General features: G+C 45.1%; 1 protein-coding gene across 1 annotated transcript; it reads left to right on the plus strand.

Annotated features, from left to right (window-relative positions):
* The first annotated feature begins 26,676 nt into the window (after positions 1–26,676).
* Positions 26,677–28,146, plus strand: LOC132882506 (paraneoplastic antigen Ma1 homolog). Its single transcript, XM_060915620.1, has one exon. The coding sequence runs from the start codon at positions 26,677–26,679 to the stop codon at positions 28,144–28,146; it is 1,470 nt and encodes a 489-aa protein (XP_060771603.1).
* The last annotated feature ends 43,943 nt before the right edge of the window (positions 28,147–72,089 follow it).

Genomic DNA, 72,089 nt, shown 5'->3' on the forward strand with positions numbered 1-72,089 from the left:
TCACCTAATTTTTCTCTTTAAATGATACATTTTCTCAGTTTAAACATTTGATATGTCATCTATGTTCTATTCTGAATAAAATATGGAATTTTGAAACTTCCACATCACTGCATTCCGTTTTTATTTACAATTTGTACTTTGTCCCAACTTTTTTGGAATCAGGGTTGTACATCATTTAATTGTTTTACTTCATTAATTGCCAAAAATGGTCCCATCCCAACTTTTTTTTGGAATGTGTTGCAGGCCTGAAATGCAGGAATGTATGTACAGTTGTGGTCAGAAGTTTATATACAATGACATGAATGTCATCTTGGATATGATGTCATGGCTGTCAGTAATGCTGTCGAGTGCGCCAGTCCGAACCCAACTACAAACATGGACGATCAGAACTACAACACCCACGAAGCACAGCGCCCTCTATCACCTGTCTATTAAATACACCTGTCACTTGTTTCCTGGTTCATCAGCCCCTGCTACATAAACACCTCTCCCACTCTCACTCGATGCAAAGTATCATTCAGTGTTCATTCTTGTCATACTGAGCCTTTATTCTACTGCCTGCTTTATTGTGTTCTCGACCATCACTTGCGTATCTATCTTTCTCATTATTCTCTAGCCCTGTCCACATTGCCCCATCTACCGGTCGATCGACCCTCACCTGTCCCATGACCTTGATTCTAGTCCCACATTTTGGCTTTGTTCCTGTTTGCTTTCCCCGCTCTCCCCTGCACATACAACCGTAAGTGCCTGTATCCTGACAGGATACTTCGCTGCGATGGATGCAGCAGAGGTGGTGAGGTAAACTGCACTGAGCGCTCAGGGGTGTCTCTTGGGGGAACATCAACAGATGCTCGCTGATCTCATCACCAAGATGGCTCAGCTTGCTGCCGTGATGTTGCAGGCCCTTCCAATGTGCCCAGAAATCCCCCCAAGTTCCGTGTTTTCGCTTTCATGCCTGGAGAAATATGCTGGGGGATGCGAGCAGCTGTAAGCGATTTTTGCTTCCATGCTCCATGTACTTCTCTACGATCCAACACATCTCTGACGAATGCAAGATCGCAAGCTTTCTTTTGTTATTGACCGACAAGGCAATGCAGTAGGTCAGTGCTGTGTGGAGGAGTGGAGGGGAGCACACAACCTTGTATGATCATTTCCTTGCACGATTCAAGCATGTGTTTGATCATGAACCTGAGGGAATTGAGGTTGGCAAAAGCCTATTTACCATCACACAGGGCTCTAGGAGAGTTGCTGTCTATGCCCTAGTTTTCTGAATTCTTGCAGTAGCCAGCAGATAGAATGAGTTGGCTCTAAAAGCTGTTTTCTGCCAGGGGCTCTCCCCTGCTGTATAGAGTGAGCTGGCATGCCATGATGAACATCTCACCTTAGACCTTAGATTGATCTCACGATTCAGCTGGATCATCTATTATCCAGTTGCCTGTCACTCAAGGAGCAGGCCGTGCCCACTTCAACCACAGACACTTCCACACCCATGGAGGTCTCACAAACTCGTCTGAAATGCTCCAAATGAGATTGGACGAGGAAAGAGGGACTGTGTTTCTACTGCGGGAGTGCCAACCAGCAGATTATTCAGTGTCCAGTCTGCCCACCATGCACCAGCTCTGTGGAGACAAAGGCTGACAGGGTGAGACCAGTGAGATCATTTAGAGCTCAGCCTTTCAAGGTTCCTGTATTGCTGAAATTGCCTTCTGCAACCCACGTGCTTTCTGCATTTATTGACTTGGGGTGGAGGGGAACTTCATCGACAGCTCAGTCATCCAGAAGTTCAGTTTGCCCACTTCAGTCAAGGTACTCCAACGCTTCCTAAGTTTCACAAATTTCTATCGCCATTTCATTAGAAATTTCAGTACTCACACAGTGCCCCGACCTCCCTGTTAAAGAAGGGACCAAAGCACCTTCACTGGACCCCTGCAGCTGAAGAGGCCTTCAACAAGCTCAAAACCTCCTTCACCACAGCCCCAATCCTCCAACAGCCTGACCCTACCTGACCTTTCATGGTTGAGGTGGACACCTCCGAGATGGGTGTAGGAGGGGTCCTCTCACAGTGCTTCGGTGATAAGACCAAGCTCCATCCAATCGCATTCTTCTTGAAGAAACTCACCTCAACAGAGAGGAACTATGACATCGGGAACAGAGAACTACTCACTTTCAAGCTTGCTCTCCTACCAGGCACTTCTCCACCAAGCAGTTGCATCTACCCTCTGTCCCAGATGGAACAAGTGGTGATGGAGGAGTATATACAAGAGGCCCTCAAGCTGGGGTACATATGGCTATGTACATCACCTGCATCAGTGGGATTCTATTTCGTGGAGAAGAGAGGGGGTAGCCTCTGCCCATGTAAAGACTTTCAAGGACTCAATCAGATCTCAGTGAAGTACCCATATCCTCTTCCTTTGGTGCCCTTGGCTTTAGAACAGCTCCATAGTGCCAAGGTGTTTTCTAAGCTAGACCTACACAGTGCCTATAACCTGGTCTGTATCCAAGAAGGAGATGAGTGGAAGACAGCCTTCAGCACCAACGCCGGTCATTTTGAGTACCGGGTGATGTCATATGGCCTCTCTTTGGTGCCAAACATGTTCCAGTGTCTCATCAATGATGTACTTAGGGACATGTTAGGGAGCTATGGGAAGGCATATATTGATGATGTCCTGATCTACTGCCCAGATGAAGAGAGCCATCTCCAACATGTCTGATCAGTGCTCAACCACCTATTAGAAAACCACCTTTATGTCAAAGCTAAGAAGTGCGAGTTCCACATGCATCAGATCTCCTTTCTGGGGTACATCAGTGCAGAGAGGGTCAGTATGGACCCCTCCAAGGTCTCTGCAGTGACTTCCTGGCTGGTACCCACTTCAGTCAAGGAGCTCCAACACTTCCTAGGTTTTGCAAGTTTCTATCACCATTTCATTCAAAATTTCATGACTCACGTGGTGCCCTTAACCTCCCTGTTAAAGAAGGGACCAAAGTGCCTCCACTCGACCCCTACAGCAGAAGAGACCTTCAACAAACTCAAAACTGCCTTCACCACAGCCCTTAGCCTCCAACACCATGACCCTACCCAACCTTTCACAGTCGAGGTGGATACCTCTGAGACAGGTGTAGGAGGGGTCCTCTCACAGCGCTTCGGCGAGAAGCCCAAGCTCCACCCAGTCACATTCTTCTTGAAGAAACTCACTTCAGCAGAGAGGAACTATGACATTGGGAACAGAGAACTAGTCGCTATCAAGCTTGCTCTGGAGGAATGGAGACACTGGCTGGAGGGAGCCACTTACCCCTTCATCATACTTGCAGATCATAAGAACTTGGACTATCTCAAGAAGGCCAAGAGACTTAACCCACACCAAGCCCGATGGGCTCTGTTTTTCACATGCTTCCACTTCACAATATCCTATCATCCAGGCACCAAGAACACGAAGGTGGATGCCCTGTCATGTGTCTTCAGCTCATCTCCTCATGGCCCTGAACCTCTCACCCCATCGTCACACCTGAATATTTCATCCAAGCGATTTCATGGGACCTAGACAAGGAGATAAGGGAGTTGCAACCACAGACTCCTCCAGCTAACTGCCCACCTGGCCACCTGTATGTCCCCAACCATCTCGGAGGTAAACTCATCACTTGGGCACATGCATCTCCTGCCACTGATCACCCAAGCAGTCACTGTACTTACCAACTGCTATGGAACAAGTACTGGTGGGAGAATATGTTGACTGAGTTCATCTATTTCGTCTCCTCATGCATAGAGTGTGGGCAAGCAAAGGTACCTCAAACACCTCCTGCTGATAAACTATGCCCTCTACCTGTACCTCAGAGACCCTGGTCTCACCTGGCTGTTGACTTTATCACCAACCTACCACCATCCTAGGGCAACACTACCATCCTGGTCATCAAAAGGTTTTCCAAAGCACTGAGGCTCATCCCGTTACCCGGCATCCCCACAGCTTTCCAGACCACCAAACTTATTCCAGTATGTATTCAGATACTTTCGCATCCCAGAAGACATAGTCAGTGACTGTGGCCTTCAGTTCATCTCTTATCTATGGGCCAGTTTCATGGAGCAGTTAGGTGTCTCAGTGAACCTCACATCTGGATATCACCCCCAGTCCAATGGCTAGTTAGAGAGGGCTAACCAGGAGATAGGATGTTTCCTCAGAATCTAATGCATGTGGAACCAGGGGGACTGGGCCCGTTTCATCCCATGGGCCGAGTATGCACAGAACTCTATGAAGCATTCTGCTACACTACTAATACTCTTTCAGTGCATGCTCAGCTACCAACCCCCCCCCCCCCCCCCCCATTCCCATGGGATGACTCACCAGCAAGGGTACAGGAGTGGTTCTTGCACAACCAGTCAGTTTGGGAGGAGGTTCATCAACGCATCAAGTCTGTCAATGCCAAGTATAAGGAATACGCCGACAAGCACAGGAGCGGCAACCCAGAGTTTTCTCTTGGTGACCAGGTATGGATGTCTACTAAGGACCTCAAGGAAACCAATACTTGTAGGAAGCTACTGGCATGCTACATCAGACCTTACAAGGTGCGCCGATGCATCAACAAAGTCTCCTACAGGCTTGAGCTCCCACCGCACAGTCGCTTGTCACCCACGTATCATGTCTCCTGCCTAAAACCTGCAATCCAAGGTCCTCTGTCCACAAACACGGTCACCCCAGTTTCATGGAGTGATTAGGTGTCTCAGTGAACCTCACGTCTGACATCTAGCCTCATATCAAGATTCTGTTTATCTGGTAGATGGGATCCCCCTTCTGGACAAGGTGATGGGTGCATTTACCAGATAAACAGAATCCTAGACTCTAGTCACAGAAGAGGTCAGCTTGAGTACCTGGTAGATTAGGAGAGCTATTGACCTGAAGAGCGAAGCTAGGTAGGAGCAAGGGAGATTCTGAACCCTCTCCTGACTCAGGAATTCCACAGCCAATACCCCGACAAGCCTGCACCCAGAGGGAGAGGGCATCCTAGGAAGAATGTAGCTCCTGAAAGGAGCTCCTCGTTGGGGGGTGGTTCTGTCAGTAATGCTGTTGAGAGCGCCAGTGCGAACCCAACTACAAACACGGCCACTCAGAACTACACCACCCACGAACCACAGTGCCCTCTATCACCTGTTTATTAAATACACCTGTCACTCATTTCCTGGTTCATCAGCCCCTGCTATATAAACACCTTTCCCGCTCTCACTTGATGCAAAGTATCATCCAGTGTTCATTCCTGTTATATTCTACTGCCTGCTTTATTGTGTTCTTGACCCTCACTCACATATCTTACTTGTTATTCTCTACCCCTGTCTGCATTGCCCCGTCTACCGATCGATCGACCCTTGCCTGTCCCACGACCTTGATTCTAGTCTTGCATTTTGGCTTTGTTTCCAGTTTGCTTTCCCTGCTCTCCCTTGCACATACATCCATAAGTGCCTGCACCCTGACAGCCATAAGTCATTTCTTTAGCATCTGTGGCCCAACTCACTCTGACTGATGCTGGTATAATTTCCAACATGTTTGTGTAATGCACCAAACAGAGCCATTCCTGTTACAGCTTTCATCTTCATGCTGTTCAAGTTCAGTTATGCTATTCTTACTCTTTTTTCTTCTTCCTCTCACAAAAGGAGATTTTTTTTCTTGAGGTACTGATTAAACCACACTCCTATCTCTGATTTCTTGTTTTTATGTATTACTGCATGGTGTGTTAGATGCCAGATATGACCTCATGTTTGGAAACTAGCCTAAAGCTGGGCATACACTGTGCGGTTTTTGGCCCGATTTTTACACGATTTTCACTCGTGCGACTATTTTGGAGATCGGGCCGAGTTTTGGCTCAATCGTGCGTCTCGGATCATGTAGTATACATGGGGTAATGACAAGCGATTAACACCTCACGACCTCCTCCTGATCGATCGGATGAAAATCAAACCTGTTTGAAATCCTGAGCATCGGATCCGAGCATCGCATCCAAGCATCGGATCGTATAGTGTGAGAACAGGAATCGTAAGCTGCGTGCTGTTTACCCCTGCGATTCACTCGTACAGTGTGAGCAGCAGCTGAATACCGTGATTGAAAAAAATCGCACAGTGTATGCCCAGCTTAAGCTGCATGGTTTGTGCCATAGAGGGCACAACTGGCAGTTTTTCCCCCTCTTTTTTTGAAGGGGTAGGGGAGTGGGTGGGGTGTGGGGGGATGTAATATGTGTTTTATGGATTTATGGGTACAGTGGCTGTGTGTGGGTTCATGTTGAAACATGACTATAACTGGCTATGATTTAAAAACTTATTTCACAGAGCTATTAATTAAGTGGGTAATCCAAAAGCATGATGTGTTGTTCAGTAATAAATTAACAATTGTAATCATTAGTAAATTTCTGTGGTGTATGAGGAATAACCACATACATTAAAATGATGTGGTTATTGGAAAATAATCAAATTCAAGTTGGTGACAGTAACACCGCTTCATGTCAGGTAGCAGCAAACCACCCTGAAGTTGATGCTTTTCCTTTAATAGTATGTCACTTTTCATCTCTGTCAGTAATGATGTCGAGAGCGCCAGTCTGAACCCAACTACAAACATGGTTGCTCAGCACTACAGCACCCATGAACCACAGTGCCTTCTATCACCTGTTTATTAAATACACCTGTCACTTGTTCCCTGGTTCATAAGCCCCTGCTATATAAAAAACACCTCCCCCACTCTCATTTGATGCAAAGTATCATTCAGTGTTCATTCCTGTCATACCGAACCTTTATTCTATTGCCTACTTTGTGTTCTTGACCCTCGCTTTCATATCTTTCTCATTATTCTCTAACTCTGTCTGCATTGCCCCATTTACCAATCGATTGACACCCACCTATCCCACAACCTTGATTGTAGTCTCGTGTTTTGGCTTTCTTTCCCCACTTTCCCCTGCACATACATCCATCAGTGCCTGCATCCTGACAATGGCAATATTCGGGCTTTCAGTAATTTCTTTAAATTGTTCTTTTTTCTGTGGCAGAATGTACAGCATACATCTTTAATTAAAAAAACAAACAAACAAAAAACTATTTGTTGCACAAGTTTTAATTTTCTTTGGGTTTTCTGAAATCAACACAGGGTCAAAATTATACGTACAAAGTCAAAAATATACATACAGCACACCTAATATTTGGGTAAAATGTCTCTTCACAAGATTCACATTGACCAACCATTTTTGTTTACCATGAACAAACTTCTGGCAGAATTCTGGTTGGATATTTCATGAATCTTCATGGTAGAATTGGTAGAGTTCAATTAATTTTTTTTTCTTGTCATGGACTTGACTTACAAGTACGGTCCATATATTTTCAATAGGATTGAAGTCAGGACTTGTTTTAAGCTTAATGTTATCCTGCTTTTTCCTCCACAACCAGCTCTGATGTGTGTTTGGGTTCATTGTCCTGTTGTAACTCCCAAGTCCCAAGTCATGTTCAAGTTTCTGATGGTTTATGCTGAAGAATTCTGAGGTAGTCCTCCTTCTTCATTATTCCATCCACTCTGTGCAATGAACCAGTTCTACTGGCAGCAAAACAGCCCCAGTGCATGATGCTGCTACGACCACCTCCAGCTAGTACAGCACTGGTGGTCATTGTGGCCAAAAAGATGGAAAAACACAATTTGAATGTCTTTGTACATGGTGGTCATTGTGTCCAAACAACTCAATCTTTGTCTCATGTGACCATACAGCTATCCTCCAGAAGGCTTTTTCTTTGTCCGTGTGGTCAGCTTCAAACTTTAGTTAAGCTTGAAGGTGTCAATTTTGGAGCAGGGGGTTATTTCTTGGATAGCAGCCTCTTAGTTCATGGTGATCTGAACTGTCAACAGTGATTCATCAACTTCCAGTTCATGGCAGGGCTGTGCCATGGTGGTTTCCATGTTGTTCCTGACCATCCAAACCAATTTCCTTTCAATGGAGAGTGACAGTTTGTGTTTTCTTGAAGCAAAGTGGCTTGACAAAGTGACTACACCTCACAATAACTTGGATACAATTGTTTGAACTGATCTTGGAATTTTCAGTTGTTTAGAAATGGCTCCAAGAGACATTCCGGAGTTGTATATATCTGTGATCCTCTTTCTCAGATCTGCACTGAGCTCCTTGGACTTGCCCATTTTACTGTGTGTTGGTAAACAAAACCCTTTTTATGAAGGCACAGAGAAGCTACCAGCTGTAGTCAATCATGATCACTAACAGGAAGTTAAGAGACCTCAGCCTTGGCAAGATGAGGGACATTTTGGTAGTTTCAGCACCTTTGAATTAATAATCTAAGTGAGCGTATGTAAATTTTTGAACATGTATGTATAATTTTGACCTTGTGTTGATTTCAGAAAACCCAAAGAAAATTAAAACTTGTGCACTAAATTCTACTGTTTTTTAAATTATTATTAAAGATGAATGCTGTTCATTCTCTCATCTCATCTCATTTTCATCCGCTTATCCGGGGCCGGTTTGCGGAGGCAGCAGTCTGAGCATGGGAGCCCTCGGCCAGCTCCTCGGGAAGAACACCGAGGTGTTCCCAGGCCAGCCGAGAGACATAGTCCCTCCAGCATGTCCTGGGTCTTTGGACATGCCTGGAACACCTCCCCAGGGAGGCGTCCAGGAGGCATCCTTAAGAGATGCCCAAGCCACCTCAGCTGATTCCTCTCAATGTGGAGGAGCAGCGGCTCTACTCCGAGCTCCTCCCGAGTGACTGTGCTTCTCACCCTAAGGGAGCGCCCAGCCACCCTGTGAAGGAAACTCGTTTCGGCCGCTTGTATCCGAGATCTTGTTCTTTCAGTCATTACCCAAAGCTCATGAGCATAGGTGAGGGTCTGAACGTAGATCAACCGGTAAATCGAGAGCTTTGCCTTTTGGCTCAGCTCCTTCTTCACCACAATGGACCGGTAAAGCAACCGCATCACTTCGGAGGCTGCACCGATCCGCCTGTCGATAATCATGCTCCATCCTTCCCTCACTCATGAACAAGATCCCGAGATACTTAAACTCCTCCACTTGAGGCAGGACTTCTCCACCAACCTGGAGAGGGCAAGCCACCCTTTTCTGGTCGAGAACCATGGCCTCTGACTTGGAGGTGCTGATTCTCATCCCAGCCACTTCACACTCGACTACAAACCGCCCCAGTGCATGCTGAAGGTCCTGGTTTGAAGAAGCCAACAGGACATCATCATCCGCAAAAAGCAGAGATGAAATCCTGTGGTTCCCAAACAGGATTCCTTCCGGCCCCTGGCTGCACCTAGAAATTCTGTACATAAAAATTATGAACAGAACCAAAGGGTGATAAAGGGCAGCCCTGCCAGAGTCCAACATGCACTGGGAACAATTCTGACTTACTGCCGGAAATGCGAACCAGACTCCTGCTCCATTCATACAGGGACTGGACAGCCCTTAGCAAATAACCCTGTGGCAGCGGGGGCATGGTCAAGCGCCGGTCTGTGACAGGAGGGCAGAGTTGGGGAAGGTAAGTGGCAGAATCGCTTCACCTGAGTATAATTAACCTGTGTTTTGTGTGTGTTCTCCCCAGTAAACTGCCCTACTTAAGGAGGGAAAGGGAGAGCGGAAGGGAGCTTCTTCCCCGGCAGAGCCGACAGTGTGTGTGTGTGTGTGTGCGCGTGTCTCTGCCTGTTGGTTTAAATATTGTTCGACTGAAAAGTTCGGCAATAAAGCCTTCTGAGAACCTTGATCTCTGTCCTGCCGTCCTCTGTGCTCCACCCACACGCTATTCTCGCTACAGTGGTGCCGAAACCCAGGAGAGGTGGAGCATCAGTCCTGCAGCCCCATGGAATCCTCCCCGTTCGTGGACTTGGTCCATGCCCTCGCCACGGCTCAGCAGAGCCAGCACCAGGCACTCGTCACGCTCCGGAAGGAGCAGGAGCACCGCTTCGAAGCCCTGGTGCTGGCTCAGCAGGAAGATCGAGAGGCGTTCCGGCGTCTCCTCGCGTCGGCAGGGTCCACCAGCGCCCCGGCCGCGGGCCCGTCTCCCCTCACCTTAACTAAGATGGGCCCGCAGGACGACCCCGAGGCTTTCATCACGTTGTTCGAGCAGGTCGCCGAAGCCTCGGGGTGGCCGATGGAGCAGGGCGCGGCACGCCTCCTCCCCCTCCTGACGGGAGAGGCGCAGCTGGCCACACTACAGCTCCCCGCCGATCGCCGGCTGGCCTACGCGGACCTTCACCGGGCTGTCCTCCAGCGCATGGGGCGCACGCTGGAGCAGCAGCGCCAGCGCTTCCACGCGCTGCGGATGGAGGAAGTCGGCAGCCCGTTCGCGTTCGGCCAGCAGCTCCGGGACGCCTGCTGGTGGTGGCTGAGGGCCGAAGATCGCGATGCCGAGGGAATCATCAACCAGGTGGCGCTGGAACAGTTCATCGCCCGCTTACCAGCCGGAACCGCGGAGTGGGTCCAGTGCCACCGCCCGGTGTCACTGGATCAGGCCGTGGGACTGGCGGAGGATCATCTGGCAGCTGTTCCGGCGGCAGGACAACCACCGACATCGTCTTCTCTCTCCTCTCCTCTCTCTCTCTCCCCCCTCCTCCCATGTCCCGTCCTCGCCCCATTCCCCCACCAGGGAGGCGGGGGCCGGCTCCACCCCAGCCGGCCCGCCACACCCGTGGTGCCCTCCCGTTTCTCCCTTCTGTGTCTGTCTCTCCCCCCCCTCAGGTGAGTGAGCCTCAGAACACAGCTGCAGAGGGAAGGCCTGGGCCGGTTTGCTGGCGCTGCGGGGAACCGGGCCACCTGCAGCAACAGTGTGCAGCGATGGAGGTGGGGGCGGTGGTGCGGATCCCCGACGCGCCAGAGGCTGCCCTCGATCGTGCCGGAGCGTATCGCATACCAGTAAGTGTACAAGGGGCTACATATCAGGCGTTGGTGGATTCAGGCTGCAATCAGACCTCGATCCGTCAAAGCCTGGTGCAAGACGAGGCATTGGGGGGAGCACAAGGGGTGAAGGTGTTGTGTGTGCACGGGGATATTCACAGCTACCCGTTGGTGTCGGTCCACATATATTTCAGAGGGGAAAAATCAATAGTGAAGGCGGCGGTTAATCCTCGCCTTACCCACTCTTTGATCTTGGGGACTGATTGGCCGGGATTTCGGGGTTTGATGGCATGCCTAGTAAAGAGTGGGTCCTGCCGGTTGATGGGGGAGGGTCCCGGTGTCGCTTTGGCTGGAGCGGCGGTCGCAGAGCCGTCTACGTCATCTCCGCGACAGAGTGAGGAGCCCCCGGCCCCTCCTCTTTCTATTGGGGAATCCCTCGCGGATTTCCCACTGGAACAATCGCGAGACGAGACTCTGCGACACGCGTTTGACCAAGTGAGAGTAATCGATGGTCAAACGCTCCAGCTGAACGCCACCCCGCCCTTCCCCTATTTTTCTATTTTGAAGGATAGGTTATACCGAGTGACGCAGGACACTCCGACAAAAGAGCGGGTCACCCAGTTGTTAATTCCAAAGAGCTGCCGGGAATTGGTATTCCAGGCGGCTCACTTTAATCCCATGGTTGGACACCTCGGGCAGGATAAGACACTCGCCTGGATAATGGCCCGATTCTATTGGCCGGGGATTCGCGGCGATGTCCGTAAGTGGTGTACGGCGTGCCGCGAATGCCAGTTAGTAAATCCATTGGCCATTCCAAAAGCGCCCTTGCGCCCCCTACCATTAATCGAGACCCCGTTCGAAAGAATTGGGATGGATCTCGTCGGGCCATTAGACCGTTCAACATGTGTGTATCGCTTTATATTGGTTCTGGTGGACTATGCAATGCGATACCTGGAAGCGGTGCCTCTTCGCAATATCTCAGCACGCAGTATTGCAGAGGCCCTCTTCCACATCATCTCCTGGGTTGGAATCCCGAAAGAGATTCTGACTGACCAGGGCACCTCGTTTATGTCACGAACACTGAGCGAACTGTATGGGCTACTGGGTATTAAGCCGATCCACACCAGCGTTTATCACCCACAGACGGACGGTTTAGTTGAACGGTTCAATCGCACCCTCAAGAATATGATCAAAAAATTCGTAAGTGAGGACGCACGTAACTGGGATAAGTGGCTCGAACCCTTGCTGTTTGCAGTGCGAGAGGTCCCCCAAGCCTCCACGGGGTTCTCCCCATTTGAATTATTATATGGGCGTAAGCCACGTGGCATCTTAGATGTACTGCGGGAAAATTGGGAGGAGGGACCTTCACAGAGCAAAAACGAAATTCAGTACGTTATGGATCTGCGCGCAAAACTCCACACGCTCACCCACCTAACTCAGGAGAATTTGCGGCAGGCCCAGGAACGGCAAACCCGCCTGTACAACAAGGGCACGCGCCTTAGAGAGTTCACTCCGGGAGATAAGGTACTCGTCCTGTTGCCCACGTCGAGCTCCAAATTAATCGCCAAGTGGCAAGGACCCTTTGAGGTCACACGGTGAGTCGGGGACGTCGACAATGAGGTTAGGCGAATGGACAGGGAGGGGGCGCTACAGATCTACCACCTCAATCTGTTAAAACTCTGGAAAGAGGAGGTCCCCGTGGCATTGGTGTCGGTAGTTCCGGAGAAGGCGGAGCTGGGGCCGGAGGTCCAAAAAGGGACATTGGCATCTCGTACCTCTCCGGTCCCCTGTGGAGACCACCTCTCCCCGACCCAACTCACGGAGGTCGCCCAGTTGCAGGCCGAGTTTTCGGATGTATTCTCGCCCCTGCCCGGTCGCACTAACCTCATAGAACACCACATAGAGACCATGTGCCCCCGGGGGTGGTAGTGCGCAGCCGTCCTTATAGATTACCCGAACACAAAAAAAAGGTAGTTCGGGAAGAACTTCAGGCCATGCTCGAAATGGGCATCGTCGAGGAGTCCCACAGTGACTGGAGCAGCCCGGTGGTCTTAGTTCCTAAGGCCGACGGCTCGGTCCGGTTCTGTGTGGACTATAGAAAAGTCAATGCGGTGTCTAAATTCGACGCGTACCCAATGCCTCGTATTGATGAGCTGCTCGATCGACTAGGCACGGCTCGCTTTTACTCGACACTGGATTTGACGAAGGGATATTGGCAGATCCCCTTGACTCCATTATCCCGGGAGAAAACGGCCTTTTCCACACCGTTTGGCTTACACCAGTTCGTCACACTTCTGTTTGGGCTGTTTGGGGTGCCCGCTACGTTTCAGCGGCTGATGGACCGGGTCCTCCGGCCCCACGCCACCTATGCGGCCGCTTACCTAGACGACATCATTATTTATAGTAATGACTGGCAGCGGCACCTGCAACACCTGAGGGCCGTCCTTAGGTCGCTGAAGCGGGCGGGGCTCACTGCCAACCCGAAGAAGTGTGCGATTGGGCAGGTGGAAGTACGGTATCTGGCCTTCCACTTGGGTAACGGGCAGGTGCGTCCCCAAATTAATAAGACAGCAGTGATTGCGGCCTGCCCGAGGCCCAAGACCAAAAAGGGGGTGAGACAGTTCCTGGGGCTGGCTGGCTATTATCGTAGGTTTATACCTAATTATTCGGACGTCACCAGCCCGCTGACTGACCTCACTAAAAAGGGGGCGTCAGATCTGGTCCAGTGGACGGAGCAGTGCCAGCGGGCTTTCTCTGAGGTAAAGGCTGCACTGTGTGGGGGGCCACTTTTGCACTCCCCTGACTTCTCTCTCCCTTTTTTGTTACAGACGAATGCGTCGGACAGAGGGCTGGGGGCCATTTTGTCCCAGCAGGTGGACCGCCCAGTGTTATACATCAGCCAGAAGCTGTCAGTGCATGAGGGGCACTACAGCACTATCGAGAAAGAGTGCCTGGCCATCAAGTGGGCGGTACTCGCCCTCCGTTACTACCTGCTGGGGCACCCTTTCACCCTCTGTTCGGACCATGCGCCCCTCCAGTGGCTCCACCACATGAAGGATGCCAACGCGCGGATCACCCGTTGGTATCTGGTGCTCCAACCTTTCAACTTCAAGGTGGTCCACAGGCCGGGGGCGCAGATGGTCGTGGCGGACTTCCTCTCCCGCTAAGGGGGGGGGAGTCAGCTGCGGGCCAGACGGGCGCCTGGCCTGAGTCGGGCGGTGGGGGTATGTGGCAGCGGGGGCGTGGTCAAGCGCTGGTCTGTGACAGGAGGGCAGAGTTGGGGAAGGTAAGTGGCAGAATCGCTTCACCTGAGTGTAATTAACCTGTGTTTTGTGTGTGTTCTCCCCAGTAAACCGCCCTACTTAAGGAGGGAAAGGGAGAGCGGAAGGGAGCTTCTTCCCCGGCAGAGCCGACAGTGTGTGTGTGTGTCTCTGCCTGTTGGTTTAAATATTGTTCGACTGAAAAGTTCGGCAATAAAGCCTTCTGAGAACCTTGATCTCTGTCCTGCCGTCCTCTGTGCTCCACCCACATTTTATTCTCGCTACAAACCCCAAACCCCATACTCCCGAAGCACCCCCCACAGAATGCCATGAGGAATACGGTCGAATGCCTTCTCCAGATCCACAAAGCACATGTGGACTGGTTGGGCAAACTCCCATGAACCCTCGAGCACCCTATGAAGGGTATAGAGCTGGTCCAGTGTTCCACGACCAGGATGAAAACCACATTGTTCCTCCTGGATCCGAGGTTTGACTATTGGCTGAATTCTCCTTTCCAGTACCCTGGAGTAAACCTTCCCACGGAGGCTGAGAAGTGTGATTCTCCTACAATTGGAGCACACTCTCCAGTCCCCTTTCTTAAAAAGAGGGACCACCACCCCGGTCTGCCACTCCAGAGACACTGTCCCCAACTGCCACGCGATGTTGCACAGGCGTGTCAGCCAAGACAGCCCCACAACATCCAGAGACTTGAGATAATCAGGGTGGATCTCATCCACCCTGATCTCATCCTCCTGGTGCCTTGCCACCGAGGAGCTTGCAAACCACCTCAGTGACTTTGGCTTGTGTAATGGATGAGTCCACCTCCGAGTCATCAGCCTCCTCTTCCTCAGTGGAAGACATGATGGTGGGATTGAGGAGATCCTCGAAGTATTCCTTCCACCGCCCAACAATATCCCCAGTCGAGGTCAACAGTTCCCCACCCGCACTGTAAACAGGGTTGGCAGAGTACTGCTTCCCCCTCCTGAGGCACCGGACAGTTTGCCAGAATTTCTTCGAGGCTGACCAATAGTCCTCCTCCATGGCCTCACCGAACTCCTCCCAGTTCCGAGTTTTTGCCTCCGCAACTGCCCGAGCTGCGGCACGCCTGGCCTGCCGATATCCATCAGCTGCCTCAGGAGTTCTGGAGGCCAACATGGCCCGATAGGACTCCTTCTTCAGCTTGACGGCATCCCTTACTTCCAGTGTCCACCACCGGGTTCAGGGATTGCCGCCATGACAGGCACCGGAGACCTTGCGGCCACTGCTCCGAACTGCTGCATCGAAAATGGAGGCAGAGAACATGGTCCACTCAGACTCAATGTCCCCCGCCTCCCTCAGAAGCTGGGAGAAGCTCTCCCGGAGGTGGGAGTTAAAGACCTCCCTGACAGAGTGCTCGGCCAGATGTTCCCAGCAGACCCTCACCATATGTTTGGGCCTGCCAGGTCTGTCCAGCTTCCTCCTCCACCAGCGGATCCAACTCACCACCAGGTGGTGATCAGTTGACAGCTCAGCCCCTCTCTTCACCCGAGTGTCCAAGACATAGGGCCGGAGATCAGATGAAATGACAACAAAGTCGATCATTGACCTCCGACCTAAGGTGTCCTGGTGCCACATGCACTTATGAACATGGTGTTTGTTATGGACAAACTGTGACTAGCACAGAAGTCCAATAATAAAGCACCACTTGGGTTCAGATCAGTTCCTCCCAATCACGCCCCTCCAGGTGTTACTGACGTTGCCCATGTGAGCATTGAAGTCCCCCAGTAGCACAATGGAGTCCCCAGTCTGAGCACCTCTCAGTACCTCTCCCAGGGACTCCAAGAAGGCCGGATACTCTATACTGCTATTCAGCCCGTAGGCACAAACAACAGCAAGAGCCCTCTCCCCAACCCGAAGGCACAGAGAAGCGACCCTCTCATTCACCGAGATAAACTCCAACACATGGCTGCTGATCTGGGGAGCTATAAGCAAGCACACACCAGCCCGCCACTGCTCACCGTGGGCAACTCCAGAGAAGTGGAGAGTCCAGCCCGTCTCGAGGAGTTGGGTTCCGGAGCCCAAGCTGTGCATGGAGGTGAGCCCGACTATCTCTAGCCGGTACCTCTCAACCTCCCGCACAAGCTCAGGCTCTTTCCCCCCCAGCGAAGTGACATTCCAAGATGTCCCAACAGCTAGCCGCTGTGTTTGGGGATCAGGTTGTCGAGGCCCCCACCTTCGACTGCCGCCCAATCCACACTGCACTGGCCCCCTACGGCTACCTCTGTGGGTGGTGAACCCACAGGAGGTTGGGCCCATGTCACCACTTCAGGCTGAGCCCAACCGGGCCCCGTGGGCCCTGCTTGCATACAAACCCCAACCCTGGGCCTGGCTCCAGGGTGGGGGCCCCAGCTGCGCCATACCGGGCGACGTCATGGTCCTTGATTTTTTAATTTCCATAAGGGGGTTTGGTGAACTGCTCTTAGTCTGGCCTGTCACCTAGGACCTGTCTGCCTTGGGAAACCCTAACAGGGGTGTAATACCCCCAAAAACATAGCTCCTAGGATCATTCAAGCACATAAACCCCTCCACCACAATAAGGTGGCAGTTCTAGGGCTGTTCATTCTGCCACAGAAAAAGAACAGTTCAAATAAATTACTGAAAGTCCAAATATTGTCATGACTTTCATATCCAAAATGACATTCATGTCAATGTATGTAAACTTATCAAATCAAATCAAGTTTATTTGTACAGCGCTTTTAACAATAAACATTGTCGCAAAGCAGCTTTACAGAATTTGAGCGACTTAAAACATGAGCTAATTTTATCCCTAATCTATCCCCAATGAGCAAGCCTGTTGCGACGGTGGCAAGGAAAAACTCCCTCAGCGACATGAGGAAGAAACCTCGAGAGGAACCAGACTCAAAAGGGAACCCATCCTCATTTGGGCAACAACAGACAGCCTGACTATAATATTAACAGTTTTAACAGGTATAACCCTCAACTGTCCTCATGGGGCCATCCTTCACAGGAGTGGGGCGATAAAACTCCGACCAGACACAGGGCACCAGGATGGATCAAGCAGGTCCGAGGGGCAGAAGAGGCCAGCATCTCAATCCCAGGATCAACATGTAACTCAGAGGGACAGATGGGGGGGGGGAAGAGAGAGAGAGAAAGAAAACACATTGTTAGGTATGCCCTAAAAATGACAAGTATTAAATCTGTGTGGTAGGCTCGCAGAGATGAGAGTCTTTACATCAGGCATAACACACAATGGCATGTTAATATGGTAAAATATATCATGAGCTGCTCTGGCTGGATGCTTGATTGGGTGATGGGAGCACACTCCTCAGCAATGATGAGATGCAGATGGGACCCTTAGGGCTGGCCAAGACAATTCAGTTACATTTCACCGGGTCTGGGACATGCGACAGAATGTCTGACGGCTGATTCCCTGTAGGCTATGATAGCCAGTCGAGGTCTCCACCGTCTCCACCAAAAGATTTCCTGTTGACTCCATGTAACTCAGAGGGACAGATTTGGGGTGGGGGGGAGGGAAAGAAAACACAGGTGGTTAGGTATGCCCAATGTCACCTGAATAAGTAGGAACAGTATACATATTGCACCGAGTACAAGCAGGGACTCCGGCAACTAACTATGACAGCATAACTAAAAGGAGAGAGCCAGAAGGTAACACAGGCATGAGGGAGCCCCGGGACATAAAGCAGCCAGCCACTACACCGTCAACAAACTTGAGTGAGCAAGCGAGTGGGGACTGACAGCATCCATACATCCCAGTTTACCAAAACACTCTATGTCTGAGGACCCTCCAGATCTACTCCTTTACCTCATAAACACCATTAACAAAAGGCTTGACTAAACAGATATGTTTTCAGCCTAGACTTAAAAGCTGAGACTGTGTCTGATTCCTGAACATTACTTGGAAGGCTGTTCCATAACTGTGGGGCTTTGTAAGAAAAGGCTCTGCCCCCTGATGTAGCCTTCACTATACGAGGTACCAGCAGATAGCCTGCACCTTTTGATCTAAGTAGGCGTGGCGGGTCATAGAGGAGCAGAAGTTCACTCAGGTACTGTGGTGCGAGACCATTTAGTGCTTTAAAGGTCAATAGTAGTATTTTATAATCAATACGAAATTTGAAACTTATGACCACAACTGTATATTAACAAATGAAATGAAGTTGACCAGACAAAACATAGGTTCATACTGTCTGCAATGTAACTCCATGTCTGCAATGTAACTCCAACAAGTCAAAGCAAATTTGGAAATCACTGTTTTCTTTTTTAGTTGTATATTCCATACCATCACAACTTTCTAATTTGGGGCTGTACACTATAAGGGCAAAGATATATAGGCACCTGACCTTCACATCTTTGTGAGCCTTCCCCAATATGTTACCAAAAAGATGGAAACACACAATCTGAATCTCTTTGTACAGCATTGTAGCATTAAAGATTTCACTTCACTGGAATAAGAGTCCAGCCCAAACCTGTTCTGGCATGACAATGCCCCTGTCCCCTTGTACACTATGGAACAATTCAAGTGGTTTGCACAGAGCCCTGAGATCAGACTAAACACCACTGTGGTGAATTGGGGAGCCAACTGCATGCCAGGTTACCTCACAATACATTATTGCCTGACCTCACTAAAAGTCTGTGGCTGAATGAACAAATTCCCACAGCCATGTTCCAAAGTGTAGGGGAAAACCTTTCCAAATGAGTGGAGGTTATTATAACTGCAAAGTGGGGACTAAATCTGGAATGGGGTCTTCAATATGCACATATTGGTGTGATTGATCAGGTGTCCACATAATTTCAACCATATAGTGTAAATTCTGAATAATTTGGCTGTGTAAAGAACATCTCATACAATTTAAAAGGTTAAATAAAGTGAAATCTATAAGCAATTTCCCCAATATGTTGTTATTATTAATCAGTCTCTCATATTGTTTTGGAGAAATGTTGTCCCACTTTTCTTTATAGCATTTCTTTATTACGTTGATGTTTGAGGGCATTTGTTTATGCACAGCTCTCTTAAGATCCCACCACAGCATCTCAGTGGGATTGAGGTCTGGGACTTTGACTTGGCCATTCTAACACCTTGCTTTTTTTATCTTCTTTAGCCATTCAGATTTCAATTTGCCAGGGTGCTTGGGATCATTCTCGTTACATGACAAGTTCAGCAAGTTTCTGCAAGTATCCTATGCCTTGTGGGAATTTGCTGTGATGCCCACTCCTGAGAAGATTGGCAACTGTGTTGAAGGCTGTCCATTTGTTAAAAAAAAATCCTTCTCCCTGTAGAATGGTGGATTTCAACTGTTTGGAGATGGCCTTATAACCCTTCCTAGATTGAGCAGCAATAATTACTTCTCTGAGGTCATGGCTGATGTCCTTTATTCTTGGCTTGATGCAGACACACACCTGAGTGCTCCAGAACAAACTGCCAAAAGTTCCGTTTTTATAGAGGCAGTCATACTTATGGACAATTACCTAATCTTGTGCACTTCATTAGTAACACCTGACTGCTAATAACTCTTTTAATGATTTTTGAAGTAGGAAGGGTCTACTTATTTTCCCCCACATGGTTTCTGAATATTGGTTTACTTTTTGGGGAAAAATATTACATATTGAAATCTGTTGTCACCTGAGGTTATTTATTTGTTTGCAGAAGCTGGTGAGGACCACCCAATTGTTATTTAGACCCTATTAAATACAACACATTGAACTGAAGGAGGGTGTACTTATTTTTCCCATGAGTGTAATGAATTATTGTTTTAAATTGAATTTAGTCTTTAATGTAATGCATACCGGAGGTCCTGGTGGTCCTGGGTGTCCTCCATTCTGTACAAACACAATAAATTTAATATAAATATGTTATCTTGCATATTGTTATTTTGAGGTGTATGACTTTCTTTGGATCACACTTCATTGCTTCATCTTCAGTAACTGCTTTGTTCAGGAGAGGGTTACAATCGATCCAGAGCCATTGGGTGTGACAGCGGAATGCACCCTGGATGATCAAACTTTACCATACCATGCTTACAAACTGCACACTCATTTACACCTTGGGACAATTTAGAGTAGCCAATCTACCTACTATCATGTTTTAGGTAGTAGAAGGAAACTATAGACCCCAGAAGTAAGGGTGACAGGGGGTTGGGCTCGCCATCCAAAGAAAGCCTTGTACATTGCAACCCTGCTATACTGAAATCCTCAGGGGACATCTATACAGTTCCATACACACACACACACACACACACACACACACACACACACACACACACACATCTATACAGTTCCTTATACTGAAATGGACCCACTTGTCACACCAAACACTCACTCTTACTGTATGTCAACTGAGATCAACAGTGTTTAATTTATATTTACACTTAATTAACATTTATGAAGTAAAGGAAATAAGTCACTTTTTTCAATGTGATAAAAATAATGTGAATATTGTAAACTTTCAGTTAGTAAAAGTACATGTGGCAGTAAGGGCATGGTCAAGCATCACCTGTGAACAGCAAGGAGTCAGGTTGAACCAGCAGGTAAAATGTGATTAGTTAAGCTAGTATCTCACTGGGCTGCGGCAGTTTGCGATAAATTGCGAATGTCATTCGCGAGAGAGTTTCAAAAGTGTCTTGAACCATTCGCGGGGCTTCTCAATTTCCTCACATGAGTCGCAAAGTGTCACTCCTTCGTCGCTAAAATTTTGAACATGTTCAAAAAAATTTGTGCGACAAAATGTCTCTCAAAATAGCCGCAAATGTGTCACTGGTGTCGTAAAGCCAACCCTTCTCAAGTCAGTTTCCATGAGGCTTCCTCTACTTCCCTGCCTACCAAGGGAAAACCAGGCTGCGACAGCCTGCGACTAGTTGGAGACACAACAATTGCGGTAAAATATGCAAATATCATATCGTATCAGTGTGATTCCAAGTGAAAATTGTCACTAATTCGCATTTTTTTTGCAATTGTTGTGCTCCCACTAGTCGCGGGCTGTCGCAGCCCAGTGAGATACTACCCTTACACCTGTGTCTAATTACTGGCTTTCTATTAATGTGTCTCTGTGTGAGAGCTGTGTTCCCCAACACATGGTGTGTGTGTGTGTGTGTGTGTGTGTGTGTGTGTGTGTGAGAGAGAGAGAATGAGTGAGTGGGAGAGAGACAGACTCATTGTCGCTAAAGGCAGGGGACATGAAGTTAGTTTGTTATGTGCAAAAGTTTGTAATAAAAAAAGTTATAGCATTATAGTGGGGTTTCAGTGTATCTTCAAAACAACTGTCAGGAAGGATATTGAAGCAAGCTTATATTTGGCATTACAATTATGTGCTATATAGTAATGTTTACCTAATATGTAGAGATATTTAGAAAGGTTTTTTTTTTTTTATTCTATGCAAACAGGACATAAGTTCACATAAACATAGAAGACAATAAAGAAAATGCCTTATATCTCCATGTAAAGAGACCTGAATTGTTTTTTGCAAAATCAAGGCAAATAATTTAAAAAGATGCTTTTTTTTCACAAAAACAATCCTTGCCACTATTTTCAAACCAAAGAATTAAAAAACAGACCTGAAGCTTGTACAGACTGCTCATTCCATTCCCATCCACAGGGACACCCTGCAAATACAACAATTACAGTTAGGTGACTGACACTGTGCTTCAACCCCTGCTATCATGCCACTCCTTTGCAAAAAAAAAAAAAAAAGTTAAAAGATTCTTTACACACTGCTGACAGACTTGCTTTACTGGGTCTTAGGATAGATAAATGTCATTAAAATTTATTTTTTTAAATAAGAAAAAAGTTTACTTCTTTTAGGACACACGTTTATTTGATATGTTTATCAGTGACAAAAATATAAATTGATAAACAAGAAGATAGTAATTTTAAGTTTCATATACCATCTAGCAGTGGATGTTGTGAGATGGTCTGTGATATGAAACAAACAAATAAAAAAAGAAAACATTCACATAAAGCTTTTTATATCCTTCTTTGGGGGGGAACCAACCACCCAATGACCTGTAATGGTGTTCACTTGGTTCTCAGAGTGGAATAAGGTGGTAATTTGTGCACAATGTACTTCCTCTTCAACTACTACAGAACAGCAGCACACTCTTTCTCCCTCTCCCTTCCACCCCACCCCTCTTCTGTTGAGCTTCATGTTACTCCTACTACCTGATGAGATGTCAGTGACCCTGATATATTCTGCCCTCCAGACATGCCTAGTCCATTCTAATGCTCTACTTCTACTTGGTGCCTCAAGTAGAAGTCTTACTTTGATAGGTTAAAGGTCACACTTATTGAAGATAGCTTATATCCAGGTCTCATTCATTATTCAGTGGATAACTTCCCTTAGACAGCAGAGATTTAAAGCTAAAAACTTTAAAGAAATCAGTAATTACTGTGATGGTCATACTGAAGATTCTTTTCAACAGTATTGTTTGATTTTATAGTATACAGTTATGGAAGAGTGTTGAGTCATCACACTGTCACCCAGAAGAGGATAGGCTCCCTTTTGAGTTTAGTTGCTCTCAAGGTTTCTTCCTCATGTCATCTGAGCATTTTTTCTGGTCACTCTTGCTTCTGGCTTGGTCATTAGGGATGTACATTTAAATTTATATCTGGATTTCTGTAAAGCTGCTTTATGATAATGGGTTGCCTTATCATCCTTTTAGTAAAATTGTGTGTAAATGTTGCGCAAGCCAAACTGAACTAAAATTATCTGCTGGATTATCAAAAGTTGTGGAAAAGTTTGTTTTTCTTCATACTCGTGCCTATGTTGATCAGTGCCAATCATGTGTAAATTGCAAAGTGCATGCACAGAACAGCTTATTTGCATTTAGTGATGCCCACAACAGTTTGAAAATGAAATGATGAATAAACAACAACAACAACAACAAAAAGGCTTTTTCATACAAAAAAGTGGACATTATTTTAGATCACAACTATGCCAATTAAAGTACTGAAGCTCCTTGAAAAAGTCCAATGTCTGGAGCCAAATTACAGAAAGGTTTATTTCAAACTAATTGAGGTGAAAAGAAAATGGCTTGATATGACAATGGAGAAAATGTATCTACTGTACCCAGGTGATTGTGGAAACTAAGCCCATCACACAGGGAAACTCATCTCATCTCATTATCTCTAGCCGCTTTATCCTTCTACAGGGTCGCAGGCAAGCTGGAGCCTATCCCAGCTGACTACGGGCGAAAGGCGGGGTACACCCTGGACAAGTCGCCAGGTCATCACAGGGCTGACACATAGACACAGACAACCATTCACACTCACATTCACACCTACGCTCAATTTAGAGTCACCAGTTAACCTAACCTGCATGTCTTTGGACTGTGGGGGAAACCGGAGCACCCAGAGGAAACCCACGCGGACACGGGGAGAACATGCAAACTCCACACAGAAGGGCCCTTGCCAGCCACGGGGCTCGAACCCAGGACCTTCTTGCTGTGAGGCGACAGCGCTAACCACTACACCACCGTGCCGCTCTGCACAAGGAAACTGTTTTTTATTTTTATTTTTTTTTAATTCAAAGCAGCTCATCGACTGTTGGCATGCAGTACATTAGGGAGTATGACACATTGCAGCCTGAGAAATACCAGATTAGCCACCTACTCTTCACTTCGTGCTGGCTCTAATAAAGTTTTGCACAGCATTAAAAGAAGATGCTGTGGTGAACAGAAACAACTTGTACACTGATCCATTAAAGCTAGGGTCAACAATTTATTGAGAAGTATTTTTTTGTTACCTACAGCAATGAATAAATCAAATGCTCTGAAAATAAAAAGATCTGTCATTTGTGGCAGTAGCAGGTCTATACAATCATTTCATTCAGTCTACAGGAAATGACTGAATGGCCTACCTGCCTGCCTGCATGCACTCATTGTGGATGACCATAGTCTTCCACAAGGCTAGGCATGGTGCATTCATGTGTTTTTGAGGAGTGGATCTGGAGGGAGGCATGAACAGAGGGGGTGAATTAATTTTTTTTTTTGAGACTTTCAAAATCGACCTTACTCTTGCTGGTTTCTCTTGCTGGTTTCTCCAGCAAGAGTAATATATATATATATATATATATATATATATATATATATATATATATATATAGGGGGCGGCACGGTGGTGTAGTGGTTAGCGCTGTCACCTCACAGCAAGAAGGTCCTGGGTTCGAGCCCCGGGGCCGGCGAGGGCCTTTCTGTGCGGAGTTTGCATGTTCTCCCCGTGTCCGCATGGGTTTCCTCTGGGTGCTCCGGTTTCCCCCACAGTCCAAAGACATGCAGGTTAGGTTAACTGGTGACTCTAAATTGACCGTAGGTGTGAGTGTGAATGGTTGTCTGTGTCTATGTGTCAGCCCTGTGATGACCTGGCGACTTGTCCAGGGTGTACCCCGCCTTTCGCCCGTAGTCAGCTGGGATAGGCTCCAGCTTGCCTGCGACCCTGTAGAAGGATAAAGCGGCTTGAGATAATGAGATGAGATGATATATATATATATATATATATATATAATTATCTCTAGCGGCTTTATCCTGTTCTACAGAGTCGCAGGCAAGCTGGAGCCTACCCCAGCTGAGGACGGGCGAAAGGAGGGGTACACCCTGGACAAGTCGCCAGGTTATCACAGGGCTGACACATAGACACAGACAACCATTCACACTCACTCCTACAGTCAATTTAGAGTCACCAGTTAACCTAACCTGCATGTTTTTGGACTGTGGGGGAAAACGGAGCACCCAGAGGAAACCCACGCGGACATGGGGAGGACATGCAAACTCCACAGAGAAAGGCTCGAACCTGGACCTTCTTGCTGTGAGGCGACAGCGCTAACCACTACACCACCATGCCGCCATATTTTATATATATATATATATATATATATATATATATATATATATATATATGTAAGGTCCTCTAAAATAACACTGTATTTTATACTCTATATTGGATTGCCCTATTTTCTGTGTAATTAACTCCATTTACCATAATGCCTTGTGGTTTGGAATATTTTCACTGTTCTGATGTGTTGTGACGTTCTGTGCATTCGGACCAATCAGACTTATTTGCTCGTTGTAGTTTTATTTGAATTTTGATGTCAGCCAATGGTAATTGGTATATGTTTAATGCCCGCGAGTTCGCGGGCTTTTTGAGATGTTTCATCACTTCGCGAGGGAGAAGCTCAGGGAGTTCCCGCCTGCTGCCGAGCAGAGAGAGATCGCGTTGTTTGTGAGCTCTATTTCAGCACTTATTTTGCAGACAGTCTTTTTATAGTTTGGTCTGCTTGTGGCCATAAACTCCGGTGTCACTCCAGTGAGTGATCTTGCTGTTTTTTTTTTTTTCTGCGGACACATCTGCCCTCCGTGCTGTGCCCACCGGAGCGCTTTCGTCAGTCCCGGGAACTCACTGTGTCGGGTCGGGGACCCAGCCAGCTACCGAGGGGTTTGGGGTGAGCAGCATCTTATTCGAGCGAGCTAACCCACAGCAATAGCTAGCCCTCTGCTCAGGAGCATCTGCTGCGTGACTGTACCGACATCTGTAACCTGATCCGTCTGGTTTGACCGGTGGATTGTGAGTAACGCGAACCCACACTTACACTGACACACACACACGCGTTCCTCTGGTCTCGCCTGGATAGCCAGCGTTTTAGAAGGGCATTGCAGCGGTTGCTGTTCTGCCTGCAGTTCAGAGAGCTGCCACCTGTGCACCAACGGGCCCCAACTGCGCGCGCGTTTTTTTCTTGTCCACTTCTTTTCTTTTGATACTTTACCCAATTTTGTTTTCTTACTATGTACTGCTGGTATACACACTGTTGATGTGCTATCTGTAACACCTCTATTATGTAGGCTAATTGTTTCCGCTCTTCTTGTGCCGGTGTTACTATTTTCTTGGTGATTACATTGCATGCTTCTTTGGGAGCATTTATTGTCAAATACTATTATTATTATTATTATTATTATTATTATTATTATTATTGCTATTATTATTGCTATTATTATTATTATTATTATTATTATTATTGCTTATTAATAAATATAATCATTATTATTTAATTATATCTTGGGTGTATTGGCTGCTCATTTGGTTCTTTATATTTGAACATTCTGACATGCGCACTGCAGACTAGCTATTAGTTCTTTCACTCATGCTACTGTTATTTTAAAGTCTGAGGAAATACACCATACACTAGCTTCAAAGGTAAGTGTAGTATTTTCGCAGTGGAGGCACCGCGCTGTTAAATTTATCATTTATTAGATTCATGCTTATTATTCTCTCTCTCTACTCATACTTGTACCCTTATGGTATCAGGAATCTCAGCCATCTCACCACTCCACCGCTGAGAACTTAGGACCCTGTTGCGCCATTATTTATTGGGATTTAGGGTAACTCTTTAGTAGCCTATAGCCTACTGTGCTGGGTGATCAGCACCTGTCCAAAAAAAAAAAAAAAAAAAGGGGGTTACATTTTGGAGGCACCGCTGGGATTTTCCTGTTTACCAGAACAAGTAGATCGCTGTGTTTTGCTTAGTGTTTGTGTTGTGTTAGTTATTGCTGTTTGCTGGGCAGTTTTTTTTTTAAACATGGACCTTAGTCAGGCTGTTGAGTGGAGCCGTGAGGAGAATGTGGAGTTGTGTCATGCCATTTTACTTAGCAGAGTGCCATTGGAGGCCACTGATGATGTGGTTAGCCGTGTGCTCAGCACAGTTAAGGTTCTGGGTAGGACCCGGATACGCGGTCGGCGTGGTGACAAGACTGGTAGGCACCTGTACATTTTAGTCGAGACTTCTGCTGAGTTGGATCAGAGCTCTGTCCCTCCTGAAGTGGGAATTGTAGGTGAGGCAGGTCCATGGGCTGTTCATGTAGTGAGTAGTTTGCTGCCTGCTAGTCCTGTTCTTGAAAGTGATGGATTCGAAGCCAAGCTATTTTCATTATTACAGCAGGAAGGCAAGTCTATGGGTGATGTGAAGGCTGTTTTGGGCACGCAGCCTCCTAAACCTGATGTCAGCATGGATCTTGTGAATGCCATAGGCCAGCTCGTTGATCGCTGTAACCAGGCATCTGTTGATGTGCCTGGCTATAGAAAACTGAGGCTGTTTTCCGGTTTACGGCCCGTTCCCCCAGGCGAGGAAGAATATGAGGCCTGGATGGAGCAGGCTACTCAGATGATTACTGAGTGGCAGTGCAGTGATGCTGCTAAGCGACAGCGCATTGTTGAGAGTTTGCGTGGGCCTGCTGCGGATATAGTAAGGTTTTTGAAAGTCAGTAGCCCATCTGCTACTGCTACTGATTACTTAACCGCTCTTGACACTACTTATGGATCGACTGAGAGTGGGGCAGACCTTATGGCATCGTTTCGCCATACTTTTCAAGAAGATGGTGAGAAACTTTCTGCTTTCTTGTATCGCTTGGACAAGCTTCTCCACCGTGCTCTTTTGAGAGGAGGGATTGAAGCTGCAGGCCTGAATCGTGCACGTCTGGAGCAGTTGTTCAAGGGTGCTCTCACCACTGACATTGTGGCTTTACGTGTGCGACTTCTGCACACTTTGCAAGCTCCGCCTTCTTTTTCCCAGTTAATGCGAAATGTGAGAGAGGAAGAGCACTGGGTAAGTGCAAGGGAGAGTGCAAAGGTTTCTGTGGCCTCATCTACATTTTGCCAGGTTCCTGTGACTGCTGCTGTCGCTCTTCCTCATGTGCCTGTTACTCCCCTGGCGTCTGAGGTTGACAGTCTGAGGAAAGAGGTCAAGGAGCTGACGTCTTTAGTAACTAAACTTTTGACTGCTACTACCGTGGCTCCTGAAAATCCTCAAGTCTCACAGTTTGGTGTAAGCCACAGCACAGAAACCACAGCCCCAGCTGTTCCCACAAGGGCTGTTTCTTCGAACCTGCCGAAGTCTACGACATCCTCTTCTGTTCCTGCCATTTTTTGCTACAAGTGTGGAGAAGACGGCCACACCAAGCGAGAGTGCACACGTCCTGAGAACTTGAGGGTAGTGAATCAGAAGCTGCTTAAGAGGGTCATGCAGCAGGGAAACTTCCCCGGAGCTCAGTGAAGGAACGGCACAGAGCTCCATCACACAAAACACGTTCCGCTCATTGTTCACCTCCAATCAAAGTCAGCCAATCACAACTGCCGTCTGGGTTAGTGGGGCCCTCGGCTGAGGTGCCCGTGCAGATAGAAGGTATTTATGCTAAAGCTCTGCTTGATAGTGGTTCTCAGGTCACCATCTTGTATCATAGCTTTTATAATGCATATTTGAAGCATTTGCCACTGCAGCCAGTGGAAAATCTGGAAATATGGGGTTTGAGCTCTCACAAATACCCATATGATGGATATTTACCTCTTAGGCTTGAGTTCACTGAAGCGGTCACTGGTGTGCCTCAGGTGGTGGACACTTTAGCTCTTGTGTGTCCTGACCCTCAGACAAAAGAGGGTATAGCCATTTTGGTAGGCACAAACACTCACTTAGTGAAGAAGTTGTTCCACTCTTGTCGTGAACAGGCAGGTGACGGGTTTCTTAACACGCTGACCATACACCCGGTGATAAAAGAGGTTTTTGAGTCCATTAAGCACACAGGTGTATCACCGGAGGATGTGAATAAACACGGTACTGTGTGGTTCATGAAACCTAAGCCTGTTGTTTTAAAGCCTGGGCAGGAGCTGCAGCTTTCAGGACTGCCCAAGTTTCCTGGTGAACTCAATGACTCTTTAGTCCTGGTAGACCAGCCTTTTAGTGCTGATGATACATCTGTCCCTGAGCTTGAGGTTCGGCCTGAAATCCATCCAGTCTCTGCGGTGTCCTGCCGTCGTATTACGGTAAATGTGAGGAATGTTTCTTCCAGGGATGTTCTTGTGAAGAGAGGTAGTCCCCTCGCTCACATATACCCTGTAGAGATGGTGCCACAGTTTCCGTCCACTTGCAGTCCCATAGCTGCTGGTGAGCTTACTTCTGCTTCTTTTGATTTTGGCACTTCTTCTATGCCAGAGGAGGCAAAACATCGCCTCTGCGAGAAGATGTTGCAGAGGAAGGAAGTGTTTTCTTGTAGCGAGTGGGATGTAGGCTGCTCAAAAAGCACTCAGCATGAAATCAGGTTAAATGACTCGCGGCCTTTTCGGGAGCGATCTCGACGTTTAGCTCCTGCTGATCTAGAGGATGTGCGTCAGCATTTGCTGGAACTCCAGAATCATGGCATCATTTCGGAGTCTCGGAGTCCGTATGCTTCGCCCATTGTTGTAGTGCGCAAGAAGTCAGGTAAAGTCAGGATGTGTATTGATTATAGAACGCTTAACCAGCGGACCATCCCTGACCAGTACACAGTTCCCAGGATCGAAGACGCCCTCCATTGTCTCTCTGGTAGTAAGTGGTTCTCGGTGTTGGACTTGAGAAGTGGCTACTACCAGATTCCCATGAGCGAGGCTGATAAAGAAAAGACAGCGTTCATCTGTCCTTTAGGTTTCTATCAGTTTGAGCGTATGCCTCAGGGAATCTGTGGTGCCCCTGCCACATTCCAGAGAGTCATGGAGCGGACAGTCGGAGACATGAATTTTCTGGAGGTTCTGGTGTATTTAGATGACCTGATTGTCTTTGGTAGCACCTTGGAGGAGCATGAGGAGAGACTCTTAAAGGTTCTGGACAGGTTGAGAGATGAAGGTCTCAAACTTTCGTTGGATAAGTGTCAGTTTGGCAGGATGTCTGTGAACTATGTGGGGCACATAGTTTCACAGGATGGCATAGCCACTGACCCCTCCAAAATAGAGGCTGTTGTTTCATGGCCTCGACCACAGACTGTCACTGAGCTACGGTCATTTTTGGGTTTTTGTGGATATTACCGTCGTTTTGTGAAGGGTTTTTCCACATTATGCCGACCGCTGAACGAGTTGCTGCAGGGCTGTCTGCCTCGGAAGAAGAGCTCGAGTTCACAGGCTGCTGACTCGAAACCTTCTTTCCGGCCCTCTGAACCTTTTGGCCCTAGATGGAGCGATCAGTGTGAATCCGCTTTTCAGGAGTTGAAGTCAAGGTTAACTCAGGCCCCGGTGCTAGCTTTTGCAGACCCCCAAAAGCCATATGTTTTGCATGTGGATGCAAGCCTGGATGGTCTAGGTGGTATCCTTTATCAAGAGTACGTTGAAGGATTGCGTCCTGTGGCGTTCATCAGTCGTAGTCTTTCCCCTTCAGAGAGGAATTATCCAGCTCACAAACTGGAGTTTTTAGCTTTGAAGTGGGCTATTGTGGATCGGCTGCATGACTACCTTTATGGAGCCAGTTTTGAAGTCAGGACGGACAACAACCCCCTGACTTATATAACCAAGTCTGCCACATTGGATGCCACTGGTCATCGCTGGTTGTCGGCATTGTCCACTTACGACTTCAGCCTGAAGTACAGGCCTGGGCGGAAGAACATGGATGCTGACGCACTGTCGCGACGCCCTCACGTCAGTCTGTCCCTTGACGATGAGTGGCAAGAGATTCCCGCCCCTGGAGTGCGAGCTATTTGTCAGGTGGTGGCCACACAGAGAGCTGGTTGTTCTCCATTCCCCCGGGTTGCTGATCAGATTTGCAGCCATGAGTCAGCTGTTCCAACAGCATTCTGTCATGTTGCTGCTGTAGCACCTGATCAGTTGCCTACTTTTAGTTCTAGTGAGCTTCAAGAAGCTCAGAAAAGCGACCCTGTTATAGGAGATGTACGGCAAGCTATAAGTCTGAAGAAGCCTGCTAGTAGTATCCTGACGCGGCATCCTGACTTTAAGATCCTGAAAAAGGAGTGGGCAAAGCTGTCTATTGACAAGGGACTGCTATACAGGACTGTTAAGCAGGGTGGTCAGTGTGTGAGACAACTGGTGCTCCCTAAGCAATTCCATGGTCTGGTTTTTAAGCTGCTGTACGACGATAGTGGCCACTTGGGGTTTGACAAGTCATATAGTCTGGTTCGGGACAGGTTTTACTGGCCTCGTATGAAGCTTGATGCAGAGAAATACTGTAAGACGTGAGCGCTGCATCAAGCGGAAAACGTTGCCTCAGAGGGCTGCTCCTCTTTCCCACATACAGAGTTCTGGACCCATGGATTTGGTGTGCATAGATTTTCTTTCGATTGAGCCTGACTCTCGAAATGTTTGCAATGTGTTGGTCGTCACTGACCATTTCACGCGTTATGCACAAGCCTTTCCTACTAAGGACCAGACAGCTGTCACAGTGGCAAGGACTCTCTGGGAGAGATATTTTATTCATTATGGCTTGCCCACCCGTATCCACTCCGACCAGGGTAGGGACTTCGAGAGTAGACTGGTGACTGAGATGTTGACAATGTTGGGTGTGAAAAAGTCGAGGACGTCTCCTTACCACCCCCAGGGTGACCCACAACCTGAGAGGTTCAATAGGACTTTGTTAGACATGTTGGGCACCCTAGAGTCACATCAAAAGTCAAAGTGGAGTCAGCATATAGCACATTTGGTGCATGCGTATAATTGCACTCCTAATGAGGCTACCGGGTACTCACCCTATTTCTTGATGTTTGGTCGGGAGGCTCGCCTCCCTGTTGATGTTTGCTTTGGTGTTTCATCTGATGACACGTCATTTGCATCACATTTAAAGTATGTGGCAAAGATGAAAGAGGAGTTGCAAGCTGCTTACCAGCTGGCATGTGCCTCTGCGGATAGGATGAATCAGAGCAACAAGGAGAGGTATGACCAGAAAGTTCGCTATCATAGCCTGAGTCCTGGGGATCGGGTTTTGATTAGAAACTTGGGTCTGAAAGGGAAGCAAAAGCTAGCGGATAGATGGAGCTCATGTCTTTACAGTGTTGATGGTCAGCTTTCTGACCTCCCTGTGTACAGGTTGATGCCTGTTGATGGTAATGGACCAGTCAAGGTGATGCACCGTAACCATATCTTGCCTTTAGGACAGGAGGTAAGACTAGGTCCAGGGGTCGCCACCACTCCAGCCGTGGGCCCAAGAGCTGTGAAACACAGAAGGGCTAGGGAAAATCGTAGGACTGGTGTCTCTGAGGTGTTGCCTCCTGTGGTACATGCACAGTCTAGCACTTCTGATTCTGATTCGGAATATGGTTGTTATGCTGAGGATGCAGTGCAACATGCTCCTCTGACTGCTGGCACGCATAATGCCCAGCCTGTACCAGATTCTACTGCGCCGTGTGTCTCCACCACAGTTAGAAGCCCTAGGTTAGTGCCCACACCTAGAGATGTGATAACTCCACTCAACCCTGCACTCCTTACCTCTCCACATAGGTCTCCTGAGGTAGTGAAGGATTTAGTAGCCACAGACCAGGATGTTAGTTGTCCTGATGTTCACTCTGTAGTTTATTCTGCAGCTCCCACAGACTCCGTTCTTCCCTTAGTACGTAGGTCACATAGGGATAGGAAGCCTACTGACTGCTTGACTTATGGCAAGCTAGGAGTGCAGAGCAGGAATGTTGTAGCATCACACTTTGCACTTGCCGAGCCATTCCCTGCACGGTATAAAGTTTCTCATGCCTGGTGGTGTAATCCGCAGGCTCTTTGCAGTACATGCACAGACCGGCCATTCCTTATGCCATGCACTTCACCTGCCTTTACACCCATAGCTAGTTTTTAAGCAATAGGCCATGTTTGTTTTGGGTCTTTGTTTTGTTTTGCTTATTTGTTTTCTTACCTATTTTTCCTGTTCACCTTATAATATATGTAACCCAGCATGGGGGCATGCTGTTTGTTGGTGGGGGGAGAGTGTAAGGTCCTCTAAAATAACACTGTATTTTATACTCTATATTGGATTGCCCTATTTTCTGTGTAATTAACTCCATTTACCATAATGCCTTGTGGTTTGGAATATTTTCACTGTTCTGATGTGTTGTGACGTTCTGTGCATTCGGACCAATCAGACTTATTTGCTCGTTGTAGTTTTATTTGAATTTTGATGTCAGCCAATGGTAATTGGTATATGTTTAATGCCCGCGAGTTCGCGGGCTTTTTGAGATGTTTCATCACTTCGCGAGGGAGAAGCTCAGGGAGTTCCCGCCTGCTGCCGAGCAGAGAGAGATCGCGTTGTTTGTGAGCTCTATTTCAGCACTTATTTTGCAGACAGTCTTTTTATAGTTTGGTCTGCTTGTGGCCATAAACTCCGGTGTCACTCCAGTGAGTGATCTTGCTGTTTTTTTTTTTTCTGCGGACACATCTGCCCTCCGTGCTGTGCCCACCGGAGCGCTTTCGTCAGTCCCGGGAACTCACTGTGTCGGGTCGGGGACCCAGCCAGCTACCGAGGGGTTTGGGGTGAGCAGCATCTTATTCGAGCGAGTTAACCCACAGCAATAGCTAGCCCTCTGCTCAGGAGCATCTGCTGCGTGACTGTACCGACATCTGTAACCTGATCCGTCTGGTTTGACCGGTGGATTGTGAGTAACGCGAACCCACACTTACACTGACACACACACACGCGTTCCTCTGGTCTCGCCTGGATAGCCAGCGTTTTAGAAGGGCATTGCAGCGGTTGCTGTTCTGCCTGCAGTTCAGAGAGCTGCCACCTGTGCACCAACGGGCCCCAACTGCGCGCGCGTTTTTTTCTTGTCCACTTCTTTTCTTTTGATACTTTACCCAATTTTATTTTCTTACTATGTACTGCTGGTATACACACTGTTGATGTGCTATCTGTAACACCTCTATTATGTAGGCTAATTGTTTCCGCTCTTCTTGTGCCGGTGTTACTATTTTCTTGGTGATTACATTGCATGCTTCTTTGGGAGCATTTATTGTCAAATACTATTATTATTATTATTATTATTATTATTATTATTATTATTATTGCTATTATTATTATTATTATTATTATTATTATTGCTTATTAATAAATATAATCATTATTATTTAATTATATCTTGGGTGTATTGGCTGCTCATTTGGTTCTTTATATTTGAACATTCTGACATGCGCACTGCAGACTAGCTATTAGTTCTTTCACTCATGCTACTGTTATTTTAAAGTCTGAGGAAATACACCATACACTAGCTTCAAAGGTAAGTGTAGTATTTTCGCAGTGGAGGCACCGCGCTGTTAAATTTATCATTTATTAGATTCATGCTTATTATTCTCTCTCTCTACTCATACTTGTACCCTTATGGTATCAGGAATCTCAGCCATCTCACCACTCCACCGCTGAGAACTTAGGACCCTGTTGCGCCATTATTTATTGGGATTTAGGGTAACTCTTTAGTAGCCTATAGCCTACTGTGCTGGGTGATCAGCACCTGTCCAAAAAAAAAAGGGGGTTACATATATATATATAAAATCTCCTTCTCACCCCGGCAGGGGGGTGGTATCCATGTCATCCTCAAGCTCGGGTCCTCTACCAGAGGCCTGGGAGTTTGAAGGTTCTGCGCAGTATCTTCGATGTTCCTAGGACTGCACTCTTCTGGACTGAGGCTTCATATGTTGTTCCTGGGATTTGCTGGAGCCACTTTCCCAGTTTGGGGGTTACTGCCCCAAGTGCCCCCACTACCACGGGGACCACCCTTGACCTTCCACATCCGTTCCAGCTGCTCTTTCAACCCTTGATACTTCTCAAGTTTCTCATGTTCCTTCTTCCTGATGTTGGCGTCAGCTGGGATTGCCACATCTATCACCACCACCCTCTTCTGCTCTTTGTCCACCACCACTATGTCCGGTTGGTTAGCCAGGATCTGTTTGTCAGTCTGGAAGCTGAAGTCCCACAGAACCTTGGCCCTGTTGTTCTCAGCCACCTTCTGTGGTATGGCCCATTGGGACTTGGGTACTTCTATTCCATACTGGTTGCAGATGTTCCTGTATACTATCCCAGCCACTTGGTTGTGCCTCTCCATGTACGCTGATCCAGCTAGCATCTTACACCCTGCTACTATGTGCTGGACTGTTTCAGGGGCTTCTTTGCACAGTCTGCATCTTGGGTCTGATCTACAGTGGTGCTTGAAAGTTTGTGAACCTTTTAGAATTTCCTATATTTCTGCATAAATATGACCTAAAACATCATCATATTTACACACAAGTCCTAAAAGTAGATAAAGAGAACCCAGTTAAACAAATGAGACAAAAATATTATACTTGGTCATTTATTTAGTGAGGAAAATGATCCAATATTACATATCTGTGAGTGGCAAAAGTATGTGAATCTCTAGGATTAGCAGTTAATTTGAAGGTGAAATTAGAGTCAGGTGTTTTCAATCAATGGGATGACAATCAGGTGTGAGTGGGCACCCTGTTTTATTTAAAGAACAGGGATCTATCAAAGTCTGATCTTCACAACACATGTTTGTGGAAGTGCATCATGACACGAACAAAGGAGATTTCTGAGGACCTCAGAAAAAGCGTTGTTGATGCTCATCAGGCTGGAAAAGGTTACAAAACCATCTCTAAAGAGTTTGGACTCCACCAATCCACAGTCAGACAGATTGTGTACAAATGGAGGAAATTCAAGACCATTGTTACCCTCCCCAGGAGTGGTCGACCAACAAAGATCACTCCATGAGCAAGGTGTGTAATAGTTGGCGAGGTCACAAAGGACCCCAAGGTAACTTCTAAGCAACTGAAGACCTCTCTCACATTAACATTAGCCAATGTTCATGAGTCCACTATCAGGAGAACACTGAACAACAATGGTGTGCATGGCAGAGTTGCAAGGAGAAAGCCACTGCTCTCCAAAAATAACATTGCTGCTCATCTGCAATTTGCTAAAAGATCATCACGTGGACAAGCCAGAAGGCTATTGGAAAAATGTTTTGTGGATGGATGAGACCAAAATAGAACTTTTTGGTTTAAATGAGAAGTATTATGTTTGGAGAAAGGAAAACACTGCATTCCAGCATAAGAACCTTATCCCATCTGTGAAACATGTTGGTGGTAGTATCATGGTTTGGGCCTGTTTTGCTGCATCTGGGCCAGGACAGCTTGCCATCATTGATGGAACAATGAATTCTGAATTATACCAGCAAACTCTAAAGGAAAATGTCAGGACATCTGTCCATGAACTGAATCTCAAGAGAAGGTGGGTCATGCAGCAAGACAATGACCCTAAGCACACAAGTCATTCGACCAAAGAATGGTTAAAGAAGAATAAAGTTAATGTTTTGGAAGGGCCAAGTCAAAGTCCTGAACTGAATCCAATTGAAATGTGGAAGGACCTGAAGCGAGCAGTTCATGTGAGGAAACCCAACATCCCAGAGTTGAAGCTGTACTGTACAGAGGAAGGGGCTAAAATTCCTCCAAGCTGATCAATGGTTACCAGAAACGTTTAGTTGCAGTTATTGCTGCACTAGGGCTCACCTCAGATACTGAAAGCAAAGGTTCACATACTTTTGCCACTCACAGATATGTAATATTGGATCATTTCCCTCAGTAAATAAATGACCAAAGTATAATATTTTTGTCTCATTTGTTTAACTGGGTTCTCTTTATCTACTTTTCAGACTTGTGTGAAAATCTGATGTTTTAGATCATATTTATGCAGAAATATATGAAATTCTAAAGGGTTCACAAACTTTCAAGCACCACTGTACTTCCAACAACAAATTATTCAAACTGCTTCTAACCCAAAAACATTATGGCAGACGCTTAAACTCATCACTGGTGAAAACGAGAAGAAAAAGAATGCCTGTCTATATTCAGATTTGCCTACAAGGTACTCTTATTTCTGAATCTGAAAAGATTGCAAATGTTTTCAATAATTACTTTGTGTCATGTGTTTACTAACTAGCACCAAATTTTGTTATTCCTTCTTATCTCACATCTGTTTTCCTTTCAACACCTCACCAGTTCTCATTTTCTGAGATCTCACAAAATAAGCTGTCTAAAATATTGAATTATTTGAAAAATTCCCATGCTTGTGATATATGGTTTAAATATTAACATTTCAAAATCTCATGCAGACAGGCTCCTACCTTTTTTTCAACATCTTATCAATCTTTGTATCAGACTTTCTATTTTTCCCTCTGGTTGGAAAACTGCTCAAATCAGTCTAATCTTTAAATCTGATGATCCTACTCTTGCTTTAAATTACAGGCCTATGGAGCACTTGCATGTGACGTCACAGCCGATCCAGATTGTGACAGACGCCATCTTGTCGCTCAAACGCCATATTCCGCCTTCTACTTCTGGTTCTATTTCTGCTTTTACGTCTACCTTTTCTTCTGGAAAACCCTACTATATACAATTCTACTTCAACGGCTGCGGCTACAAGCTCTCCCTACCTGTGCACGTTTTTTATGTTTTTTGCGTGTTGTTCGTCTGTACCAGAGTTCAATATCCACTACAACCGTATGGACTTACTGGACATTGGTTTCCAGCAGAAAATGACGGTTTGTAGTGATTTCCATCGCATGCACAACATTCCGGACGAGATAGCGAGACCAGTGGGGTCTCCATGGATTGTTATCGGAAGCAAAGCGAAGGAGGCGGCGCTGGGAGAGGAAGCAAGAGCGAGGCTGCAGAGCCGGCCTGTTGACTAAGCTCAGAAAACAGCCACTCAAACCTCCACTGCCAAGCCTCTACCTCTCCAACGCCAGATCCATGTAAACAAAACGGACGATTTGGAATTACAGCTGGAATTACCTTATTCTATTCTATAATCGGCTGGTCAGTGCTATACTCAATACTTAAGTGACTTACCCATCCAATGAGGATTCTTGTTTACAAGATGCCACATCTGAGTCGCTGACAAATCCTGAATTTCTGTAAAGATAACTGTCCAGAGATTTATAAGCACGCAGTGCTTCACCACTGAACAGCGAGGGAAAGTTAATGAGGTAATTATACACATCTGGGTATTCCGCTGGCAGTTCAAAATCCGGTCATGAAAACTCCGTCCGGTAAGCCATAAGGGTCACTAATCTGTAGATCGTTTATTTTAGACATATATCTAGTTATCTGTTCATTAGAAAAATGAGCCGTGTAGTCCATCGGTTGAAATTGATCCATTCTGTACACGAGTGCAGCAGTATTCAGTGGTGTTTTTGACCGACAAGATGGCGGTTGTGTACTTTCCGGTCACGTGACTGCAAGATCTCTATAGCAATTCTCCCAGCCCTGTGATGACCTGGCGACTTGTCCAGGGTGTACCCCGCCTTTCGCCCGTAGTCAGCTGGGATAGGCTCCAGCTTGCCTGCGACCCTGTAGAAGGATAAAGCGGCTAGAGATAATGAGATGAGATGAGCAATTCTCCCAGTAATATCCTAACTACTTGAAAAAAAAAAAAAAACCTTTTATACAATCAATTGAGTCTTTACCTTGAAAACAACAACTGGCTTAGTGATTCTCAAATGGTTTCCACGCTAACCAATCAACCATGTTGACATTACTACTATTTACTGAACAGATACACAACTCTCTTAACAAAGGTCACATCACTGGAGCTGTTTTTATTGATATTCATAAAGACTTTGACACAGTGAGTCATCAGATTTTGTTAAACAAACTCCTTTCATTTCAATTCTCTTCCTCTGTGATAATACTTTCTTCATATCTAACAAACAGGACGCAAGTTATTAACATTGGTCATGCAACATCTCACTCCTTAGACCGTAACATGGGTGTTCCACAAGGTCCCTTACTTGTTCTTTTGTATATTAATAACCTTCCCCATCTGTTTAAATATTCAAATTGCTTACTGTATGTTGATGATACTGTCATTTTTCTCTCTGACTCTGATCCTGATGTCGTAAATTCTAAATTATCTTCTGACCTTCACTGGCATGACTGGTTGAAAACTAATAATTTAACTATCAATGTTTAGAAAACTGAATGTATTTCCACTCACCTCAGAAATACTTATCCTTTTCTAATCCAATCATTTTTTCAAATCAAACTCTTGTCACCACAAAAACCTATCTTGGCATGCTCCTTGATTCACACCTCACTTATCGAGAGCAGATTCACAAGCTAACAAAAAAGCTTAATCAGAAATTGTATGTTTATAAAAAGATCAGACCATATCTGTCACTCTCTGTTTCTGAAACTTATCTACATGCAATTGTTCTTTCAACAGTATCTTACTGGCTTACAATTTGGTCTCTTACCACAAAGGGAATCATTGAACCTATTGCAAGACTATACAATAGAGCATACAAGAGCCACCATAAACTTCCTATTTGGACTCATCACTGCACTGCATTTTCACATTCAAATGCCATGACTTTTCAGAACTACATAAACAATCATGCTATTCCATTTAATTTTCAGATTCAAACCAACTGTCCCTCAGCAACACTTACTGCTTTTCTTCCAACACACAACATACAACAGGGGTGCATTACTCAATCAGTAATGCATGCACTTCTTTCAGTACCTGCTTATAAAAACACCTATGGTCAGAGATCATTTTTTCATACATACTCCAATAAGATCCCTTATTGCATTAGAACACTATCATCCATCATACATTTTAAAAAGGCATACAAACTTTTCCTGTTTGACAGTTACAGCTGCAATCATTGATCTATTTCTCATACTGGTCAGGTTTTTTATTTTAATTTTTAAAATTTTTTTAATAAATATATTTGCTTCAATCCTCTCCCCTTTCACGGTCTATGTATGTAGCTGCCTGCATTGCTTTAATTTTTGTTGTCATCCTTAATTATGTTTTGTTTGCAAAGGTGGACATTAATGAAATACATTTACTTGAGTACTGTACTTAAGTACACTTTGAGTATCTGTACTTTACTTGAGTATTAATTTATTTGCCAACTTATGACTAACTTCATTACATTTGAAAGACAAATATCATACTTTTTACTCCATTAAATTTCTATCAAGGTCCTCGTTACTCTGAAGTGGCTTTGAAAGTGGATGTTTTTTTCTTTTCTTTTCTAAAACGTGATTGCTTTTATCACAGGTGACACTGAGACAGCCTATCAGTAATCACTAGGGTCATGTCATGTCCATAGATTGTATAAAATCAAGTTCAATGATTTTTCAGCAGCATTATTTAACACGATCGGTTGATGGCAGAATAGAAGGAGGCAGTTCTTCTGGGGAATGCACGCACCCATGTTTCAGTTTTCTGAAAGGAATAAAGAGTTGTTTCATTTTAAATGTTTGCTTTGTTTGCCTAAAACGGAGCACATCACAGCCTACAAAAACTTGCTCTCCGACCTACAGAAGCATATTGAGGTATGTAAACGTTTTATTTCAAGAGAAAGCTTGCAATGAAGTTTTATGTGCTTTTAGAGCTATGTTCCAATACCTATGCAGTCTGGTTAGTCAAATGACTTTCTATGGATTTTCCTGCCAAGTTGCCATAGCCTTGTACATGGCTAACGTTAACACATAGCTAGTTAAATTGGACACTGTTAGTTAGCGTGTAAAAATGGAGTTATGCTAACATTCCAGCAAATTCTGGAAGCAAACATAACCCCATCTGTAAAAAAGCTGAAGTTGAAAAGAGGATGGCTTCTACAAATGGATAATGATCCTAAACACACCACAAAATCCACAATAAGACTACCTCAAGAGGCACAAGCTGAAGGTTTTACCATGGCCCTCACAGTCCCCTGATCTGATTTTCAACATTATTGAAAATCTGTGGATAGACCTCAAAAGAGCAGTGCATGTAAGACAGCCCAGGAATCTCTCAGAACTGGAAGACTTTTGCAAGGAAGAATGGATGAAAATTCCTCAAACAGATTTGAAAGATTCTTGGCTGGCTACAAAAAACATTTACAAGCTGTTATACTTGCCAAAGGGGGTGCTACTAAGTACTAACCATGCAGGGTGCCCAAACTTTTGCTTTCGACCCTTTTCCTTTTTTGTCATTTTGAAAATGTAAAAGATGAAAAAAAAAATTTTTGTTTAAAATATAAAAGGGAATGGGGGGGCGCTAGAGAGCCCGAACAAGATGGCAGCATAGTGTGACAGCTCCGTACAGCTTCGCACATAAAACAGCCCTAAACTTTGGCGAACCTGGTCAACTATTCTAGTACAAATAATGCCTAAACCCCCAGCAGCAAAGTGTTATCTTCTCAAACGCTCGCAAAACAAGCTCACGTAGCACGAAGACAGTGTCTTCGGATGAGAGCATCGAAGCTAGCAACATGGCTAATGTAGCCGAAGTGCTGACTGAGCTGAAGTCACTCCGCTCTGAGTTCAGCACGAAGCTGGACGGAATCAACAACCAGTTGGGGGAGCTGACGAACTCTATCTCGGTGATGGAGAACAATCTAGGTGAAATCAAACGAGATGTGAAAGCCAATGAACGACGTGTTGAGGAGGCTGAAGCCCACATAGCCACTACAGAGGACACATTGGATAAGACAGAGAGGGCTCTGTCCTCTGCCTGCTGTCTGTTGTTGCCCAAATGAGGATGGGTTCCCTTTTGAGTCTGGTTCCTCTCGAGGTTTCTTCCTCATGTCGTCTGAGGGAGTTTTTCCTTGCCACCGTCACCACAGGCTTGCTCATTGGGGATAGATTAGGGACAAAATTAGCTCATGTTTTAAGTCGTTCAAATTCTGTAAAGCTGCTTTGCGACAATGTTTATTGTTAAAAGCGCTATACAAATAAACTTGACTTGACTCTGGCTAAAGCGACAAAGTGGCTCACATACCTGGAGGAAAAAGTCCATATTATAGGTGGAGGTCAGTAATTCAAAGTACAGCGCTAACAGGGATGATTTGAAACAGAGGACCTGGAAAACCGCGGGAGGAGGAAAAACATCCGACTGTTTGGTCTTAAGGAGGGAGCTGAGGGTGAGCATCCTCTCTTGGACTTCACAAACATGCTGCCCAAATGGCTGGGCACTGAACCCGAGAGAACATTCACACTGGAAAGAGTCCATCGCACCCTGGCCCCAGCAATTCCAAACCAGAACCGAGCTGCCCTCCTCCGCTTCCTCAACTACCAAGATAAAGAATTCGTCCTGCGCTCCACAAGACAGCGGGACATTACGCATGACGGATCCAAACTCGCGTTCGTCCAGGACTTCTCAGCGGAAATGATCCGACGAAGACGGGAGTTCAACGCTGTAAAAAGCTGTTTGTTGACATGGGAAGCTTCCGTGGATTTCATCTCCAACCATGCAAGCTAAGAGTGCTACACAACGGGAAGATCCTGATGTTTTCCTCCTCACAATAGGCCGAGGAATTCTACCGCAACATCTCCGCTAAATAACCTATACATGACCAGGTTTGAACCGTTTCTCATACATGGAGAGGGATGAGTGTATTAACTTATGTGCAGGGAAATAAGCTCAACACCGGGCTTAGTGCTGGCTACTTAAACCAATTTGCTCTACAACAGTAAGAAACATGAACAATCATACTATCTATCATACAATCAAACAATCATACAGACTAATACTGGCTACTGTAAAACATGTAAAAACTGCAGTTTTATTTTATTCTATTGTATTTATCTATTTTCTTTGAATACTTTGTAAGTGACTGTCACTTTATTTTGGATATGTGATTAGTGCCTTCTTAACATGGCAAAAAGAAAAGAGTATCGGTATTGAGATGGGGTGCAGGCAACAAGTGTGTGGACTCTACAAACCCTGTCATTAATCAAAATTGGTTTCAAATTGTTTTACATAATACTTATGGCTGGACACTTTGATTTTTAATATACTTGGAAATAGTATGTTTAAGTTCAAGTCAACTTCATTGTCAATAATGCCATATATGCAGGACATACAGAGAATTGAAATTGCGTTTCCCTCTTATCTGCAGTGCAAACAGTAATAAACATGAAATATAAAATATAGGTACAAGATATAAACTATAAAAAGGAAAAAAGGGGGGAGGGGGCTACACAGACAAGCTAAAGCTATCTAAGAAAAGACAAGACAGTGGGAATCCAGAAAGTACAAATGTGGCAGTGTGAACAGAATTAACGGTATAAATTTAAATGTGACGAATGACAATATAAACAGAATGAACAATGTAAACAGGAACAGCAGTCTGACATTATAGTTATTATCAGTATAAATATAAATAAATAAATGGCAGTATGAGCAGAATTTTCAGTGTAAGTATAAATATGGCAGATATGACAGTATAGAGTGCTTCGAGATCAGTGCGAACCCGGCGGCGACCATATTGGAAGTCAAACGTCGCTGTGTCAGTGCATTGTTGTTGCTCAGTGAAGCAAAATGCCGAACACATGTGTCATTGTTGGCTGTAGTTGCCGGGGGGAAAAGGGTGGCAAAAGCTTCCACAGACTCCCTAAAGTCGTGACTAACCAGGGAATTGCAGCACAGGAGAAAAGCGAGCGGAGGAGACGACAGTGGCTGGCTGCCATTAACCAATCAAATTTAGGACAACTAGACTGTATCTGGATTTGTTCTGATCACTTTGTGACAGGTAGGTTAAATTGCCTTGAATTTCATAGTTACTAAAATAAATGTGATACAAACTATTGTCTTTTCTATGTACTTTCAGCAATGATTAATGGATATATTTGTCACATTAGGTAGCTTATGTCTACTGCAGTGCATTATTGCATCAAATGGCATTTAAGATCTAGGCCTAGTAATGTTTATGTACACATGCTGTTAGTACAAGTTACATACTAGGCCTACATTTTATTCACTGACTAAAATAATTGATAATTATGCGGCAACAAGCTTGGGTCAGCTTTCCATTCCTTCTCACTAACAGTGTATGGATCTACATTCCCAATTAAATGTACCTTCTCAGCATAACGCTCCCGTGCCTGCTTATCCAAACTTTCACAGTAGTGCTCCATCACTTCAGATGTCTAAATTCTTTAAAAAAATCAAAGCTTCTAAGCCCTCTAACGCAGAAACGAATTGGTGAATGTTTACTCTATGATGTGTACTCTATGAGCGCTCTGGAGTGACTTCCAAGATGGCCGCGCCGACCGCATGGTTACTATTTTTAGCATCATCTCAGAGCCCTCTATACCGGTAAACACTCACCTGGACACTAAGGACTCTTACATGCGGATGCTGTTCTTAGACTTTAGTTCAGCATTTAACACAATCATAACAGAGGACAAATTATTATAATTCCTTTTCTTTAAGTATCTCGGGATCTTGTTCACGAGTGAGGGAAGGATGGAGCGTGAGATCGACAGGCGGATCGGTGCAGCCTCCGCAGTGATGCAGTCGCTTTACCGGTCCGTCATGGTGAAGAAGGAGCTGAGCCAAAAGGCGAAGCTCTCAATTTACTGGTCGATCTACGTTCTGACTCTCACCTATGGTCATGAGCTTTGGGTAATGACCGAAAGAACAAGATCGCGGATACAAGCGGCCGAAATGAGTTTCCTTCGCAGGGTGGCTGGGCGCTCCCTTAGAGATAGGGTGAGAAGCACAGTCACTCGGGAGGAGCTCGGAGTAGAGCCGCTGCTCCTCCACATCGAGAGGAATCAGCTGAGGTGGCTCGGGCATCTTTTTCGGATGCCTCCTGGACGCCTCCCTGGGGAGGTGTTCCAGGCATGTCCCCCAGGAGGAGGCCCCGGGGAAGACCCAGGACATGCTGGAGGGACTATGTCTTTCGGCTGGCCTGGGAATGCCTCGGTGTTCTGCCCGAGGAGCTGGCCGAGGTGTCTGGGGAAAGGGAAGTTTGGGCTTCCATGCTAAGACTGCTGCCTCCGCGACCCGGTCCCGGATAAGCAGAAGAAGACAAGATGAGATCTTTCCCTCTTTTTCCCCTCAGTCATTGGTATCTGAATTAAACCAGCCCTTATGATCATGATGATTGAAGAGTCAACCAACAGATATAAATATTTCATTTTTTACCTGCATGCATGTTTTGTATAACGAGTTACCACCCAAGAAAGCTAAGCTTGAATTCTTTTTTTTTTACCTGCTTTCCTAGTAAGTAAGTAAGTAAGTAATTTATTTGTATAGCACATTTAAAACCAAAGTGCTTCACAGTAAAATAGTAAGAAAAATAAAATAGAATAAAATAAATTAAAATAAATAAATACAAAATATACAGAAATATACAGGTACCAGTACTAACAGATGAGACAGAGCAAACAAGACAGGAAAGAAACAACAGCACAGCAATACAACAATACATACATGTGGCAGCAGGGGCGTGGTCAAGCGCTGGTCTGTGACAGGAGGGCGGAGTCAGGGAAGGTAAGTGGCAGAATCACTTCACCTGAGAGCAATTAACCTGTGTTTGTGTGTCTTCCCAGTGACCGCGCCCTATATGAGGAGGGAGAGTGAGAGCGGAGGGAGCTCAACCCTGAACCAGACGCCAGTTGTGTGTGTCTGTGTGAGTGATATTGTTAAACTGAAAAGTGTGGCAATAAAGCCAATTTATAAAACCTGATCTCTGTCCTGCCGTCCTCTGTGCTCCACCCACACGTAGGGAGTTTTACAGTGGTGCCGAAACCCGGGACAGTGGAGCACCAAACCAGCAGCCCCATGGAATCCTCCCCGTTCGCCGATCTGGTCCACACCCTCGCCACGGCTCAGCAAAGCCAGCACCAGGCACTCATCACGCTCCGAAAGGAGCAGGAGCAGCGCTTCGAAGCCCTGGTGCTGGCCCAGCAGGAAGATCGCGAGGCGTTCTGGCATCTCCTCGCGTCAGCGGGGTCCACCAGCGCTCCGGCCGCGGGCCCGTCTCCCCTCATTGTCACCAAGATGGGCCCGCAGGACGACCCTGAGGCGTTCATCATGTTGTTTGAACAGGTCGCCGAAGCCTCGGGGTGGCCGATGGAGCAGCGCGCGGCGCGCCTCCTCCCCCTGCTCACGGGAGAGGCACAGCTGGCCGCGCTACAGCTCCCCGCCGACCGCCAGCTGGCCGACACGGACCTCCGCCGGGCCGTCCTCCAGCGCGTGGGGCGCACACCGGAGCAACAGCGCCAGCACTTCCGCGCGCTGCGACTGGAGGAAGTCGGCCGGCCGTTCGCGTTCGGCCAGCAGCTCCGGGACGCCTGCTGGCGGTGGCTGAGGGCCAACAATCGCGACGCCGAGGGAATCGTCGACCAGGTGGTACTGGAACAGTTCATCGCCCACTTACCAGCCGGAACCGCGGAGTGCGTCCAGTGCCACCGCCCGGCGTCGCTGGATCAGGCAGTCGAGCTGGCAGAGGATCATTTGGCGGCTGTCCCGGCGGCAGGACAGCAGATGGCATCTTCTCTTCTCTCTTCTTCTCTCTCTCTCTCTCTCTCTCTCTCCTCCTGTGTCTCGTCCTCGCCCCATTCCCCCTCCGCGGAGGCGGGGGCCGGCACCCCCCCAGCCGGCCCGCCGCACCCGCGGTGCCCTCCCGTTTCTCCCTTCTGTGTCTGTCTCTCCCCCACCTCAGGTGAGTGAGCCCCAGATCACCGGTGCAGAGGGAAAGCCCGGACCGGTTTGCTGGCGCTGCGGGGAGCCGGGCCACCTTCAACAGCAGTGCACGGCAATGGAAGTGGGCGCGGTGGTTCGGATCCCCGACGCGCCAGAGGCCGCCCTCGATCGGGCCGGAGCGTATCGCATACCGGTGAGTATCCAAGGGGCTACATATCAGGCGTTGGTGGATTCTGGTTGTAATCAGACCTCAATTCACCAAAGCCTGGTCCAAAATGAGGCATTGGGGGGAGCACAAGGGGTGAAGGTGTTATGTGTGCACGGGGATGTTCACAGCTACCCTTTGGTGTCGGTCCACATTATTTTCAGAGGGAAAAAATTTATAGTGAAGGCGGCGGTTAATCCTCGCCTTACCCACTCTCTAATTTTGGGGACTGATTGGCCGGGATTTCGGGGTTTAATGACATGCCTAGTCGAGAGTGGGTCCTGCCATTTGACAGGGGGAGGTCCCGGTGTCGCTTTGGCGGGAGCAGCTGTCACAGAGCCGTCTACGTCATCTCCGCGTCAGAGTGAGGAGCCGCCGGCTCCTCCTCTCTCTATTGGGGAATCCCTTGCGGATTTCCCATTAGAGCAGTCGCGAGACGAGACTCTGTGGCATGCGTTTGACCAAGTGAGAGTAATCGATGGTCAAACGCTCCAGCCGAACGCCACCCCGTCCTTCCCCTACTTCGCAATTATGAAGGATAGATTATACCGAGGGACACAGGACACTCAAACTAAAGAGCGCGTCATGCAGCTTTTAATTCCGAAGAGCCGCCGGGAATTGGTATTCCAGGCGGCTCACTTTAATCCCATGGCTGGACACTTGGGGCAGGATAAAACACTAGCCCGAATAATGGCCCGTTTCTATTGGCCGGGGATTCGCGGCGATGTCTGTAGGTGGTGTACGGCATGCCGCAAATGCCAGTTAGTAAACCCAGCGGCCATTCCAAAAGCGCCTTTGCGCCCTCTACCGTTAATCGAGACCCCGTTTGAGAGTATTGGGATGGATCTCGTCGGGCCATTAGATCGGTCAGCACGAGGGTACCGCTTTATATTAGTTCTGGTGGACTATGCAATGCGATACCCAGAAGCAGTGCCTCTTCGCAATATCTCAGCACGCAGTATTGCCGAGGCACTCTTCCGTGTCATCTCCCGAGTTGGAATCCCGAAAGAGATTCTGACTGATCAAGGCACTACGTTTATGTCACGAACACTGCACGAACTGTATGGGTTATTGGGGATTAAGCCGATCCGCACCAGCGTGTATCACCCACAAACGGACGGTTTAGTGGAACGATTCAACCGCACCCTCATAAATATTATTAAAAATTTCGTAAGTGAGGACGCACGTAACTGGGATAAGTGGCTCGAACCCTTGCTGTTCTCAGTGCGAGAGGTCCCCCAAGCCTCCACGGGGTTCTCCCTGTTTGAATTATTATATGGGCGTAAGCCGCGCGGCATCCTGGATGTGCTGCGGGAAAATTGGGAGGAGGGACCTTCACAAAGTAAGAACGAAATTCAGTACGTTATGGACCTGCGCGCAAAACTCCACACGCTCACCCACCTAACTCAGGAGAATTTGCGGCAGGCCCAGGAACGGCAAGCCCGCCTGTACAACAAGGGTACGCGCCTTAGAGAGTTCACACCGGGAGATAAGGTACTCGTACTGTTGCCCACGTTGAGCTCCAAATTGATTGCCAAGTGGCAAGGACCCTTTGAGGTCACACGGCGAGTCGGGGACGTCGACTATGAGGTGAGGCGAACGGACAGGGGTGGGGCGCTACAGATTTACCACCTCAATCTGCTTAAACTCTGGAACGAGGAGGTCCCCGTGGTGTTGGTGTTGGTGGTTCCGGAGAAGGCGGAGCTGGGGCCGGAGGTTCAAAAGGGAACATTGGCATCATGTACCTCTCCGGTCCCCTGTGGAGACCACCTCTCCCCGACCCAACTCACGGAGGTCGCCCAGTTGCAGGCCGAGTTTTCGGATGTGTTCTCGCCCCTGCCCGTTCGCACTAACCTCATAGAGCACCACATCAAGATGCCCCCGGGGGTGGTAGTGCGTAGCCGCCCTTACAGGCTACCCGAACACAAAAAAAAGGTGGTTCGGGAAGAACTTCAGACCATGCTCGAAATGGGCATCGTCGAGGAGTCCCACAGTGACTGGAGCAGCCCGGTGGTCTTGGTACCCAAGGCCGACGGGTCGGTCCGGTTCTGTGTGGACTATAGGAAAGTCAACGCGGTGTCTAAATTTGACGCGTACCCAATGCCTCGTATTGACGAGCTGCTCGATCGACTAGGCACGGCTCGCTTTTATTCGACACTGGATTTGACGAAGGGATACTGGCAGATCCCCTTGACTCTACTATCCCGAGAAAAAACAGCCTTTTCCACACTGTTTGGGTTACACCAATTCGTCACACTTCCGTTTGGGCTGTTTGGGGCGCCCGCTACGTTTCAGCGGCTGATGGATCGGGTCCTCCGCCCCCACGCCACCTATGCGGCCGCCTATCTGGATGACATCATCATATATAGTAATGACTGGCCGAGGCACTTGGAACACCTAAGGGCCGTCCTTAGGTCGCTGAGGCGGGCGGGTCTCACAGCCAACCCAAAGAAGTGTGCGATTGGGCTGGTGGAAGTACGGTATCTGGGCTTCCACTTGGGCAACAGGCAGGTGCGTCCCCAAATTAATAAGACCGCAGCGATTGCGGCCTGCCCGAGGCCCAAGACCAAAAAGGGGGTCAGACAGTTCCTGGGGCTGGCTGGCTATTATCATAGGTTTATACCTAATTATTCGGACGTCACCAGCCCTCTGACTGACCTCACTAAAAAGGGAGCGCCAGATCCGGTCCAGTGGATGGAGCAGTGTCAGCGGGCTTTCTCTGAGGTAAAGGCTGCACTGTGTGGGGGGCCACTTTTACACTCCCCTGACTTCTCTCTCCCTTTTATGTTGCAGACAGATGCGTCGGACAGAGGGCTGGGGGCCGTTTTGTCCCAGCAGGTGGAGGGGGAGGACCGCCCGGTCCTTTACATCAGTTGGAAGCTGTCAGTGCGTGAGGGGCGCTACAGCACGATTGAGAAGGAGTGCCTGGCGATCAAGTGGGCAGTCCTCGCCCTCCGTTACTACCTGCTGGGGCACCCTTTCACCCTCTGTTCGGACCACGCGCCCCTCCAGTGGCTCCACCACATGAAGGATGCCAACGCGCGGATCACCCGTTGGTATCTGGCACTCCAACCCTTCAACTTCAAGGTGGTCCACAGGCCGGGGGCGCAGATGGTCGTGGCGGACTTCCTCTCCCATCAAGGGGGGGGGGGAGTCGGCTGCAGGCCGGACGGGCGCCCGGCCTGAGTCGGGCGGTGGGGGTATGTGGCAGCGGGGGCGTGGTCAAGCGCCGGTCTGTGACAGGAGGGCGGAGTTGGGGAAGGTAAGTGGCAGAATCACTTCACCTGAGAGCAATTAACCTGTGTTTGTGTGTCTTCCCAGTGACCGCGCCCTATATGAGGAGGGAGAGTGAGAGCGGAGGGAGCTCAACCCTGAACCAGACGCCGGTTGTGTGTGTCTGTGCGAGTGATATTGTTAAACTGAAAAGTGTGGCAATAAAGCCAATTTATAAAACCTGATCTCTGTCCTGCCGTCCTCTGTGCTCCACCCACACGTAGGGAGTTTTACAATACAGTAATAGGGTCTCCATCCCAGAATCCCACAATTTCAAAGGTCATTGAAGGCAAGTCTAAACAGGTGTGTTTTGAGAGAGGTTTTAAACACTGACACCTCAGATGCAGATCTCAGTTCCTGTGGTAGACTATTCCAGAGACGTGGGGCATAGACACTAAAGGCCCTGTCCCCTTTCATGGAAAGCCGTGCACGTGGGACCATCAGCTGTCCCTGGGATGCAGATCTCAGTGACTGTAAAGGGACATATGGACTTAACATGTCCACTATATATGTTGGAGCACGTCCATGTAATGCTTTAAAAACTGTCAGTGCTACTTTGTACTGGATTCTAAACTTCACAGGGAGCCAATGTAGGTCCGCCAATATGGGTGTGATGTGATCTCTTTTCCTGGCTCCAGTAAGTAGCCTGGCTGCTGCGTTTTGGACTAGCTGTAAACGTGCAAGAGATGATTCACAAATGCCAGTGTAAAGCGCATTACAATAGTCCAGTCTTGAGGTAATAAAAGCATGTATGAGTTTCTCAAGATCTGGTATCGTTAAAAAAGATTTTAACTTGGCTATTTTAACTAAGCTGAAAAAAGCTGCCCTTTACAACAGCATTTATCTGCTTATCAAATTTTAGCTCTGAGTCAAATAGTACACCAAGATTTCTGACTAGGGGTTTGCTAAAAGCAGTTAGAGGGCCAAGATCTTTCTTCAGGGCCTCAGTTTTGTTAGGAGGTCCAAATAGTATTACCTGTTTTGTTGGCATTTAACTGCAAAAAACTGTGAGCCATCCATGTTTTGACCTCTGTGATGCAGTCACTGAGCAATTTCATGGAGCCCTGGCTTCCAATGGGCAGAGGAAGGTACAGTTGCAGATCATCTGCATAAAAATGAAATGAAATGTTGTGCTTGTGCAGGATTTGACCTAGAGGAAGCATATAAAGAGAGAAAAGAAGAGGGCCCAAAATGGACCCTTGTGGGACTCCAGAGGTCAAGGTAGCTGGTGTGGATGAAAAGGTCCCAATGTTAACAGTGTAAGATCTGTGCTTAATGTAGGAAATAAACCACTGTAGAGCCATGCCTCTAATACCCACACAATGTTCTAGATGCTCAATGAGAATGTCATGGTCCACTGTATCAAAAGCAGCACTCAGATCTAATAAAACCAGTATAGAACAATTTCCAGAATCTACATTCATTAACAGGTCATTTGTAACTTTAACAAGAGCAGACTCTGTGCTGTGAAATGCCCTGAAACCTGACTGAAAAGTTTCAAAGATGTTATTGCTCTGCAGAAAAGATGTCAGTTGGACAGAGATAACTTTTTCTAGAACTTTACTTAGAAATGGTAGTTTAGATATAGGCCTATAGTTACTTAAGTTGTTTACATCCAAATTATGCTTCTTTAAAAGAGGCTGGACTATGGCCTGTTTGAAGCAGTTAGGAACTGTACCATGCACAAGGCTAGAATTTATAATAGCCAGAACATCATAACCAATAGTATCAAAGTTTGCTTTAAAAAACCAGGAGGGCATTACATCATTTGCAGAGGTAGAGGATTTCATGTGTCTGATAATGTCTGATAGATTAGAATATGAAATCAATTCAAAACATTCAAAAGTCATAGTGGCTGGTGTGTAAATAGGTCTTATTCCAGTGATTAATATGTTGGACCTAATGCTTTCCACCTTACCAACAAAGAACTTCAAAAAGTCCTCGCAGTTTTTGTGTGATGCATTTGGACCCCTACATGGTGTCGGATTTAAAACTGAATTTATTTTCTTAAATAAAAATGCAGGTTTGTGCTGATTTATGGTGATCAACCCAGAAAAATACTTTGCTTTTTCGGATGCAGCCAGCTCTTGGAAAATACACAAACTTGACTTAAACATCTCAAGTGACACCTGAAGCCTATCATTTTTCCATCTACGCTCTGCTCTTCTACAAGCTTGTCTTGCAGAACGAACAGTCTCATTCAGCCAAGGTTGAGATTTAAATCTGGGGTTGTAAATTCTAAGAGGAGCAGCCACATCTAATGCTAAGCCACAGTTACTCATAAAAACAGACACAAGCTCCTCAGTGCTCACATGAGGGCAGGGATGAGAGTGAGATAGATTAGAATATTCCTCAGAGAATTGAGATGGAGATGAAGGAGAAAACTTCCTAGAATAGTGTTGTGCAGTTTTGATAACTGTCTGATTTGTGGGCAATAACGCCTTAAACAGAACTGTTTTATGATCAGAAAAAACAGTATCCATTACAGTGACTGCATCAACACTAAAACCATGGGTCAAGACCAAATCTAGTGTATGACCATGTTCATGAGTAGGACCTTTTACATTTTGAGTGAAATCAAAAGAGTCCAGCATATTATTGAATTATTTGCACAGCATATGTGAATATTAAAGTCTCCCAAAACCAAAATCTGATCATACTGCACCCTTACTGAGGACAGAAGGTCAGAAAAGTCTTTGAGAAAGTCTTTGTTTATTTTCGGAGGTCTGTATATGAGAATACACAGCAAAGTATTTGTAGTGTCAATGCTAAATGTTAGAGATTCAAAGCTCTTGTATGTATCAGTTGTGAGAACGGAGCATTTAAACTGATTTTTGTAAAGCACAGCGATCCCACCACCTTGTCCAACGGTGAGTTTAGGAAACTGCAGTTTGCAGGGCACAGGTCAGAGAATGGACTTACATCATCCACACGCAGCCACGTCTCTACTAGGAATAAGAAATCCAGATCGCTTGAAGTAAAAAAATCGTTTAAAATAAATGTCTTATTGAAGACTGACCTCACGTTGGCCAAAGCCATCTTCCTTGTTGAAACGGAACTTCCAGACGTCTGAGATTGATGTTGCAGAAGCCTCAGGTTGTGGTGTTCAACACCTCTGTTCCTGGATGTAAACAGCTTACGCTGGTGGTTGAGTCGTACAGGAAAACAAAGAGATGTCACCGTTGAGACCGGACAGAGAAGAACAAGGTGAGAGTGGTTTTGATTCCGATGGAGACGGCGTAGTTTCACCCGTAAGCCAGCATGCCTCCCTCGCTTTCTGTGGCTCTTTCTCCGTGGTAGAAAGCAGCAGGGCATAGGCCGAAAGCAGTCCTGGATTCCAGGGTGACGCTGATGATAGAACTGATCCCACCCGGTAGTATGCGAATGTATATCCACATTTGAGCGTATTGTAAGCAGTGCGTCGCGATCATACTTAATATACAACGCCATTGTTGAGTGGAGCCCCCAAACAAAAATATAAACACAAACATACAAATAAAGAACAGGTACCGGCAGGACAGGTAGAAAGCGACGGCAAGCCGAAAGACATACTGGCGCCATCTTGAACTGGGTGTGACTTCACTGATGAAGTGTAACTTTCCTGCACAGAGATATTGTTCTTTTTAAACAAGATGTGCGTTGTTGACGGATGATTGTTACCTGCCGGTCAACTTGAGGGTGTTACTTGTTACAGTGGGGTTGCCTTGTCGTTTGTGGACTAGGCTAGGGTTTTGGAGAGGCGGGGTCGGGGGTGGTAGAGGGGGGCCCTCATGCTCTACCTATGTTACATTCTCTTACTATTCTGTTAGTCTGTTTTTATCGTTTCCTTTACCTTTATTTTGCCATGGTTGCACAAAATCGTTATAACATGCAGAACCCAGCATGTCTAGTACACTTAATGTGATAACTTTTAATGTCAGAGGCCTTGGCCACCCAATTAAGAGGAACAGAGTTCTTACATTCCTAAAAAAGGAAAAAGTGGACATTGCTTTCCTTCAAGAAACTCATCTGTCTAATGAGGAGCACAAAAAACTCAAGAGGGACTGGGTTGGGCAGGTCTGTTTCTCCAGCTTTACTAGTAACAAAAGGGGAACAGCAATACTTATTCATAAAAAATTTGCCTTTCATATTCAAGGAGCAATATAACGACTGTGTGGGCAGACACAGACTCGGGGGATGCTGTATGGAGAAGAACTGACATTGCTGAATGTACGGTATATGCACCAAACGAGGATAGCCCGAAATTCATGTTGGATATGATCACCCAATTTAATCAATACAATACAGACCTTGGAATACTTGCTGGAGATTTCAATTGTTGTATGGATAGTAACTTGGACAAATCCTCAACCACACTAACCCCAATGCCTTGAAGACCTTGAGGTTAGCCTCGACTGATGTAGGTCTGGTTGATGTCTGGAGAGAGCTTAATCCTACAAGGAAAGACTATACCTTCTATTCGACTAGACACAAATCATACTCCCAACTAGACTTATTTTTCTTACCTCAGAATCATCTCTCATCCATAGTTTCATGTGATATTGGGCCTATTCTTATATCCAACCACTCACCAGTCCATTTGACGTTATCCCTCCCTCAGCAGACAAACCAAACTAAGGTTCAAGTGAGGTTCAATGCCTCACTTCTCACAGACTCTGAAGCGTGTAACAATTTTAGAAAATGGTTAGAGCAGTACAGACAAGATAATGCGTCCTCCCCTGTTACTCCTGCAGTGATGTGGGATGCAGCTAAAGAAGTAATTAGGGGCCAGCTGATCTCTTATACATCTGCAAAGGAAAAATCTATTATTAAACAAACAGAACAGCTTAAAGAGTTAATTAGTTTGGAACAATCCCACAATCTCCTACAGAGGAAAACCTGAAGAAATTAAATACAGCCAGAACTAATCTCAATCTCATCCAAACGGAACATATCAAAAAGCTTCTGTTCTTTACCAGACAGCAGTATCACGAATATGGTAATAAGCCCAGTAGGCTTCTAGCCTATCAACTCAAAAAATAACGTGCAGAAAACACAATAAAGTGTACACGTAATGCAACAGGCCAGTTGAAATACGATACACAATCAATTCAGTCCTCATTTCTTGTTTTTTATACACAGCTTTATGCATCAGAAAACCCCTCCGAAATGGATATTGATAGATTTTTGGAAAAAGTACCCTTACCATCTATCTCAGCGGATGAAAAGGAGCAATTGAGTGCTCCATTCACCCCAGATGAGGTGCTGCAAGCAATCAAGTCAATGCCATCCAGAAAAACTCCAGGCTTAGACGGATACTCTGTAGAATTTTATAAGACTTTCTGGGAGCAAATTGAACCAATTTTTATGCCTATGGTTACAGATTTTTTTGAAAATGGAGTTCTTCCTGACATTATGAAGACAGCAATAATATCATTAATGCACAAGAAGGACAAAGATGCCGCTGAGTGAGCATCATTTCGCCCAATTTCACTACTCCCAGTTGATTTTAAGATATTATCAAAATTAATTGCACGCAGGCTGGAAGACCTGCTGCCCCAGATTATTAATCCTGACCAGTCCGGCTTTGTGAAGGCACGGTATGCATCTGATAATATTCGGAGGCTATTAAATATAATCAACCACTCGACCATACAGTACATAACAGAACAGCTCTACTACGTTCGCTTGACGCAGAAAAAGCATTCGATAGGGTCGAATGGTCATATTTGTTTGCCGTTCTGAAGAAATTTAATTTTGGTGAAAAATGTATTGGGTGGGTCAGAACTATGTATAGCAATCCAAAAGCTCAAATATGTATAAATGGTACCCTCACTGAAACATTTAGTTTGTTCAGGGGCTGCCGGCAGGGGTGCTATCTCCATTTTTATTTAACCTGGCAATTGAACCACTTGCAGAAGCCATATGGGCTAATGAAGAGATTGCTGGTATCAATATTGGGAAAACAAAGAATAAAATTTCACTCTATGCTGACGACATAATCCTATATTTAACCAGCCCTGAGCGATCAATCCCATTAGTATTAGACCTCATCAATAAATTTGGAACAATATCAGGTTATAAAGTCAACCTTACAAAATCCAATGCATTATTGATCAATTCATCAGTCTCTAATAGACTCAGGGCCATCTCACTGTTTACCTGGGCTCAGAACAGCTTTAAATATCTTGGGGTGAATGTGGCTTCAAAACTTAAAAGGTCTTTACCTCATAAACTACATTCCACTGTTTAAAAAGGTTAAGGAAGAATTAGAGCACTGGAAAATGCTCCCCGTCTCATTTCTCAGACGAATTAATGTAATCAAAATGAATGTTTTGCCCCATTTTAGTTACTTATTTCAGTCACTGCCCTGTCACTTGGATAAAACATTCTTTAAATCTATAAACAAAATGTTAACCTCTTTTATCTGGAAAAATTCCTTACCAAGAATAGCTTTTAAAAATCTAGAAAGATGGGGGGGCTGGCATTACCAGATTTCCAGATATACTATTGGGCCGCCCAGACAAAGGGCCTGACTGGCTGGGTGCAAAGACGCAACAATGCACATTGGATAGACATAGAAGAAGAACTTTGTACTCCTATTTCTACAACTTTACTATCATTCATTAACAATATAAATGCTCTACGTCAAATAACAAAAACATACGTAGTTTATAACACTCTTTGGGCTTGGCAGGATATAAATAGGTTTTGTGGGAACTTTGGTAAGATTTCCAGGCTTTCCCCTCTATCCTTAAACCCTGATCTGCCATCAATCGGTAGCTCCTTGTTTGCAAAGTGGAGAGAGAATGGGATACATCAGTTCCAACATCTGTTTGTCAGGGATACACTTAAATCCTTTGCAGAATTAATGTCAGAATATAAAATTCCAAAACAGGACTTTTATAAATACTTACAAATTTGCCATCTAATAGACACGATGAAAAGGGAAAAACACTTGGCTATGGGACTGACAGATCTCGAGGAAATATTGGTGAAATCTACAACATTAAAAGGAAAAATCTCTGTAATCTATAATGGTTTGTTGTATCACTGTAGCTCTTCCTCAACCCCTCTTACACTGCAAAACCCGATAAGGTCACGGAGCTCAAAAATTTTATTGAAACCGATTACGTAAAAATTTTTGAGGTAAGTAACTTAAATTTTTTTAAGGTAAGATTTCTTAAAAATTACAATTAATTGTAACTATAGTGTAATTTTTAAGAAATCTTACCTTAAAAAATTTAAGTTACTTACCTCAAAAATTTTTACGTAATCGGTTTCAATAAAATTTTTGAGCTCAGTGATCTTATCGGGTTTTACAGTGTAGGAACATATGGCAGAAGGATTTGGGATGTGCCTTTGACGATGATCAGTGGGATACTATGTGTCAGAATGTTTTCCCCCCCCCCCCCTCACTGTCCTGTAATAAAATAATCAAACAAAATAAATTTATGCATAGGACGTATCTTACTCCACTCCGCCTAAGTAAAATGTTCCCTAACTCATCCTCCAGATGTCATCATTGTAAAACATGTAAAGGGTTAATTATGCATGGTTTTTGGGAGTGCAGGAAACTAAAATATTTCTGGAAGGCAGTACATGGCATAACTGTTAAGGTTGTGGAAACTCTGCTGGGCATTACACCAACACGGTACCTTTTCGGTACGGAATTGGACAAGACACTGGACACCACGCGCAAGTAGGGGATCACCATAATATCCAATATAGCAAAGAAATGCATCTTGCTCAACTGGAATCAACAGAGATCCCCATCATTTAATTTGTTTAAACAAATCTTAAATGAAACATTAAGACTGGAACAACGCAGATATGCCCTAAAGAATAAGGGGGATGCCTTTCGGAGGATTTGGAAACCACTTATGGACCTCTGACACTACCATATTACATGTAATGGGTTTGACATGTTTACATAACATATACAGACGATGAACTGTGAACTGTGACTATGGACTGATTTCATTTAATTTGCTGTATTTTGATGTTTGTTCTGTACTGTTTTCTTTTTCCTTTGCTCATTTTCTATGTATGTTTTAAAGTGTTGCAAATAAATAAAAAGATAATTGAAAAAATATATATAAAGGGAATGAGTCATCTTTAACTTTATGCCTTTTGGAAATCATTTCATCTTCAACTTGCTTAACTGTTGGACTTCCAGCATGACGCATGTCTGCGATGCATGTGTAGCTTGATAGCTTGTCCTTAACATTCCCTTAAATTTCAATTTTATCACGACAAAGTTAACCAACTCAAGTATCAAATCCAACATTATGGCACAAGGAAAGCTTGCAGGCAAACGAGAAGTTGAAAACGTCACCATTGAAGGAAAAGAAGAAACAGATGATAACCATGTCGAAGGAGGACTTGGATAATGTAATCGCCTCAACAGTGAAAATGGCTTTGCTAGAGCAACAGAAAAACCTCAACCTGATGATACAAACAGCAGTGACAGAGGCCATCAATAACATCCTAATCCCACAACTAACTGAACTGAGAACACAAATGCAACATGCAGAGGATAATTTGGGTGCCATAACTAAAGATGTGGACGCCTCTCAAAAGGCTATTCAAAACAACACAGCTAAAGTTGACATGCTACAGGCTGCATTGAGGGCTAGCAAGCATGAGGCTAACACTCTCCAGCAACAAGTTAGCAATCTCACTTCTAAGCTAACCCAGATGGAAGACCACAGTCGAATGTCAAACCTCAGGCTTGTTGGGTTAAAGGAGGGTGAGGAAGGAAGGATCAAATGCAGCCGATTTTTTTTTTTTACCACAAACCTACCGATACCATCTTTGAAAGGTCAAACCATCTGCGTAGAACAAGCACACAGACTTTACTCTGCAGAGAAAGACGTCAACAACAACCATCCACACACTTTGATCTTCAAGTTATTGGACTATACTGATCGCCAGGTGATTCTGAAGGGAGCCAGGGCCCAGCTGGTTAAGCACACTGACCAGAACCTGCTGTTCTTTCCGGACTATAGCAAAGATACCACCAGCAAGAGGAAAGCTTTTGTCCCGGTCTACAAGAAAATGACTTCACTCGGGCTACAGCCATTTCTACATTACCCAGCCCAACTTAAGGTTACCTACCAGAGCTGACTCTTGCACTTCAATGCTCCTTCTGATGCAGACAGCTTCCTTCAAAACACTTTCCAGAGGACTTCCGTCTCACAACACAACAGAGCTGCACCTCTACAGGAACCAGATGAGATGGAGGCATTGTTCCCACAGTGAGCTGTAGCCTAGCCTCTAAGCTAGCCTTGTGCTGTGCAAGCCTGTAACCTAACCCACTAACTTGTTTTTGCTTTGCCATAATCATTACTTTATGCAATAGTATATGAACTGGAAACATCACTCCTGTTATTTCACTTGCATTTATCCTAAATAATTTGCCAGGAGCGTCAATTTATTTCAGGTTATTTTTACTTACCATTATCTGTTTAGTTGGTTGACTTATGACTGCTCCAACAGTGTTCATTTGAATACCTATCTCTGTGTGATCTGGAGCACTACCTTATGTTAAGGGTTGTTGTGGACCGCCTCACATATCTGCGCCACCGGAATGATGTATGTGTGTGTGTGTGTGTGTGTGTTGCAATCCTTGGGCTTAACAGGAGCCCGGTAGTTTGCTTCTGTGTATATAGTTTTGTTGTTCATTTATGTTAGTGCTGTTGATACAGCACGACCAGAAGTTTTTCAGACACGCATGCCCAGTATTCAGTATGTAATTTTTCTTTGGACTTTTTTTATGTCATGTATTCCACCACCTAAATGGCCGACTTGAACATAATCAGCTGGAATGTTAGAGGTTTAAATTCGCCCATTAAGTGCACTTGCTGTCTAGAATTCCTCCACCGCAGGCAAATATCTATAGCATTGATTCAGGAAACGCACCTGACAGAGAACAATGTACAACATTTTCAGAATAAGAACTACAAAGTCATAGCTCACTCATGTGCTTCCTCTAAAACAAGGAGGTGTGCTAATTCTTGCACAAAGAAAACTGCAGTGTTTGGTGGTGGAGAATGGAAACGATGATAATGGAAGATTTGTTTGTTTTGCTTGCTATTAATTATGCAAAGATTTTATTAGCCAGCATTTATGCACCCAACACATTTGATGAGGGCTTCCTGCCCTCAATCAGTGACTCCTTATTAAGATACAGTGACTCTCATAGCATTATAGCGGGTGACTTTAATGCAACAGTGTGTCCGGAATGGGACAGATCAAGTGGCTCCTATGAGTCAACACCACCCTCTTCACTATCTCTTAGGTCATTCATGACAGACCTCCACACAGTGGATATCTGGCACCTCCGCAATGACAAAGTTATGGCCTACTCATTTTACTCTGGCCGCCATGGCTCCTCCTCCAGAATAGACTATATATTTGTTAGTCCATCTATTACAAATAACATCAGTCATATTCAAATGCTCCCAATTTTAATTTCTGACCATGCCCCTGTAACTTGTACTCTAACACCAATTATTAATCACCCTAAGGTACACAGGTGGAGATTCAATAACTCTCTCCTTGGTAACGAGGCCTTTTTATCACATATGAAACAACAACTTAGTGACTTTATTAATCACAAGAAAGCTGCAGCAATGCCTACATATTGTGGGAAACAGCAAAATGTTTCATAAGAGGTTTCTCTTCTAAATTCCACTCTGGGCGTAAGAAATGTCTGAATAAAATTGAGAGAGAGACAGAGGATAGAGTGAGAGCAACTAGTGACTCCTTCAGTGACAAACTCAAACTAACTTACTGCACTGAGAGGGGAATATCATAGTTTATCCCTAGCAAAGGCAGAGTTTATATTACATAGAACAAAGCAGAGATACTACTATGATGGTGACCGCCCAAGTAGATTACTTGTTCTCAGACTTGAACAATGTGAGTCTAAAGCAATGATAAATGCAATTCGGACAACAGAGGGCATGGTTGTGATGCAGTCTGAGGCCATAAACAACATATTTAAAACATTTTATTGCCATCTCTACACATCAGAAGGCCAATTAAATATTGAGAGGTGTGCCACATTTCTTCACAGCTTACCTCTCCCCAAATTAGATGATGATGAAATAGATAACTTAGAAAAGTCTATATCAATGGAAGAAATTGAATCAGCAGTGAAATCCCTGAATAGAGGCAAATTGCCTGGGCTGGATGGCCTACAACCCTGAATTTTATCTAGCATTTTGGGACCAAGTAGGGCCACTGATATTAGATTCCATGAATTTTTCAATTAAGCAGGGATCATTCCACAGAGATCAAAGGAATGCACTAATTACTCTCCTCCTTAAGAAGGGCAAGGACCCATTAGAATGTTCCAGCTACCGGCCTATCTCACTGATTTGTGGCGATATAAAAATTTACTCTAAGGTGCTGGCCACTCACATTGAAACTGTAGTGGGAAAGCTCATACATTTTGATCAAACAGGGTTTCTTAAAGGAAGAGTGGCATTTGATAATCGCAGAAGGCTCTTACATATTATTGATATTGCTGATGCTCTCAAAGAAGATTGTACTGTTTTTTCACTTGATGCTGAAAAGGCTTTTGACTGCCTGGAATGGGGTTACCTGTGGATGGTCCTGGAGAGATTTGGCTTTGGGCAGACATTTATGTCTATGTTAAAAGTTTTATATGGTGGTGTCACAGCCTCAGTCCTTACTGGTACATTCCAATCACCAGCCTTTAACTTACATAGAGGAACATCAAATGAGTTAGAAAAAATCTTAAATGATGAGCTTGCATTGATAAGGAAATGGGTGAATTTAAATAAATTGGTTCTAAATATTGACAAAACAAAATGTATAGTATTGTCCTCTAAATGGGGAGGGAGAGTAGAATCAAAACTGAATGTAAAAATAGATGATAAAACAATAAAACAGGTCACAGAAGTGAAATTACTTGGTGTGTTGATTGATAGCAGAATGTCGTGGACGAGTCATGTAAATGAAATGGTGAAGAAAATGGGTAGAGGAATGGCTGCAATTAGATATTGTAGAAAATATTTACCAGGATGCTTTGTTAAGCAATTAATGCAGGCTGTGGTTCTATCTCAGATGGACTATTGTACTGTAATATGGTCAAACACATCAGAAAATAATCTTCAAAGGCTACAGGTTCCGCAAAACAAAGCTGCACGTATAGTGCTCAATTGTTCTTTCAGAACAAGAGTGTTTGATATGTTAAAAACATTGAACTGGTTATCAGTTAAAGATAGGTTACATCACACTCTTCTTAGTTTTGTAAGAAACGTAATTATGACAAAGTGTCCTGTTACTTTGTTTAAATCCTTGATGTTTTCTAGTAATATACATACATACTTTACAAGACATTCAGTACAGAGAAGATTTTTGTTGCCTGCTTATAGAACAGGGGTTGGGCAGAGAACACTGCATTATAGAGGAATGTTAGCGTGGAATTCTTTACCCTGTTTTTTGGTTAATGAAGTAAATGAGAAAGCTTTTAAAATAAAATTAAAACTGTACCTGTTTACTCAAAATATATGATTATTTTTTGTTTCTCTATAAATAGGATATGTGGTATGATGACTAATTGATGGGACCAACATATTTAAGAAACAAATTTTATTTCCTCTTTTGTTTTTATTTTATGTTTTTGTTTGTACAGTCTGTAAAAATGCATGTCTATGTTAAAAAAAAAATTAAGGAATTGTAAGTTTGACCACAGGGAGAACAGCACCCTTCTGTGAAGGGAAAGCTAATGTGGATCAATATAAATAAATAAATTTAAAAAAAACCCAAGACAAGGCTGCCCATGCTCACCTCTGTTGTTTGCTTTATCCTTAGAACCTCTGGCACAAGCCATCAGAGAAAGTGATGTAATATCCCCTATTACTGTTGATCATTCTAGACACTACCTCTCACTACTGTATATGCCGATGACTGCCTTCTCTTTCTCTCTAATATTCAGGAATCCCTACCACTCCTCTTAACTCTATTCAACAATTTTCACAATATGGCAGGATACAAAATAAACTGGTCTAAATCTGCCCTTCTCCCTCTGAACCCAGCAGCTAAGAAGGCCCACCTACCAGCTGGCATCCCTGTATGCTCATCTTTTACTTATCTTCATATAGAAATTTACTCTAAATTTCATAAAATTGTTCATGAAAACTTTCATGGTGTTAAAAAGAAAATAGCACAGGATCTAAAGAGATGGGGCTCTCTTCAAGTCTCTATGCAACTATTAAAATGAACGTCTTGCCCCGTATTAACTTTCTGTTCTTTATGATTCCTCTTCCCCCTCCATCCAACTATATATCTGAAATGCACTCTCTCATCTCACAATTCATCTGGGGAGGAAAGCGAGCCAGAATTAAACTTGCAACTTTACAAAGAAGCAAGCTCAATGGTGGCCTGGCGGTCCCAAATTTAAATTTCTACTTCTGTGCCTTTCAACTTAGACCACTGCAAGTGTGGAGACACCAAGATTCTCAAGTCCCATGGCAGGCAATAGAGGCGGCATGTGTGAAACCACACCTGTTAGAGGACTTGCCCTATACTGGCACAGGCTGCAAAAATATCCAGCTACATTATGGGAGCATCATAGTTAACTCTCTTAATGTTTGGAAAAAAAAACTGAAAAACTGATGGGTGTAACAAACATATTTCATAAAACAACTCCACTCTGGAACAACTATCATTTTCAGTCAGGTGGGAAGCCATTTGTGTTTTCCCCATGGGCCCACAAAGGAGTCTATGTTTTTGGTGACTTATTTGATAATACTGCTCTGTGCTCATTTCTAGAAATAAAAAACTAATTTTGATCTGTCAGGTACTTCATATTTCCTTTATCTAAGACTGAGATCTGCTATGAAGGCATATGGGGTGCCCTGGAGTCAGCCGATTCCAGAACACCCCATGGAGAAATGGGTTGAACCAAAGCGGAGCTCTAGAGGGACCATAACAGTCATCTACAATGCTTTAATCTTTCATCATTCCAAAGGTCTAGCTGTTGAAAGGATTTGGGAAAGGGACTTGAACACATCTGGTATAGAGCCATCATGGGAGGATATATGGGAAAACCTAAACAGTGCTTCCAAAAATCTTGCACACCAACTTATACACTTTAAGCTAATACATAGGGCTTATGCAACTCCCATGAAATGCTTTAAAATGAAATTACTACCAAGCCCTAATTGCACTCACTGCCTAGGTCAGGTGCTAGGTACAACAATGCACATGTTCTGGGAGTGCATCCCAATCAGACGCTTCTGGACTGAGATTTTTTCTATAATTTCATTACTACTTAACATTGACATACAACCCAACCCATGTCTTTGTCTTCTTAATGATGATTCACATCTGTCGCTCACTCTCATTCAGCGCAGACTGCTCCTAGCAGGGCTCACAGCAGCAAAAAAAAAACCCAAAAAACACATATTAAGGCTTTGGTTCCAGCCTAATCTACCTCTGAAACAATACTGGCAAACTGCCTATCAATACATTACCTCTCGAGTGCACAACTGCATGCCTCAACAACGCCAAGCCTAAAACTATTCAGGCTTAGTCAGATATTACTCTGTCCATCCAAGACTAAATGTACTTAAGAGCCAACACCCTGGGTTAATTCTGATGTCTGATATTAGTTACCCCCCCCCCCTCTTTTTTTGGGGGGGAATGTCATGTTTTGCATGTTTACATTATTTTAACTATGTAACTCCTCTCTGTTATGGTTATTATGAGTCTTTTGGGGGTTTTCTTCTTTTTTGGCATGAGATGTATACTGTATCATACTGTTGTTTGTGGTTTGTGTTAAACTGTAAGTGTAAAATTATATGCATTCTTTAATAAAAAATGTTAATCACAAAAAACCTTGCTTAACTATTCACAGTAACAGTAATTTTGACCAGGGGTAAACTTTTGCATACCACTGTACAGCTCTTCCACTATCTTCCTGATTAACATACACATACATGTGTGCACACACTGCCAGAGCTGGGTCAGAACACTACCATGCTGCTTTGTGGGGGTGGGAGGAGTGTTACAATTAAAAAAAAAAGAAAGAAAGAAAGAAAGAAAGAAAGAAAGAAAGAAAGAAAGAAAGAAAGAAAGAAAAAGAAAATGACACTGGCTGTTTTCAGTTCAGTTGTGTTTGATTTTGTCACATTCTGCCAGGTGTTTATTCTACAGGTTCTATAATTTAGTCAGTAAATCCAGTCAGTTGCTTCAGAGGTATTAGGTTTTGTAAGCATTGTGGCAATAATACAACAATGCGTTGACAGAAAATGTACTTTTAATACTTAAGTATTTTTAAAAGCAAGTACTTCAGTACTTTAACTTAAGTAAAAATTTGACTGGACAACTTTCACTTGTACTGAAGTAACATTTGACCAGTGGGATCTGTACTTTGACTTAAGTAATGAAGTTGGGTACTTCATCCACCTCTGTTTGTTTGTTTGTATTGTCAACGTGATTTTGTCTTGATTGTATTGTATCTTTTATATGCTGCAGAACAGGAACCTGCTGTAAACCAGTTTTAACTGAGTCAGGCCAATTTAACTGTAACTGAAATGTTACTTTTAATCTTTTCCTGTATAATAAATAAATGAAATAAAATGAAAATCTGGAAAGTTTTTAACAGAGGCATGAGAAGATCTGGAGATGAGATTGAACTTAATCCTGGCACGGGCGATTGCTCCAAGACAACGAGGGAGGCTCAGCCTCCTCTAAAAATGACAAACATAGTGTAGGATGAATTGCGCTAGGCTTATGTTATAGCCAACCTTATAACATTGTTATTTCAGATCCAGAATCATAGAAATATATGTGCTCAACCCACTACAGTGCGAAATCATTCCATTATAACTTTCCCCAGTTCGCCTAATGTGTGCGTGAGTTTTTCCCCCTCGTGACAGCGCGATGCAGCCCAGACTCAGTGGATTGGGAGCTCTGTGCTTGTCAATCTCAAAATGCAAGACGATTATTGGACAAATACTGCAAAAATGCCCGCCCACGGAGTCTCATGGACTCCCAGCCTCAGCGGACTTCAACGGCATTTGGGAGCGATGCGCTTTTCAATCTCAAAATGCAAGACGGTTATTGGACAAATACTGCGAAAATGCCCGCCCACGGACTCCCAGCCTCACATGGGAGGGACATGGCAGTTTCCGCGAGGAGACTGGTGATTGGTGAAAGCGGCCGGATATTTTCTTTGATTGACAGCTCATTTCAACTATAGACAGACAGCGGTACAGTGTTGCCAGATTGGGCGTTTTAGTCAGTAAATCCAATTTAGTCAATTAAGTGCATTTTGGCTGGTTTTGAACATATTTTGGGCTGGATAACATCAGCAGTATATGGCAACATCAGTTCAGTCCCATGCGGATTCGCAAGTGCTGTGGTGTATTGTAAGAGATCGGCTTACATTTCGATTTCATTCATTACATACGGTTTCTACCAGCTTTTTTAGTTTGTATATATTTTCATTGTAAATAAAGTGTAAATATAGTGTTGTCAAGTTTGCTATCTTAGTTCCAGAAATTTCATTTATTTGAGTGACTGAACTTGAACTTGAGGGGGCTAGTCAGCTAGCAAGAAAGCTGTGCATGGATGCCAAGCATTGCTGATTTAATTTTGGTGAAGCCATTTGCCAGTCTTCCTTTTGAGGAAAAAATTAAAATTAAAGAGGAGGGTAGACCAACGCCTCAAATTGACTTGGTGAAAAAGGTAGGGAATAATACTCGTTCCTTTCGGTTGTCCTGGTACGAGAAAGTGAATTGGCTAACAGCAAGTGACCCACATCAACAACAGTAAATAGGCTACTTTAGTAATATGTCATGGATGAACCAAAAATATAGAATCTATTTAAAATGTTTATGCTGAGTATATTATATTGGAATATATGTTTTTCTGGATATGAATTAAACACAGCTACAATTTGGAAAACATTTTTAAACAAAAACACAGCCAAGGTCAATTTTTAAACAACATGCCACAATTTTAAAATATAAAATGTTAAAACATACCCCTCCCCCAACACCACCATCATGTATATTGGACAGTAGGCTAATGGGCCAAAAGAACCTGTTATTTCACAGTTTGTGACCCTGCCAACAATCAGCCAGATCAGAGGCAAGAGTATGGGCAAAACTGATGTGTTTTTTCTTTTAAAATCTGGAAATATCGTAACCGACCAGCCTCCCCTGTTTGAAAGACTACCAGCCGCCACTGAGTCCTGGCCACAGTGCAAGGTGGATATGACAGGATATGAATATGACATGACATGTGGAGTTTAAATAAGCATCTGCAGCCTGTTCCATATGTAGAGGAAGCAGTAATGCTTAGAATTTTCTTTCAAGTTTTTTGGGGTGAGACAATGAAGAATTTCACAGAAGATTGCTTTTGATTCAGAAATGACCTCGCTTGAAGTGCCAAGGGTCTAAGTTTTGAGTGCCAGGTGAAGCAATTTAACAAAAAAAAAAAAAAGAGTTATATGAGGTGTCTTTGATGCAATGGACAATTCCTAATTATCTGAGTGGATTATAATAACTCTGTCTCCAAAGAAGGGCAGCAGTGATGATAGGACATACATTACCTCCTAACTTGAAGACTTGCCTGACTGATGTGGGTGGCGTCACCAGGTTAGAGAGAAGGAAACCAACAATCGCTGAAACTGATGGATAGACTGGCATCAGTATGGTGCTGTGAGGTGTTGTAAGTGGAAGAAGGAGGATTTTAAAGACAATAATTCTTTATCCCCATGTGAGCCAGCCAAGAGCTATAATGCCAAGGAAAAACTACATCAACTTTGGGAGGACTACCCTCTCAGGACAGCCTCAGTACTTCATGGCATGGATTTTACAAGGTGTTGGAGACATTGCTTTGAGATTGTGGTCCATATTGACATGATTGCATTACACATTTGCTGTAGATCTGTCAGCTGTATACTGATGCCGTGATCTTCTGTTCTGCATGTGGTTTGCAAGGCTGTGGCATTAAGATGACACTTGACTGGTATTAAGGGACACCAAATTCTGGTTCTACAATTTGCATGTCAGAGGAGAAATCAAGATTCATTTCTATAAATAAAACTATACAGGTTCAGTGAGCTTTTGTCCACAGTTATAGCAGACATGCCAGTTTTGAGCTTGTTGAAGGCCTCTTCCTCTGCAGGGGTCCAGTGGAGGCGCTTTGGTCCCTTCTTTAACAGGGAAGTCAAGGGTGCCACGTGAGTACTGAAATTTCTAATGAAATGGCGATAGAAATTTGCAAAACCTAGGAAGCATTGGAGCTCCTTGACTGAAGTGAGCACTGGCCAAGAAGCCACTGCAGAGACCTTGGAGGGGTCCATACTGACCCCCTCTACACTGATGGTGTACCCCAGAAAGGAAATCTGATGCGTGTGGAACTCGCACTTCACGGCTTTGACATAAAGATGGTTTTCTAACAGGCAATTGAACACTGATCAGACGTGATGGAAATGGCTCTCTTCATCTGGGGAGTAGATCAGGATATCATCAATATACGGCACCACATATCTCCCTAACATGTCCTGAAATACATCATTGATGAGACACTGGAACACGTTTAGCATCACCCAGTACTCAAAATGGCCGGCATTGGTGCTGAAGGCCGTCTTCCACTCATCTTCTTGGATATGGACCAGGTTGTAGGCACTGCATAGGTCTAGCTTAGAAAACACCTTGGTGCTACAGAGCTGTTCTAAAGCCGAGGGCATCAAAAAAAGAGGATCTGGGTACTTTACTGAGATCTGATTGAGTCCTCAAAATTCTAAACATGAGCGGAGGCTGCCCCCTCTCTTCTCCACAAAGAAGAATCCCGCCGATTACAGGTGATGTAGATGGGCATATGTACCCCTGCTTGAGGGCCTCTTGTATATACTCCATCACCGCTTGTTCCATCTGGGACAGAGGGTAGATGTGACTGGGTGGTAGAGAAGTGCCCTGGAGGAGGTCAATGGCACAGTTGTAGGGACGGTGTGGTGGTAGGCCACATGCATTACCCTTACTGAAGACCTCTCTTACCTAAGAGGGGACCTCCAGGTAACACTCTGGGAACCCTTCTAGGGAGTTAGGCTGGGGACTCTCTATAGAGGTGGAGGAGAGACTTAGCTGAGGATGCTGAAGACAGTTCTGAAGACAGGTCCAGGATCATTGGAGAATCTCCTTATTCTGTCAGCAGATGAGCAGGTCATGAAGCTGCAGCCAAGGATAACCCAAATGATCTCATAATGTATGGTAGTGGTAACAAGGAGTGAGATTAGCTCTGAATAGAGGGCTCCCACCTGAATGTGCACAGGAGCAGTCCGGGTGGTGACGAGGCCATCCCCTATCACGACTCTGTTGATTGTCCTGATGCTGAGTGGGCTCTGCAGAGGGTTTGTGGGCAAACTGAACTTCTGGTTGACTGAGCTGTTGAAGTTCCCCTTTGCCCCTGAGTCAACAAATGCAGAAAGCATGTGGGTCGAGGAAGGCAATTTCAGCAACACAGGAACCTTGAAAGACTGAACTCTAAATGATCTCACTGGACTCACTGGGTCAGCCTCAGTCTCCACAGAGCTGGTGCGTAGTGGGTGGACTGGACACTGAATAATCTGTTGGTTGGCACTCCTGCAGTTTAAAAAAAAAACACACAGGCCCTCTCTCCTCCTCCGATCTCATTTGGAGCATTTCTGATGAGTTTGTGAGACCTCCATGGGTGTAGGAGCATCTGTGGTTGAAGTGGGTGCAGCCTGCTCCTTGAGTGATGGGCAACTGGATAGTAGATGGTCCAGCTGAATCGCGAGATCAATCAGGGCATCTAAGGTGAGATGTTCATCACAGCATGCCAGTTCATTCAATACAGCAGGGCAGAGCCCCTGGTGGAAAACAGCTTTTAGACCTAGCTCGTTCCACCTGCTGGCTGCTGCAAGAATTTGGAAATCTAGGGCATAGTCAACAACTCTCCTTGAGCCCTGTGTGATGATAAGCTCTCGCTGACCTCAATTCCTTCAGGTTCATGATCAAACATACACTTGAATAGTGTGATCATTTGGTCATACGAGGTTGTGTGCTCCCCTCCACTCCTCCACACTGCATCCACACTGGCCCACTGCATTACTTTGCTGGTCAAGAACAAAAGAAACCTCTGTTGATTGTCCTGATGCTGAATGGGCTCTGCAGAGGATTTGTGGGAAAACTGAACTTCTGGATGACTGAGCTGTTTATGAAGTTCCCCTCTGCCCCTGAGTCAACAAATGCAGAAAGCACATGGGTCGAGGAAGGCAATTTCAGCAACACAGGAACCTTAAAAGACTGAGCTCTTACATTCATCTGCGATGTTTTGGATCGTAGAGAAGTACATGGAGCACTGAAGCAAAAATCCCTTCCAGCTGTGCACATCCCCTGGTTGTTCCTCCAGACATGGAAGCAAAGGCGTGGAACTTAGGGGGATTTTGGGGTGTGTTGGGAAGGCCTGCAACATCACGGCAGCTAGCTGAGCCATCTTGGTGTTGAGATCGCTGAGCATGTGCTGATGTTCACCCAAGAGGCACCCTTGAGTGCTCAGAGCAGTTTGCCTCGCCTCCTCTGCTGCATCCATCTTGGTGAAGTATCATGTCAGGGTGCAGGCACTTACAGATGTATGTGCAGGGGAGAACAGGGAAAGGAAACTGGAAACAAAGCCAAAACACGAGACTAAAATCAAGGTTGTGGGACAGGCGAGGGTCGATTTGATCAGTCGAAAGGGCAATGCAGACAGGGCTAGAGAATAACAAGAAAGATATGAGAGCAAGGGTCCGAACACAATAAAGCAGGCAGTATTATTCTACTGCCTGCTTTATTGCTTGGTATGACAGGAATGAACACTGGATGATACTTCACATCAAGTGAGAGTGGGAGAGATGTTTATATAGCAGGGGCTGATGAACCAGAAAATGAGTGACAGGTATATTTAATAAACAGGTGATAGAGGGTGCTGTGGTTCGTGGGTGTTGTAGTTCTGAGCAGCCATGTTTGTAGTTGGTTTTGGACTGGTGCTCTCAATAGCATTACTGACAGAGATGAAAAGGCAGGGGTGGAATAAGGGATGGTGTAGAATTGGGATAAAAAGAGGAAATAAATAAGTTTGGATGAATGAGTGAAGTATTTTGGCATGAATTGAGGAGGTGGTATTGGAACAAATAATTAAGTGGTTGAGATATATTTGTGTTGATGTTTATGTTTTCTTTTCTAACTATTAGTACATCTCAAGCGATTAGAATATTGTTTAAAAAGTTCAATATTTTCCATCAATTATTTAAAAACGTGAATATTTAATATGTTCTAGACTCATTACACATAAACTAAAATGTTTCAAGCATTTTTCTATTTTAATTTTGATAATTATGGCCTACTGTGCAAAAAAAAAGAGAACATCAAAATATTAGAGTAAGCTGGAGCACTGTGATAATACGGCTCACTATTACACAAAAACCATTGTAACATGGTCAGCTCATGGCTCCCAAAATTCCCAAAACTCCAAACATTCCCAATATTCTTCACATTATGAGGAAAGCCTTTATGAAGAAGAAGAAGCCAAGCCAAGAAGCCTTTATTTGTCACATGTACACTCAAGCACAGACTTAAGCACACAGTGAAATTTAACCTCTGCATTTAACCCATCTGAAGCAGTGAACACACACATGCACACACAGGTGAGGAATGAGCACACACACATACCCAGAGCAGTGGGCAGCTATGCTACAGTGCCCGGGCAGCAGTTGTGGGTGCAGTGCCTTGCTCAAGGGCATTTCAGCCCATGTTAGCCCCATGTTAACCTAACCGCATGTCTTTGAACTGTGGAGGAAACTGGAGCACCCAGAGGAAACCCATGCAGACACGGGTACTCCACAGAGCAAGGCCCCTGTCAGCCACTGGGCTTGAACCCAGAACCTTCTTGCTGTGAAGCGACAGTGCTAACCACTACACCACAGTTTTGTCCTTTATTTAAAGAACCCAAAAAAGGTAGGATGAAAGAATGCATGCCATTAAATATGATCACATTCTTCATTATCATCTATCCAGCTCACCAGTTCCGTCTGTCATAATAAGAGTGAGAGAAGCCTCAAGTGTAAGCCTGCCCCTGGTCACCTGCCTCTTAATGTTTAAATTGGGCTGGTCTAGTCCAAGCTCCTTTATTCTCCCTTTTTTTATTCCAGTATATGCCACATAAAGGATGTTTCTGTAAAGAAACATGATGAGCAAGCCTGTGGCGACAGCAGCAAGGAAAAACTCCCTCAGATAATACAAGGCAGAAACCTTGAAAGGAACCATCCTCATTTGGATGGTAACAG

This window comes from Neoarius graeffei, chromosome 3 (assembly GCF_027579695.1).
Source record: "Neoarius graeffei isolate fNeoGra1 chromosome 3, fNeoGra1.pri, whole genome shotgun sequence".
Classification (NCBI taxonomy): domain Eukaryota; kingdom Metazoa; phylum Chordata; class Actinopteri; order Siluriformes; family Ariidae; genus Neoarius; species Neoarius graeffei.

Coding starts and splice junctions, on each gene's coding strand:
- LOC132882506 (XM_060915620.1), top strand. CDS start 26,677: ATGGACCTTAGTCAGGCTGTTGAGTGGAGCCGTGAGGAGAATGTGGAG.